Raw genomic sequence first — 70,646 nt, 5'->3', positions numbered from 1 at the left:
GGCCTGAGCCCTGAAGCGTTATAATTATTAAATTATCGCACATTATTTGGGTTAGGGCGCTGGTTAACGTTTGGGTTTGATTGGGTCAAGTATTGTTAAACTTAATCTTCTTATGCACATTTGTTAATGCAAATTAGTGCATTGTCCAAGACCTCAAAGTCTAAAAGTCGGATTTTTTGATCCTTTGAATGCACTGATTGTCGTAGACCTTTTTGCTTAGAACTGCACTGATTGCTGACGGATCGGGTGTTAGATTGCACTAGGTCTTCAGTGTCAGCAATGGTGATGTCGAATTGATCATTATCAATGCAACTGTTAGAGGTGCAAGGCACATCATGAGACTCGCACGGAGTTTACTCATATTTTAAAAATGCATGGAGGTTTTTGGTTTTTGCAGCCGTCTTGATATCTACAATTTCACCATAGAAATTACTTCCATTGCGTTGTCTTGCTTGACCAAAGAAGTTTTCAAGGGCCTCATCAGCAAACACACCAGGTAAAACGTAGATGAAGTTGTGCTGAGTCAGTAGCAACTCTGCGGCCTCGATGTTAGCACTTGTAGACAGTACAAATGCTTCTGCAGTTTGATTGGTAAGCTTCTGCGTCCGATATCGACCACCTGAACATGCACAAGAGGCTATAATGCCACAAGTTACATCCATGAACGGAACTAGCGCTAAATTGCAAGCACGCCTTTCGCCACATGCAAGGGGCAAGAGCCCCAACCCTCCTGGATACGCCGCTGGGGGCAATGGATAATAATATATAATATTTTTAACCTTCATAATAAATACATATCACACTTACCTATATTACTAATAATCGCTTTTTGAAATTCCAGAGGGGGGAAAGTGCCCCCCCTGCCCCTCCTTAACATCCACTACTAGTCAGATTAAAGAACAGCAGTACTACAAAACACTACAATATGCTTTCATAAAAATACTCGTTTCAGGGTTGTTCACAACTGACTGCCTTTAAATATTCTAATTAGGCTATATTTTATTAACAATTTAAAGTTTTAGCACATGCTTCATGGTTTTAACCAAAGAGATTATAATTTCTTTGGTTTTAACATAAGCCTTATTTTTAGTACAAACTTAAAGTTGTAACAGTATATATGTTTAAGGAAAACACATAGTTAAAACCAAAGAGATTAATCTCTTTGGTTAAAACAACGCATAACCATTGAGAATATTTATTGCGTATAAACAAACGAGAAGCGGTACTTACAATACTTGTACAATAAATTACCTCCGTAAAGTTATTTTTATTGTCCCAGTTTCGTTTATTTTAGCATTACAGTAAAACGCTTAAAAAAATTAGAGTAGGTATCTTGTAAAATATTCAATTATTCTTTAGTTTTGGTGTTAAGGAATATTAACATTAAACATTTTGGTACCAGTTCAGTGGATAGGGTTCGGTGAACACAAACTTTTTAGTGTGTAATATTGTTCATTTAAAAAAGGAAAGCACCAGATTATGCAGCTTTGTAATCTATTGAAATTAAATGTAATAATAACCTTTATTATTTTACAACCAGTTATCCAATCAAGTTTAAACTGAATAAAGATATATATATTTAAGCTGTTTACAAGATGTCACCTACTTCTATACATGGGCTTTGATATTTATTCAACTACAACCTCCAGCAGTTAAGCTCCAAACTTTTGTTATCAGCTATTAGGGAGAAAAGATGAGAAGCACTCAAGGTAAAAAATACTTTTCGTAACTTACATTGAAAATGACATAAAATATCTCCCGAGTCCGGTCCTGACTAAACAGCCTGTATAACAATGGATATTCAGCTATACACTTATAGGGGTGTCGTATAATTCATTCACTCATAATACGTGGTTGGAAAATATTCCACCACATGCTATATTCCACCTTTACAATTTTCAGTTGGCGGTCATATTAGTTTACTGCGCATGTCAGACTTGGGAAGTTTTACATGGTCTTACTCGAGTCCCGAGCCTGACTCCAGCAAAACAAACTGACTCTTCGAGGCAGGCTCCGCAGTCCTCATTTCAAACCTGTACAATATGCAACCTAGTTCCGTGTGGATTATACTTTCACAGTCTATAATTTATTTCCTGAAATTTATTCAGAATAAGTAATAACTCAACAACTCTTTTGACAACAAAGTAAAAATTTATAAATATTTTATTCATATAAAACAAAACATTTACTATGTAATACACACTTGGAAATATAAATATAATAAATCAGTGCAAAGAGAGATCATTTAATAAAATTATAAAAAACATTTGTAATATATTGGTCGATAAATTGTGTTCTTACAGACACTGTTGACCAGGTACTACACAAAAGAATATAATACTGAAGTGGCCTCTGGAATCTGGTGTCAATAAAGAACTTTATTTATTCTTTAAATTGATTGATTCTTACCATGTTTAACCAAATAAATTTTAAATAAACATTATTTTGTTTTGCTTGCCTGAGTTTGCATATAAGGTGTACCAAGAAGTAGGAAAATAATGACACTTTTAACAAAAATTGATAAATTAAGGCAGGGTGGTCCAAAACCCAGGCCCGACATTTGTTTGTGGCCCGCGAAGCACTGTTGAATTATTGTAACGCGTACAGGGTTTATTTTAAAGAAATATAAGTGACCAACAATCAGCGAGCATACTGCAATGGTTTGGTTAGGGTTACATTTTTCCGATTACACCATTAAATAAACCAGTTTACTGGGACTTGGCAAAAAAAGCCTAATTTTTTGTATTTGTCAGACAGGTTTGAAAGTTGCAGTGCGTCCTATATGAAACATTCTAAAATGGCTGTTTTGCAATGCATGTTATATTTGTGTTCACTTATAAATGCAGTCTTTTTCGAAATTAAGTGTTGTCAAATATGCAATTTTGCGTGTTTGGAGCGCACCATTCTGCCAGTCTGATTACTATCGCTCAATTTTATTTGTGCACAATTTGGTGATAGCAGAAAGTTGGTGCAGTTTATATATCTTTCGACAGTTACTTTTTGACAATGCTTTGTGCCGTCATCTGTAAACCCCTTCATGCTCCGACCAAACGAAAATCGTTTATCTGCTCCTGGCATGCATGTAGCCTGCTTTGTGGCCCGTAAAGAATATGTAAGAAATATTGTGCAATCTTGGACCACCCTGACTTAAGAAATCAAATTCACTGAAAAGCCCAAACAATTCCCAGTAGGAATTTATGTAAAGCAGTGTCATATGTTATCCACAAGAGAATAAAGTTTCACATTAATTAATAGGCTTCTTGCAGCACAACAAATGGTAAAAGGGTGGAAAATTTGAAGGAATTTATTGTGTTTTACTCTTGAAATAATCTGCTCATTCTGTGACCAGAACTTTTTAAGTGGAGGTTCCCAAGCAGTTTTCCAACCTGTATAATAGAAAAATAGTGTAACATACTAAAATAAAAAAAAGATTTTAAATAAATAAATACTTAAAATATGCCAGTAAGTCACAAACAAAACTTGGTAAAATTACTCGGAAGTTTTGTATAACTAGACCAGGGCTTTCCAAACTGGGGGTTGCCCATGGAGTTAAATTTTATACAAAGTGCTAAATTTATAAAATTGTTATTTTTTCTGTTTGGTATGTTAATGGCAAATTATGTAATGCACATTACTTCAATAAATACATGCCAAAGCAGACATCGAGAAATGTTATTTTTTTTAAATGTTACACCTAGTGGGTCAAAAAGTTTAATACAATAAAAGCAGTCACAGACTGAAAAGTTTGGGTAGCCCTAAACTAGATAAACTTTACCCATGGACAGTTGGCAGTTTAAAGTTTTGTTTATAAGTAAAATAAATACTCTATAATGGTTTGCATTACACTATGATCTCATTGTCACAATATTCTTACCAGAGGTTTGTTGTATCTTTGAGGAATAGACTGATTATTTTTTTATTTTCCAGTGTACTGTTGATATGTCTTTACGCAATGTCCAACATAATCCCAGAATAGCTGAATCACAGTTATAGACGAATATGTGTTCTTATTATAGTTTAACTAGTAAATACGAGCAAGTTCTATAAAAATAAACCAAGTGGAGAAGTTTAACATTATAATAACATACTCCAATACTAAGCAATCAAATATAATATAATTTGCAAAATTATTAACTGAATTCAGTGACATTTGGTAACTACTGATTTCAAATGTAACTACCTTTTTCAAATGTTACTACAAATGCTAATTGCTGGCTTCATTCGCACAAACAGCACACCACCAATAATATTTGCTAGTTAAATATTACACACAGCAAACTGAGGTGCAAAAACATTTTGTTTGAACGATGTTTTCAAAGAATTTGGTATTAATTTTCAGTTTATGGTATCAATTTCAATGTGTCTTAATTTGTAACATTTATTTTGCGCACTGAACACTGGCATACTAAAGAAAAATTACCGTATGGAAAGTATTCTTTAGGATAAGGATATATTTGCGTAAAGAACTTTCCTAAATGAGCAATGGCTGTTACCATTTACCAAGCACAGCAAATTTGTTTATTTAAATTAAATTGGTATACAAACAAATATTACTCCAACTTACTTTATGTAAGAAAAGCTGGCAAATTACTAATTTTTAAGCTTAATTACCACCAAGGGGCAGACAAAATTTGCACTTCAAAAAATTGTTTGCAAGCTACATAGCACCACTGCGCCCACCTCTAAATTTAGGATCTTAAACAGTAGTATAGAAATAGATACATTTGTATTCCAATAGTAATGTAAGGCAGTGGTTCGCAAACTTTTTTTGCGACGCCCTCGAAAAAGAATTTTGATTTGCGGCACACTTATCAAATTTGGAATTCTACAATTTTTACTAAAATTTGTACACTAAAGCCAATTCATTCATGGGTTTGGTTTACCAAAAGTTTCTTTTTCTGTAATAGGCTCTGTAGTGTACAGTGTACAATGCAAAATACCTATATCATTTACATTAAGAAGCTAATAATTAACACCGCCATACAGTTAAGTTTAATGAGTTCGGTACCTTGAGATTTACAACAAACTAAGTGGTATTAATTTAATTTATACGTCAATTCCTCACATAAATCTTAAGGTAGAAAGTAACGCAAAAAACGGTCAACAAATACCGCAACGGGTTAAGGTGCGGGTTTGAGTTTGAGTTGGTCGAGCATTATTATTAATAATAAAATAATGATGTGCGTTGCGTTATGCGGCATTTGTAGACCGTTTTTGTGTTACTTTCTACGTACCAAACGGAAAGAGCCCCGAAATCAACGACATAGCTCAATCGCGTACATTTTAACAGCAACACGCCTTTCAAAAAAATACAGTAGGGTCCTAAGAAAGCGTCACGCAACTTGTGATAACCTTGCCTGTCCTACCAAGTCAATTTTGTAAACAGAAAACGGTTTAAATTAGGACTAGGGGTCATTAAACAACAAATTACTCCAAAAGCGTACATTTTTATAACAGGCTTAAATGGAAAAGATGATGTTTTTCTTATTGTGAATCAGACCGTGACGGCTGCCGAAAGTAGAATGTATTGCTTAAAGGCAAAAGTGAGAGTTTGTCCTCATGGTTATAATCTCTTTGTGCTGGACCGTTAATACTGTCCATGGACCTTAAGCTATTCCTGTAAGTTGATTGCCGTTCTGATGTTCTTCAATAAACTCAGATCCGTTTAATACCTTGCTGTGGCTATATAAGCTGTTCGAACACGCAACCTTTCGATCAACCTTAACAAACGAACTCGGATTGAATTATTGCAGAAAACCGCACCAGCTTCAAACCAATTCAGCTTAGCCCTTCATATGCATCAGACCATGACGGAGAACAAGGTGTTTTTTGAGGTAATAACAGCAATGATACTATATCAAAATTTTGCACTAACAATATAGTTAAAGTTGGCAAAAAATATAGTTGGACAGGCTATCGCTGTGATTCTCAACCGGTGTGCCGCGGCACCCTGAGTTGCCATTTCTAATTCTCAAGGGTGCCGCAAAATATTTGAGAATTTTTAAGAATCTGATTTATGCTTAACTCTTACAACTTTTTGTTTAGTGGAATAAATCCAATTTAGATTTGATGTGTGTTGTTCCAGTTTCTGTTATTGTGACATTCTAGTGAATTACCTACGGTAAAATTTTGTAGGGGTGCCGCAAACCATAAAAGGTTGACAGTTTGCCGACCACTGCTATATATAGTATCATTGATAACAGAGAGTCAACTCGAACCTCACCCAAACTGGAACATTATGAACCTGTTTTAAAAACGTCACGAAAATTGCATTAAATACAAGTGATAATTTTATAATTTTTTCGCATATGTCAACGCAACAATTGTATCTAAACCGGAACTGAACCGGATTCTAAAAAAATCCCTAAACCCGAACCGAACCTGAACGGGGATAGTTAATTGGTTCGACTCCCTGGTAGAGATGGTGAGAATATAAAACTTGTGTTCGCTGTCCGCACCGTAGCCTATTTAATAAGTTGTTCGCAAGCTGCGCTGCACCACAAATTATTTTCGAAATCTTAAGCTGTGCTGCCCGCAAAATTTGAGCATTTTCTATTGAAAAATACTTCGGTTTGATGAACTCACCCTAAAGCGCGGTGTTTCTCAACCTTTTGGGGATGCCTGCAGCCTGCTCAAAAGAATAAAGTGGGGCTTTGCTAACTTAATCCAATTCACTGGACTGTTTGAGTGACCAATACTTTACGTAAAAAATTAAATTTAAGTATGAGCCATTTTCCTTGTATTGCTTGCACTTGTCCCCAAATGTGCGGGCTCTTGCGTATTGATACATAGAGTACGCAAAAAAGTAAATATCTACATATACCGCAACGCAAAGCATATTATTTGGATTAAGGTTAGCATTTGAGTTTCGGTCCAGGGTCAAGTATTACTATATTTGTTATTAATAAAAAGCTCGACCCACCCAAGCTCAACGCCGCACCTTAACCCAAATAATATGCGTTGCGGGGTGCGGTATTTAAAGATTTTTGTTCGGTTTTTGTTTTGCGTTTTACTTTCTACGTAGTACGTATCACAACAAAAGAGCCCCAAAATATCTTGCTTAAAACCAATGCCAATCTTAATAACTCTAAACGAAAACTAACCAAATCGAACCGGTTACGATTAATTTTTTTTTTAATTTACAAAATATAGACCAGTATTAATATGTTGGTAATTTTTTTTTTAATTATACGTAGCCTAAATGTTTCTTTTCGCGTTAAAATTATCTGCTAGAAATTGTTAGCTAACCAGGTTGAGAAGCACATGGGTTGAGAAACACTGCGGCCTGGAGAGCTGCGGTAACGATTTATTATATTAAAAGTCAGGTAAGGTATAACGTATAGGGCCTACAAATCTTAAAACGAAAGTTTGGAACTGCTGCGCGGTTGACACCACTACGTTATAACGGCCGCAAACGCTGCGCGGTTGACATCACTACGTTATACCTTACCTGACTTTTAATATAATAAATCGTTACCGCAGCTCTCCAGGCCGCAGTGTTTCTCAACCCATGTGTTTCTCAACCTGGTTAGCTAAAAAATTCTAGCAGATCTGGTAATAATGAAAATAAGTCCATAGAAGTTACAAGTTGTGCAACTCAGATTCATGCGCGCTCAATTGTTTCCCAGATTGCCTCAATTTACAATGGGCGCTTATAAAAGTAAAATAAAAAATCGTCGTTTTTAGCGTTTTTTGACATTTTTACATGTAGCTATAACCAACGACATATAAATTTTTGCTTAAAACAAGATGAGCGAACTTTGTTATTAGTTACAACATTCACATTTTTACAACATTCACCTTTTTGGCGACAATGGTTATTTTAATGGTGTGGAGAGACAAAGCAAATAACCTCAGGCTTTTGTTTTCTTTTTATATGTCGTTGCTATAACAAAGAGCGAGTTAGCTGGACAACTTGTGATTTCTATGAAGACTTTGATAAAAAAACAATTAGGCTTTAATGAACCGTAACGACGAAGTTTCCTTATCTTCAGTTTATATGTGATCTGCTCAAAGAGTTTTAATTCCTCTTTGGAACTCTTGTTCTGCCTGAATTAAAACTTTTTGGTCTACAGCAGGCAAAGTATAGTGGATTTTTGGTGAGCGGCCTAAAAAGTGCTTTAGTAATTATTTCGTCGAGATGGCAATGGTCTACGGCAGTGGTTCTCAATCTTTATTATGCTTTGTGACCCCCTTTGATAGGCTCTCAACCCTCGTGTCCCCCTGTTTATAAAAAAATCGAATTGTATTTAATGTGCTTTTACTTGTTTAACTACCCCACGTTATTAACAAATACAGCCATTAAACGAAGTCTAACGAACAAGTGCACTTACTTTCTAATAACTTAACGCTTAACCAATCGGTCATTTTACTTTAAATTAACGGCGCTCTTTCACTTATGTACGTGAAAAGTTATGCAAAAAACAAACAAAAAAAAAATATCGCATACCACAACGCATATTGTTTGGGTTAGGGTGCGGGTTAGCGTTTGGGTGAGGGTGGGTCAAGTAATATTATGTTTATTATTAATAATAACTTGACCCACCCTCAACCAAACGCTAACCAGCACCCTAACCCAAACAATATGCGTTGTGGTATGCGGCATTTGAAGAAAGTATTTTTATTAATTTTTACGTACAGTAGTGAAAGAGCGCCAAATTAACTTATAGGTAGTCATTGCAAAGCTTGTTTTGATTCTTTGCCAAGGTATATTTTTATTCAGCTCTGTTTTGTATTGAGCCAAACGAATGTTATTACATTACGTCTAGAGCAGTGGTCTCCAACCTGTGGGTCGTGACCCAAAGTGGGGTCGCCTAAAATTTTTCTGGGGTCGCCATGACTCATCATATTTCTGCTGTTTTGGTACAATTTATGTATTTTGTTTTCGTTCCAATGACGTCATACTAGTAAATGTGATTGAGTACTTCGAAAAGTAAGCTTACAAAATAGGTGTTTTTAGCTCTTAGGAGCTGCTATAGGTTACAAAGATTTCAGCAAATAAATATTTACGTTTGGACTTCGATGCAATTAATTTACCGGATGTCCAATTTTGTAAGTAAACTACCCTTTCCGTTTTCATACAAATGGCTTTGTTTAATGAAATTCAGCCCAATAAGCATATTAAAAATGAAACATCGTAAATCGCTTGGAAGTAGAGCATTACACGGAAGTAGAGCATTACATATGCAAAGTGGAGCTGCGTTTTCCGAAACTGGTGGACACTATGCAGCAACCATCACACTAAATGCAATTTAGTGTTGGAATAAATTGAAATTTTTGTATTAGTTTGTGTGCTAAATTCAAATTCATAATTTAAATAAAACTTTCTCAAATAAATCATTTCGGTGCACATGTGGCCACAGTTCTTTCGAAATGTGTATATTTTACGCATATTTGCTCGTGTTACTTAATACTTGACCCACCCACACCAAACGCTAACTTGCACCCTAACCCAAACATTTTGTGCGTTAATTTAACAATTGTGGTAGGATTCTAGACCAGCGCCGATTTTTTGATTTTGTTTTATTGCACTCCAGATTAGAAAGTCCAGTTTAGCAAAGATAGATATAGTTGGGAATTAAATGCACATTACGACGACCTTCTTGCTGAGTAGTGCGTACAAAGCTGTCCAAATTTTGAGGTGTACAGGTGTACAATCAAGGTTTTATGCACACCTGGAGTTAAAAATCTTGCACAACTTGAACTTTTTGTGGGATTTTGGTGTACATGTGCACATGAATTGCTTAAGAAAAGCCTAAACTGTGCACTGTTCAGTTACAGAAGGCATACCGGGTGTAAAGTAAACATTGAAGTGCAATTAAATGTTTTTGCGTGCATAATTTTGGTGCAGTTAATTTTTAACTATCTTATCCTTATAATTTATCTTTTTTAAGCAACAAAAACGCATACAAGTTAAAGTTATATGATAATAATCTGTTGAGTTCAATGGGTAGTTGTACAAAAAAGGTTGAGAAACACTTTTAAACTATAATTTTTGCCAACTTTACCTTATGTGTGGCATCTTGTATTGAGGGATCTTAAAAATAGATTGTATATAATATATACATGCAGTGATTTTTAAAGGTAAAGAGAGCAAAATGCATTCGTAAAATACAGCATACTATAAATTATAGACTTTTCTTTTTGCAACGATGGTCATATTACATGCTTGGATGAAATGGTGTGTACTCCTAAAATTTTCTAGCAGGCACCAAAGCAATACTATAAAACAAGTTCACATGGATGATATGATTTAGTTAGTGTTTTACTTTTTAAAATATTACTTAATTAAATTTAAAACGATGTAAAAAATCAGGTCATTGTATTTCATAAAAGGGCTACAAATATGAATGAAATTGGTTAAATTTACGACGTATTCAATATTTGAGTCTACTTTGTTTCAGTTTATTTTATGTTTGTTTTACTGTATTAAAATAACTGGAAACTGAAAAATGGTACAGGATTATCAATCACCTGTTCGGGTTTATAAACATCCCTTTGAAATGGTTATGGCGGTGGGTGTCTAATTGTTTAAATACTTAATAAGAAACATCAGTTTTATTGCTTGTAGCTATTTTTTCAGGCATATGAAAAGCGCTTTCCAACTTGTGAGATGATTCCAGTGTTTGTTGGATGTGACATACTAAGTGAATTTGAAGATGAAGATAAGTCTACTCATGTTGTTGAAAGAAGGTGCAAATTGAACATTGACTGTCCTAGATTGCTGAAGAGGGTAAGATTTAGTGGACACAAAGCAATAATTAATTAAAACAATAACTACATGTTTTTTATTAAAGGTTGTTGGATTTGAGTTTGTTTATTTTGTCCAAAAAAATGCCCTTAATAGAAAGGAAAGGACACTTAATATCTCTGCATATAATGAAACATTCTCAAGCAGGATTGTTGTCAATGAATACTGTCATTACAGTGTAAGTGTTGTATACCTTTTAGTAATTGTTACATCCGACCACTCACAGCCAACATTAATTTGACATTCATTTTTTTTTTTTATTTACAGCTCTGCTTAAAACATGACATAAGTTTATATGTGGAGTAAGATATATTTAACTTAAGGTTTCAATACTTTCTTTGCTTGATAAATGATGTTTCCAATCAGTTTTGTTTAAAATGCATGAAACTTTTACCATGTGCAATGTTTAATTTGTTGTTGTAGTTGTTCAAGATTATATATATCATATGTGATCAGTGGCATACCCAGGGGGGAGAGGGGGTGGGTGTCCGGACCCCCCTTTTTGTTAGTGATATTATCGTTTTTGTCAGAGTTTTACTCACCATCCTCAATGTGTTTAATGTAAATAGGTCATGCGTCTTAAGCTAATGTGAAACCAAAATCACACACAAACACCGCTTTTGTCTCCTGTTTTGTTGACCGTTAACACAGGTTACTTTTTCTCTTTCATCTTTCGTTATTCATTCAGGTTAGCTGATTAGCAAGGTTGTACTGGAAAATTCACAACGCAAAGTAAAGCCTTACTTTTTTTATCGTTAAAAACTTAGAGTTAGGCGCAGCTAATGTCCCTTACTGTTCGCGCTAATATGTGATGTTGGTGTAACAACAGCATTTTTTTAACTGAAGCAGATTCTCGACTGTGGCTTTCAAAGTGGCCTTTTTTATGTAATGATTGTTACTGCAAAATTATTCTCTATAGGCATATCTTGTTTAGTGTTTAATTGACACACCGTATTTTCCCTTAAACGCAGCTTGTATTTTAGCTGATTTGGCACACTGCTCGGCTCAGATATTGTGCTAATTATGGCATAATAACTCCCGGGAAAATCGAACTTCGTTTAGCCGATCTTTGTTTAGTATTGCAGGTGGCGAGAGACGTGCTTGCAATTTAGCGTGGTCCCGAACATGGAACTTAGAAAAATGCACTGCTGATAGTTAAATCAATCACACATATTTAATCGTCTTGGTATAGTTTTTCATCTGAAGTTAATGATTGCACACTAAGCGATTTCAATGCAGGTGTTCGCTTTGCATAATTGGTTGTGTCTGATTATTTTTTATGACGTCATTATTCATTGATAGAAAATAGGGGAATTCCCTAAAAAATGAGTGACCCCATCTTTTTGATATTCTGGATACGCCCCTGTATGTGATGTAAGCAATATTGGGCCTTTAATCTTTGACATTTAAGATCGCAGGGTAACAAAGTGACTAGTCGGTCTAAAAAGAACAACTAATTTTAACTTTAGGCGCTTGCCAATTTCTCGCATTGGCCAAAAGGCGAGTGCAAAATCTTAACCTTGTATTTAGTTGATCACATTTAAATTTTCATGAATCACTGTGTTTTAGTGGCGTTGGACAATAACTACCTTGTATTGATTTTTCTTGTGTAAAAGCACATGTAAATTGTAAATCATCATACAGCTTGCCACAAATTATATGATTTGCCAATAGAATTTTCCTTTTGGCAAAATCTCAGTTTGCCAAAGTATTTGTTGTGGTCCCGCTTCGTTTACTGTCCTTCGCATTTTACAGTCACGTGTTTCGTTAATTGTACCGCATTTCTTTACTGTTTTGCCTGTGGTGAGTACCACTCGTGTGTGCTATGTAAATTGCCAATTATCCAAGATATATAAGCTTGTGCCTTTTATTCTTACGCCTTTTCAATTTTACTTTTTCGAGCGAACAATACAAGAATACAACAGTATTCATGATGTTCACTGAATTTCTTTTAAGGCCACAAACTTGTATACTATTTATACTATATGGTTTACAAACTTTGTTTTTTTATTTACCAGAAACTTAAAAAAAAAATAAAAACAGTACACCAATGGTTCTTACCCCTTCTAAGAATAATAGATAAATGTAATACTCTAGTAAATCATAGTACTTTGAGCGGCGTTTTAAAACATAGAGTGACAGAATCTGTCATTTTATAATAGATCTCCACAAAAGAATATTTTTTATAACATATCAGATCATTAAACAGGTGCATCCAGATAATCCTAACTGGACCTGCTTTGAACAATCTGCAAAAATGGAAATCAAATCTTTTTTTGGTTTTGAGTCTAGTGTAGAAAAAGTTGCTATGAAACAATACGAGGCTAATATAAAAAAGGTATTGTATTCGGTTTTAATATTGAATTAAAATACACTCCCAAAAAATATTGGTATGCTGTTTGTGGATTTCCACCATATCTAATTGTTTTTTATCAATGATTCAATTTGCCTTTGTATTTTGGTCCATATGCATAGTTCTTCAACATCCAATCCGCCATTTATTTACAAGCTCTACCTGCTTGGTAGGACAAATAGAATCACAAGTTAACATAGTTCAGATTCAACACTAACTAATATTTTTATCAGAAAATCTCATATCCACACAGCTATTAAGTAGGGATGTTCAAAGTAGAATATTGAATCCTTGGATTCAAATCCAATTCTGCCGTTTATTTTGGGTAATTGGAACCGATATAATTTAATGTTTTACCGCGGATTGTTGCGCCTAATTGCACAAACGCGAGTGGTATGTTGGACTGTCGCTGCGGCGACCAATTTACAGTGCTTGCTTTAAATATAACCTGGTAGTGCAGTGTCAGTGTTTTTTCGGGCGACCAATTACCGCGTCTCGCGATAACGTTTATCTAATAATTAAGTGTCAATCAAGCGTTATTGGGCGAGCAATCAACGTGTAATATCTGGTGTGGAGTTCGCAATTTCCCTAAATGCGTTAAGTTGCAAAAGTAACATTACGTTGTAAAACGTGCTGGCCGTCCACAAAATGCGCTATAGGGTTACTTAAGGTCAACTTTAGGCCAATATTCAGCGAGGTTATGCAGTTATTCGCAGTGTAGTTGTCAAGAATTTGTTAAGTCAATAGTAACTTTGTATTCTTTGCAGTACATTATTTGACTGCATAACAGATCACGTTAGTAAAAAAATAAGCCCTAAGGCCCAACAATGCTTGAAAAAACAGAACCGAATTGCTTAAGACTTCTGTGTAAATTGTTGCGTTGTACTCACTTGGCAAAAATATAAGTTTTGGCAACAACCTGGACGGTTGACATATTACAGTTTACACAACTGCTTCAGATGACAGTTGTTAAGAATGTTAAACATATGGGAGATTTTTTTTATTAAGATAAATCCCTTCCCCAAACAAAATCGAGGTTAAATAATTTAATAAAAATATACTAGGATTCGCTATTCTGGATTCGTTATTCTAGATTAAAAACCTATTATTCTGGAATACCTTGGGATTCTACTTTGAACATCCCTACTAATAAGTTAACTAAATGAATTGTACTTTGATCTGATTCTGGTTATTGACAAAGATTTTTACCCTTCACAAATGTCCATAATAAATTTGTTTTTTTGGTGACAGTTTAAGTTATAGTACCAGGCTGGTTTCCATTATATTCATTGCATTTGGATAGTAAAACATTTCTCCTAGTAAATATGATTTAACAACCAGACTGCAACTAAAAAAAAAAAAAGCAAGTTTACAACATTTCATACATTTGATCAACTCATAGTGCAGTTGCAAGTTTGTATCATAAATCTTAAATACGAAGCAGTCTTCAGTTGATAAAGTTTAACATATTTTGTCACAAATCCATAAATTAAGAACTTTTTATGCAAGTCTAATATCAACAACATTTATTGCTAAAGGCACACTCTGGCCTTTCGTATGGGTGTCAATTAGCCCTAGCCCATAGCAAATTGCACTCAAAGTGAAAAATATCAACTTTTGTGTTTAAGACTAGTTTTTTGGATATTCTTTTTAACTTTAATATTTTGTATGTAATTTACAAAAAGGGCAAAGAAATAATTGAGTACTATCTGAATGAACTACAGAAGAATGGTGTTACCTATATTCCAAGTTGGTCCGAACAAAATCCACACCTTGTCAAATCTGAATCTGCTGGGAGCAAGAAGTCAAATGTGTCAACATCAACACTTAAACAGTTTGACACTGAGGTATTGATTTCAGAATGTTTCCAATTTACTAGAACATTAAACAAATATTTAGTTACGCTGAGCATATCAACGAAATTGTGAGTATTATTTTGACAGCTGCCAAATTTACTGTGCTACCCTGTTAATTACCACAATGTTTTGTTTTCCTGTTTAACAAAGATTGTAATATGCTAGCTTTTTTGTTATTTTTTTGCAATTGTTTTCACTTTGTACTAAAGTGTTTGCTTGACTATTTAAAAAAATTGCCAGAAATATCAACAAAGCATTTTCAAGAGTTGTGTGAATGCCCCCCCCCCCAAATTACTTGATTTCTGTTCGACCGATTGTTAGTAAAATATCAGAATACACCAAGACACTTCGTAGGTCGGTCAAAATTTTCCATTTTATGGGTTAAAACATAATCATCCTAGTTAGTGTTTCATCTAACTTTGTGTGCAGGTGCCCAAAATTTTACGCAAGAGCCGAACATTAATTGGCAAAGTGCCCAATTTATTAAAACTAAAAGTGCCCAAATAGGCTCTGCAAAAGCCCCCTTTTGGGGCAGGGGCCCTTTTTTAGTCTGTTAATATACAGACCACCTAATCAGTGCTTACTTGCCATTGAACAAAGCATCTTGTCTAACTTGTAAATTCTATAAAACTTGTTGCCAAAGCAAAAAATATAATTACTTCGGGTTTAGTACTTCTGTTGTTATTAACCACTTTTTGTCCCTACATAGCTCGGATAAAACCAATTTGGGCACTTTTTTGTCCGTAAATCGGATAAAACTAATTTTGCCATTTTTTTGTCCGTATGTAGCTCCTCAAACTAATTTGGGCACTTTTATGTCCGTGCATAGTTCGGATAAAACTAATTTGAGCACTTTTTCGTCTATACGTAGCCCAGATAAAACTAATTTTTTTAGAGCACTTTTTTGTTCGTACATAGCTCGGATAAAACTAATTTGGACACTTTTTTGTCTATACGTAGCTCGAATAAAATTAATTTTGGCACTTTTTTAAAACTTTGGTGAAGTAAAAATGGGGTACTTAGGTATTATATTTAATAAACCTTGCAAATTAGTTATTATATGGGCTCCAGGAGAAGACTGGAACCCTCGGCCTAGTCATTATTAAGTCTGCAGGATGTGACAGATCACCTAATTACTGCTTTCTTACTATTCATTTAAAGGGGTAAATGTCAAAATTTGGTGCCAGACAAAAATAAAAATTGTTTTGGTTAGTTTCACCAGAAAGCATGCGTCCCAAGCAAGCGTTGTCACAACGGTCTCAGTTAAAGACAGTCAGTACAGAACATGACCCTCTTTATTTAGACTTTAGAGCAGTGGTTTTTAACCCGTGGGATAGTACACACTAGTGCGGATGAATAAAATTGTAATGTGGATGACAAATGTCATTCGAAAGAATGTGCAGATAAAAATGGTGCAGATTACAGGGTTGTTCCTAAGCAAAAATTTACACTCGCCAGTTTGGCGAGCGGCTATCAATCAGCACTCGCCAGGACGAAATAACACTCGCCAAATTGGTTGGCACGCCGTCTGCAAATTTCCGTCCTAGGGGGGTCATTTCTTGGGTTATCGTTAACCTGTCTTTTCTATACGTAAACATCAGAGATTGAAAACTTTAGATTTTGCGCGGAAGAGACAATTTTGCAGCTTGGCTGTAATAAAGTTATCTGTAAAATTTGCTTAACTGAAAATGGAAAACTATACTGAAAACCGTTAGCGCTACGAAAGTTTTGCGCGTTTGGGCGATTTTTCGCGACTGACCGCATTTTACGTTGATTTTACATAAAATGCGCGGCTATGAGCGCGGCCGAGCGGGTACTTTCCAACCCGGCCTAAACATTAGTTTTTATAATAGTGGTCGTTTAGTTTTATGCATGTATGAACAAATGAATGTAGTGGTCGTTTAGTTTTATGCATGTATGAACAAATGAATGACCCATAAAGCAGTTTACGCTTAAAACAATGATTTTTAGCCGAAATATTTTTTAAAAACTTTAGTGAAAAAAATAACACTGACAATTCCTAACACTGACAATTGCGCTCTATTTTTTCGTATTCTGTTTTTATGTGCTTGCAGGATGTTTCATCGCAGGTTGCTTCGCACCACAAGCAAAACGCTAAATTTCGCCTAACACTATAGTTACTGGTTCAAAAGCAAAAAATGACAAAATAATTTTCGCAAAGTTAACAACCACATGCACTAGAGCAGGGGTGGGCAACCTACGGCCCGCGAATGTAATTCATTCGGCCCGCCGCCTCTTTCACAAATTAGACACGAGTCTATTTTAAATGCTTTTTGACTATTTTAACTACGTAATTGCGAAAAATTTTTGGCAAATGTAATAAAAACAATGTAATAAAAACTTGCAAAAAATTTAAAAGAAATATCGGTACACCAAAAAAAAATCGCGATCGCTTCGCTCGCCAGGTGCGCCTTGACTTAAAACAGCAAACACTGAGCTAGATAAAAAAAAATATACGAGGCCTGCCTGATTCGCATTTTTACTAACATTTTAATAACACCATTCTTAGTTATCAATTTGTGCGGCCCGCAGAGACCTTTTTAAGTTTCGTTTTGGCCTGCGACTAGAAAAAGGTTGCCCACCCCTGCACTAGAGGTTCTGTGCGGCGCGACGCCCTATAGTGTTTCGTTTCTATTTTCCAAGGGCGTCCGCAATGGTTTCGATTCGTATCTAAACTTAATTACGACATACAATATTTAAAGACAGTTATTTTTTAAGCTTTGGCCTGACTGACCGCTATGAACTTTAAAAGATCGCAACAACATACTTACGTAGACTAATTACTAATTATCAGCTGTAGTTACACAATTAAAGGCGATATTTTGAATATCGTAGTGTTCAGTGGTCCGTTTCAGTCCCTCAAAACATTTTGAAAACAATGCTTACAAATATTATTATTATAAGACATTTGCTTCGAACTTATTGTTACCCAAAACTGCAGCAACTGCTTATAATTTTCTTCAATAAATACAGAAAAGTAATTTTTTTATCGCTGGGTACGTCCAATAACCTTTTCCAAAGGCGTCAATGACCGGGTTAAACCTTAGCAACGTTCGTGTTAAGCAATAAACCTCATAACTGTTTACCACTGCAGCAATGACGTCTTTGGTTGTTTGCCGGTAAACGACTTTTTTAAACGGGACAAAGAGTCTTTATTACGAACTTCGAACGTGACTTCGATCAACCTTATTATTTGTGTAGTGTTGCATGTATTTGCACCTTAGTGTTAAGGAAATAACTGGCGCTAAGTAATATTTCGCTTAGTAGTAGTGCTTAACACAAGTTGTCCTACACCAACTAATTAAATTTCCCGCTGAAGCCACTCGCCAGTCGGGCGAGTGGGTGTCAATCAGCACTCCCCCGGAGCGATTTGCACTCGCATTGGCGAGCGGGCGAGTGCTTAAGCCCAACCCTGATATTATTAGTTCTATAACAGTAATTGAATAAACTGGTACGCCCACTTAAGCGTTACAGGTACAGTAAGATAGTCTACCATTGTTTTAATTGAGCTACTAAACAAACAAACTTGGCTAAACACGTCTCGCATATTTTTCGTAACGAAAACCTGTGACTTATATTGATGGAAAATTACTAACAAACGTAAAGTCGTAGCAGCAATTGTTCAAATTGCGCGAAATTCAAGCAAATAAGTAATCACGGTAAATACCATACTGCATCCAACGAAAAAATACAATTTGAAAAGTAAATTTGCTTAGTGTTTAAACCGCTACAATACGTGCGATGTTTTGCTAACTCAGTCCAAATGTTGCGTAGTCTAAACTCGGTTAGGGTTGTTATAAGTTGTCTGTGTAAGTGTCTTGGTGCCTCATAAAAGAATGTTAAGGAAAACGCTGCAAAACACGCAATATTTTGCGAAATTATACTATCTTTTACGTGGTTAAACAAACTGCAAAAAAGCTATTATATATACATAAAAGTATAAACTTTGCCACATGACACTTTATTTTTACCAAGGCAATGCATTTTAATCAGGTTATTAGCTTATAAATGTGTGAAAACGTTTTACCCTTTTCGTCAAGAGATTTTGCGAGAAGTCGCATGCGCGCCCTTTCGAGTTAACATGCGAGAAGTCACACGCCCGCCCTTTCGAGTTAACATGCAACCACTGTTGTGTGATGTTTTTAAAATGGTACGACTCAATAATCGACTATAGCACACAACACTTGGCTAAGCATGTCATACATCTTTTCAGTAACGAAAACCCTTGACATTTGTCAATTGACAATAACTCTCAAACGTAAAACTTCAGGTTATACCAGCAGTTTGTTTAGACTTGCTTGATAGCGTGATATTTAAGCAAATACCTAATCTCAGTGCTAAACTGCGTCAAACTTAAGAAAATCCTCATTGAAACAACAAATGCTTTCTGTTAAACTGCTGCAATGAACGCAATATTTCGCAAACTCTCCCAAGTATTGCATGGTTAAACCCATTGTAAGAAGTCATTAGGCTTTGGCTCCAATCAGTATCACAATATTGCTGGGAAGGCTTGTTGTACGATATACGTGTAGGTTTCCGGATGTTTAATCAAATTATGTTTAGTAATCGGCCCGTGTGGTAGCAGTATTTGACGTCCAACGAAAGAAAACCTTGTTTGAAAAGTAAATCTGCTTAGTGTTCAAACTGCTAGAAGTTTCAAACTTAGCCTATTGTAGACACCAAAGCGCTGGTCGTCCCTTGACTTATAAGGATTTAAATTAAATTACTCTTTTCATACGTTTTTTTATACACAGCAGCAACAAAATATGTAGCGACGTTCATCGATCCAGAATTGCTAACAAACTTTCTTTCTATTTTACCCACTTGCCAGGCGACTCACTTAAAAGGAGCAATATGAGCCATATGTTTCTCTGTCTGTTTCCCCAAAACGCGAACATGCTGACCACTCACAAACTTTTCCATTTTTTATTATATTAGATAGATAAAAAGTGCGTCGTTTGTTTGGCGATAGATTTAGCTTTCTTACGCATTTTTGTATTACAGAATGTCAGTGGGCTATTCTTAAAATCCAAACTGTTGATCTTCGAAAAGACCACGATTATGAAGAGTGTTTTATAAGAATTAATTAAACACATAACAATAAATAAAAAAAAATGGACAATTTGCGATAAAAGTTACTGCTGATCCAAGTAGGCATTGTAACATATTTCCTGCTTTTATGGGTTATTATGGTTTAATTCAGTTGCAGTTCCTGATTTGCAATTCTTCCACAAAGATTTTTACAAAAATTACTCTCAAGAAACACAAAAACTTTGTCAAAAGCCATAATTTTACAAATTTTGACTTTATTTTAATCTATAAACTTCTTAAAATCAGTCCCCTAGGTGCTGAAAACAACTTTATTCTTTAAATCGTAGACAGACGAGGCCCTTAAAAAAATTTTAACTTCATTGACTTTTGTGGGCCCTAGTTATAATTTATAACCAGTGGTAGGATTCAAATTTTTTGTCAGCCGGTTCTATCACAAAACTCATATATTTTAGCCGGTTCTGTTACAAAAAGTCATATTTTCCAGGAAATAATTTAAGTAGTTGCAAGAAGAGAATGCAACCCCAGGTTTAAACGAATGTTGCCAACCGTCCGAATCCCATCCCTGCTAACAGCACAGCCACACTAAAAAGCTCCAGTCGTCTCATGACTTGTACTTATGACGCAATAATTAAATTTTTAAACAAACAATCACAAAAGGAAAATTACTACCATTATAAAAATTAACAAATGTCTGACTATAACGTGCGGCCTTGACCATTGCATGTTTTGAGAAAAACATAACGTGAGCTACTTGGATCTTAAAAATCAATATATGAGATAAGATGCAAAAATCCATTGATAGTAACCAGGCTGGCAGAATCTTGCCAGCCTTCTGGTGACAAGCATTTTTGGCGAAAGTTCTTCGGTGTTTGGTCACCCCCTAAACTTAAATGATGTGTTCGCCTGAGGATCTATGAACCTTGCCATGTTTTGGCGATAAACAAGGTTATCAATAAGTAAGTTAGACAACAAAACGTAGCGCCAAAGGGGCAAAAATTTTTGTGACATTAAGTCATTAACAAGTACATAAGGGACATGTAAAAGTACAACCAGGGGCCTGGGGCCTTTGGGATAGGATTTGTTCAAAACAAAGACACAGAAACCTTGGAAAACCAGGCTAAAGTTAAATTTTTTTGCATTTGCGTAATTAAATAACCAAAAATATACTTTAGGCCTTAGGTGGAGAAGCATAGCCTGGTAGATCCTTAATATGCTGATGCGAAGGTTATACCTGTACATTTAACAGGAATGGGGAATTCCACTATACAGGAAATCAACTCAATATAGAAGTACTTGCCAATTTAAAGTAAAACTGCCAACACGTAACAATTGTATGATAAAAAGCGTGTACTTTTTAAATAACAAACCATCTATATGCCTTACACTGGCTTTTTCTCACCAAACAATGTGCTTCACACTACCGTAACTTTTTTCAAAATGACACAACAAAATTAATTTCTGCCAATTGTAGTGTGTAATGTTATTACATATTTCCAGTGTTCAAAAATGGATTTAATTAAATATGTGTGGAAACAACCACAAGGTATTTTGTAAATTGGATGTTGGAAAAAAAAATTTTTTTACATAGTCGCCAAGTCGCCAGCATTCTGCCATACTGATAGTAACCAGTAATGCTAACCGGTTCGCTAATCTCATAAAATTTCGCGAGATGGTTCTAGAGAACCGGTGCGAACCGGCTGAATCCCACCACTGGTTATAACCCATTTCAAGGGAAGGTGCAAGTGCGTCCAATGGTACTCTCTAAAATGACTGTTTTTTTTTTTTGTTTTTTTAATAAAAACATGTAACATTGAAAAAATAAATTGAATTACAATTTTTTGCTACTTGAGACTAAATAAACAAAAAATATATCGCACTTCTGTAAAGCATTTTTGTACATGTTTTCTATGTGACTATAGTCTACAGCGGTTGACCTTTCAAAATGCAATTTCAGCCAAATTAATTTTTATTTTTGTGCTAATCGAAGACTTGAAAAGTTCAGCCATCTTTCGATATGTAGCTAATTTGGCACTTTTTTAGTCAGACGTTGCTTAATTAAAACTTATTTGGGGACTTTTTTGTTTGTTTGTATTTTAAATTAAACTAACTTGGGCACTTGTTTATTCGCATGTAGCCTGGAAATAAGTAATGAAATAAACATGGGGTAGTGAATGTGTTCTATTAATCCTTGCAAAATAGTGAGTGTGTGGGCTCCAGTAGATGGCTGTAGATCAACATTTTTAAATTGTCATAGTTTTTAGAACTAGTCATCTGCATTGTTATGTTTTTTCTTAGGACGAAAGAACCCGAACATCCTCAAGTTCTTCAGTCTGTAACGCCAGTAATCTTACACCGCAAAACGAACGACATGTTGGAGGAATAGGAGATGGTGAGCTGGTGATCTTAAGTTGTTGTCACCAGGGCGGTCACAGTGACCTATTTTAAATTAATGTTGAATTGTTTTAAACATGTTTGTTTTAAAAAGTGATCCATTATATTTGTAAAACAGGTTACCTTTTTTGTATCAGTCATTGGTTATATGCCTCACCGATAAAAAGTACACTTTCTCTTTTTTGCTTGTCTAAAAAATATGTGCTGCATTCCAATTTAATAAACAGGGGTTTGAATTCTCTAGTTAAAGAAATGTTTTCCACTATCAGAAGCACATAATCCTAAACTTGTACATTCCAATTAAAGATTGTGTTCCTTTTTGTCATAATTATAATTTGTTTTTACATATTTATTTGTTCATAAATATAGAAAAGCTAGAAGAGGACTACATCGAGAACAATCTTGGAGTACTTCAACCGTTGGAAGAGAGTAAATTAATCCAGCTGCGTAAATGGCTCTCTGATACCCACAATGGAAAAGTAAGTCACACACAACCCAGTAGCTTTTTACTTATAATTATAACCTGGTTTCAGAAGAAGCCATTTAAAGGCTTACCACTGTGAGTCAGACAAACCATGTTTTTTTTTGCAAAATAATTGATCTTATGATATTTAAGGAGACAAACTTTTAATGTTTATAGTTCTAGCACAGGGGTGTCCAACTCAAACATGCCGGCGTGCCAATTTTTATCTTATAACCTCCTCCCATGCCAAAGTTTCGTAACCGTACCAATTCTTTTTAATCATAAAAGCGCTTTTTTACCAGAAATAACAACGTTTATTTAAACTTGAAAAAAAAAATGTCTAGTAGAAATGCGCATCACTACATCAAATTGTCTCTCGGTGAGCTCACTTCTTGTTTCTTAACACCAAGCTATATAATATTATGTGAATGCTAGCCTCCACACAGTATAATGTTACTATATCAAAAGTAATTGTTGGTTGTCTTGATTGCCGCGATTGTTTTGTATTGTGAACAAACAATGGCAATTGGCTGTATAACAAACTCAGTATTTTCTGACAATTGGCTGAACTGAATAACAAATTGAGCTTTTTTGGCAATTGGCTAAATAACAATTTTAGTATTTTTTGGGAGGGCCTGCATGCCATTTGTTGTTGCGTGCCAGTGCTACTTTATACTAGCCATGCACCACTGGCCTAGTGTCTAGTTTGCCCAAGAGGTTGCAGGCCGGATGAATATCAAAATTATTACAATTTTTAACTTCCCACTATGCAGTCTACTTGCAGCTATTATTGTTGCGCCATAGCATATATTAAGCTCTATGTTATTTTATATAAAACCCAATGTGGCCAGTGTCAGCATTTTATATACAAATTTGGTGTGCCATTAAAGTATTGCATGTCCCTGGGCTAAGACTACAGATGTAAAGTAAATTCAAATCCAGGACTGTTGTTTTTATCGCAAGTTTGATTTGCAATGGTAATTCATTTTCATTGTTTTACCGCGCTGGAGGTGGCTCTGTGTTTGGTATATACTATTACTATATATTCTAGTTGTATGTTTGAATACCTGACTTCTCTGTGGTTTAAAATAAAGAGCTTACCTAAAAAGTGATTATTTTTGCACTTTTCTGCTGATAATTACTTGCCTATTGCCATTTTTTCCATTGAGCAAAATTACAGGCCAATAAAAACAATTGGGCAATGAGATATCATATTATTACAGATTTCACAATATTCTTACTTTGGTACTGTTAAAATGCTGTTCTGTTTTGGTGCGTTTTTTCTAATTTATTCAACCGGAAAGAAAATTTTGTCGAAACATTTTCAGACATACAAGCAGAAAATTTTGTTTCATTTGCATAACTGATTGCTTTTAACATGGGCACACAGTTGTTACCAAATGTTGTTTTACAGATACCAAGGGACGAACACATCCTGCGCTTTCTGCGATCACGGGATTTTCACATGGAAAAAGTGAAGGAAGTTCTCTGTCAATCATTGTCATGGAGGAAACAGCATCAGGTATATCATTAATTGCGAAATAAATGTAATATTTTAGCCATGTTCAACTAGGTGCATTTTTATGGTCTATTATTAGCAAGAACCTATGGAATGTGAGACATTTTAAACATACTGTAGTTGCGATGCCATAAACGACTATATATAGAAATGCTATTTAAACTGATAGTTCTTTCAACCACTATAGACCCTTGGTAATGCTGGGTGTTTCTTCCTGTTACCACACTCTCAGAGAAAATAAACAATGGTTAACTGCAATATTATTTTAAAAACTTGTGTATGACCAATTTTATCTTTTATAATTTAACAAAAATATTTATCAACTGAAATTTGTTTTAAATATAACTGGCCAATTGGTGATTTTTTTTAATTATTTGTTTTTGCAGATAGATCGCTTGTTGGATATATGGTCGGCACCTGAATTGCTCCAGGAATATTATCTGGGAGGTTGGCATCACCATGACACCGGTGCGAGCAACTCTAATTATCTAGATTTTTAACATATTTTGAAGTGTTTATCTGTCTTTTGCGCCATCGTCGCTGTGCATATTTGTCTGTTTAGTAAAAAGTTTAAGATTACAGATGTTGGCTAATAAGTAAATTACATTTTGTTCACAGAGTGTATATTTGTTGTCATTTATTTGCCTATTCTTTGTATGATCTGTGGCCCTGTATTTTTACGAGATTTATTGTTGTAATTTGCTACCGAATACCATTCTTAACAATTTGAATGCATGATTCTCAATTTTAGATGGACGTCCACTGTATGTTCTTAAACTTGGTCAGATGGATACAAAGGGACTTTTAAAAGCAGCTGGCGAAGAACAAATACTCAAACATGTAAGTGTGTTTTATTTTACATTGAAATGCAAGGATAACAGTACTAAAATAAACCCATTTTTATTGAAATCATTTATTGGTTGTTTATTCATTTAATTGATTTGTAATCCCCAAAATACTATAAATATATTACGACTTCATCTTTGAAATACATGTTCTTGTGGATAAGGTATTGCTTTTAAAATGTCTGATGCATAATTCACACAACCACAAGTTCCTAGGTTTCGTCCACCTTTTATTCTTTTTAAGTTTATTAGAAATATCCACCTTTTGTTGTTTTTAAGTTTATTAGAAATATAAAATTAGCTTGTCAGGAAAGATGATGATATAAGTATAAAACAGAAATTCAGCGAAAAGTAAAAAAATAAACAAAAAAATGCTTTTATCTTTATATTTTAAAGAAACCTTACTGATTAAAGCCTAGCAAAACCTGTAAATACACATTTACACAATAATGTTTTTTTCCAGATCAAGGTATTTTTTTCTCCTAAAATTTTATTTTAATTTAATTATTTTTATGTAAGTTTATTCTTTAAACGTCTGGACAATAACAATATTAATATATATAACATATTTCTTTTTTGTGAAGGCATAAATGCTATTTTTAATGTTCATACGTTTGCTTATCAATAAAAAAATAATGACAGATGGAGGACAAACTAAAAAAAGCTGGCTATAAAGAGGTCATCAAATGTTTCTCCTCCAGGGCCAGATAGTTGGACAGATTGACAATGGCGGGCCGGATATAAATGTTGTTGTTGAACTTCGTTAACTTCAGTATTGCTAAAATCAAAGGAAATATGAAATTCTTGGGTACACTATGCACGGATCTGTAATGTAGCTTAAGCTATGAAATTCTTGTTCAGTTAAAATTTTGGCGACCTCTGCTTCAAAATTCTTTTTACACAATGTAAGGCTATATACGAAGTGAAATACAATATGTTCTTCCACATAGCAAACGCTTTTTAACCTTTCCTTATGCGTTAAACTTTGTTACGTTGTTTACGAATTGCCTTCGTGTTACGTCGTAATGCCCCAAAAGTGGCGTGATGTTTACCGGTTAAAACCGGTCATTCTACATTAAACGTGGCGGTGAAAACACGTGTGTTTTATGCGCTTCAGAAATCTAACTGCAAGTTAACACTTCTGGGTGAAAAAAACACACTGAAAAAACGTCGAAGTATTTCTCAAAATAACGGGCACATTATTTGTGTTCGTGACACTATTAATTAATTAAAAGGCAACATGCAATATCTACCTCTACTTATCGTAGCCCCTCTCTTGCAATTACTATCCAATACTACTCCACCTCAGCTTTTCTTAGTTTCCATTTTATCAACTAAAACACTTTCCCCTAAAAAGTAATTTAGTTGCGAGAGTTAAGAACTTGTAAAATAAAAATATGTCCTCTATTTGGTGCACCCGACATGAAAGGAGGTGTAGAAACCTGCTGATTAGATGTGTGAAAAGGGGAATTTTCGGGCAGATTTAACTTGGTGCCGTCAGGGTAACTTGGCGAACATCCACTGCTGTTTTAAAATATATATCTGCGTTTAAATCCAAAACAGACTGATGTAAATTTTCAAATCTTTAATTTTCTTCTTATTTGCTTGAAATTAAAAAAAATAGAATTGGAAATGTTTTTACCCCTCATTCATAGGTTCTTTTGTGTCGCAGGTACTCTACATTATGGAAGAAGGGCTCATGAAATGCAAGCAGGCCACTGCGAAGAAAAACAAACCTATAAGGTATTTTTGATTTCTTTAGCTTATTATGCAAATTGAAGGTTTGGAAGGGTCGTTAAAATCTACTTTTTAAATTTGTAAACAAGATTTTTTATGATTTATCGCATTAGGCGTCTTAACTTTTTCCAGCTGCGTAAAAATACTCTGATAACTTCTTCTGTAAACGATGTTGTTAGGAACATTATATCTTTTCTGAATAATTCGAACCGTAAAAAAATTAACCCTTTTTTATTCAATCTGGTAAAATTCCATGTAAACGTAATATGCCCATTTTTGTGATTACGTACTGTATTTTCAATCCGGACTTTGCATGAATGCAGTAATTATATTTAAACATTTGGTAATTCAAGTAGATCATTGGTTCTTAAACTTTTCGGGCCGCGCTTCCCTTGACACAGTTTACCGCACCTTGCGCCCTCCTTTCCAAATAATATTTTTAATAGCCACAAAGGTAATATGCGTTTACTTTTATTTTACATGTAGAATAGTCTGCATTATACGGCAGTGTTTTCAGAATAACAAAAGCATCGCACAGACAGTTCAAAGAGGCATTTAAATGTAAACCTGGCAAATTATGCGAAAGTTGGTTGGTTTCTGTGATTTTGTTTAGGTAAGCGGTAGAATGTAATATTATTAGGGATGTTCAAAGTACAGATCCAAGTTATACTAGCATAATAATTCAAGAATATCTAATCCTAGTATAATTTTACTAATAACCCGCCTGGTTTTGATCACCCGCTTGGCTTCAATTAGCACCATCCCTTACCACATTGTCTGCGTCTCTCGCTTGGCGTGCTGTCCAAGACCACCTGTGCTAAAACATTTAAGGCTTGTACATGAAACCCGTTACTTTTATACATTACACATTGTTTGGGTCCCAAAACAAACGTTAATAAACAGTAACTATTTAGTAGTAATTACCGAACAATGAGTCGTGAAATTGCACAGGACTTCCAATTGGGTTGCAATCGACGCGCTCGACGTCGTTTTGAGCGAGCGCTACGTGCGGCCGAAATGTTAATAAAAAAACGTGTAGATATAGTAGATGGGGCGTAATTGTTTTGCCACCGCTATAGGCCTTGATACCCTTGATCCATGTGCAATTAGGTGCAACCGCAGCAAAACGAAAGAATAATAGCGGTTTTTAAATCTTATATATATAAAATGGAAAGTTTGTCGGCCGGCCGTCGTCAACACGTTCACGATTTAGGGAGACAGACAGAGCAATCTCGCTCATATTGCTCCCTCTTAAGCGATTCGCCTGGCGAGTTGGTAAAATAGCAAGAAAGTCGAGTGCTCCTAGTTAAAAAAAACTGTTTCTTTCAATGAAAGAAAGTCGCGCATCTCAAGCGAGCGCCGTCGCAAACCGGTCACGGGTAAGCAATTTTTATTTTTAAGGCGTTTGTTAGCAATTCTGGATGGATAATATCGCTACATATTTTGTTGCAGTGTATAAAAAACCGTGTGAAAAGAGTAATTTAATTTCAATCTTTATAAGTCAAGGGACGACCAGCGCTTTGGTGTTCTACAATAGGCTACACGTAAAGGCTAAAAAACATAACATGTTATGAAATTTATTGTAACCGAACGTGTGCAACCTTCTAACTTAAGTTCAAAACTTCTAGCAGTATGTTTAACCACGCAAAGTGGCAAAGTTTATACTTTTATGTTTAATAGCTTTTTACAGTTTGTTTAACCACGTAAAAGATAGAGTTAGCTCCACCAGGCAACAAATCGATAGATAGAAATCGCTCTTCTGGTGTAGACGAAGTATGAGAGTGCGTTAGCCATCTTATATACTGAGAAGTAAAAAATTGCAAAAACTGTAGATTAAAATTAATAATTCTAGACGTCGCTGAAGTATGCGATAAGCTGTGACGCGCCGTCGGACAACAGATTGCCGGATACCACGAATCCTTTTTGTTTATGGTGTTAGGGCATTTGTCAATCCGAAATGATTCAATGAACCGTCTTTTGTAATAGTGCGGTTCCTAGTCTAGAATTTTACAATTATCTCAATCAATTCCGTGTCGAAGTTCAACCGCATGCTCTGCCAGAGCTGACCGGGATGCCCTTTCGTGGCGGACATCAAGCATATGATTTTTTTTTAAGTTTCCTGGTATGAAAGGAACGTTTAGTTTCCCCTATGTATGTTGCTGAACAACCTCCACAGGGAATCTCATAAACAGCCCCTTGACGTTTTTCTGGTTTAACTGGATCTCACGTAAAAGATAGTCTAAGTTCGCCTAATATTGGGTTTATTGCAACGATTTCCTTTACATTCTTTCATGAGGCATATTGCATTTAAAACTGCTATTTTAATAGTAACCAATATTTAGTTTCAAACGAGATTTCATTTACGTTGGACGCTATATAGTACTGGGATTATACTTGCTTGGAGATCATGCAATGCGAACAAAGGCTGCTACAACTTAAGGTTTTACGTTTGTGAATGGTTACCTGTCGATATATGTCATAGATGTTTCACAGTCACGCAGATAATTGCGATAAATCTATATACATATCACAAAATTTCGTTCCGCTAGAGCCGGTTGGGTAAGCGCCTATTAACTATAAACTAAACTAACCCGAGAATGATGTGGCGCTGGAAATACGTATTTGTTGGGGCCGACAATCGCCTTCGTAAATCACAATGGTGTTGCCATTACAACACTGGTTGTACCCTTAAAAGGTTTTATTTTAAACGTGTATTTCGACGATTTATTCTAGACACAATACGGAACATTAACAATCGTTTACTTACTAAATTGCCAGTAATTTTGAAATCATCGGTTATAAAGCGAGATATGAGTACTCTGACACGTTAGGGGTCAAATGGTCACCGGAGAACGATTTGGCACCGGAAAATTTACTTTTCAAACGGATTTTCTTCTATGGACGCAGTGTGGTATCTACCGGGATTACGTATTTTCTTGAATTTCGCGCAATTCGAACAATTGTTGCTACGACTTCAGCTTTATTTTGTTAGTGATTTCCGATGGATATATGTCACGGTTTCCGTTACGCAAAATATGTGAGACGTGCTTACCTTATGTGTTTAGTCGTTCATTTAAACAAAACACACAAATGTTACAACGTAAGTCGTAATGTACAATAGTGATAAAGAGCCCACAGCAGGATGGATTTACTTTCAAACAGCGGCTAAAAGCATAGGGACGATCAGCTGCCAGTGCCAAATTGCTGTTTTACTATTATAAGCTATATGATTTTTGCGAATAAAAAAACACATATTATGAAATTTCTTTTACCGAACGTGTAGCTCCACGTAGCGCAACGATTCGAGAAATTAAAATGTTTTACCACTTTACACACTATTTTCGCACTATGTAGCACTCTAGCCAGGATATCACGATATCCGTAACATTAATAGGCCTATTCAGTACCATGGTAAATTGTCTTTTGTAAATGATCGGCAATAACACGCGGCTCAATATAATATGTAAAAGCTATTAAGAGGTCACAGTTTGATGAAATCTTACATTTTGTTTAACCTATATATTGGAGAATTATTTGGCCCGGGGAATACGCATTTGTTATGAACACAGCGCCTTTGCCGATATGTAGGGCCTAATATTGTTTCTGCTTTCACAAGGGCCGCATCCTACTTTTTTTTTTTTTTTTTTTTTATTTCGAGAAAGTATTTACTCGACCCATTTTATACACAATACGGAACATTACTTTCGGTTACATGTTAAATTACAGATTCATTTATACTTACACGGAAATGGTACACCATAATATGCGATGGTGATCAACGATCAACAGCGTGATGGCTTCATACAAGTTTAGCCAGGCAAAATCGAGCCATTGCACAAATGCACGTAATATATCGCGCTTATTGCAAATGGCTGCATATTATTAAGTAAATACCCTATTATTTAACCTGGGCAACTCCGGTTATTTCGTCTGTTTTAATAATAAATGGAAAAGTTTAATCGGCGAACAAAAGGAACGGTGACGTCAAAGTGCGCTTGCTTTTCCACGGGCGCGCAGGACGTATCGTAAAACTCTTACCGTAACCGCGCAAAAAATTTTTAAGCGCGATTACCTGCCTGAACATAAAAATCATTTACCAAAAGGGCTTCCGACGAGCCCCACAGTTTAAGAACACCCACATTTTCCTTATGTCTTGTGATTAGTGGCTTTCCATTAAATCACTTGTTTAAAAAATGATTTTCTCACAAGCATTTTGTAGTGCTGTTACCTTAGATCAGGGGTTCTTAAACTTTTTTTACCACGGACCCCTAACATTTTTTGGAGCTCGCGCGGACCACGCTAGGCCAAAAAAATTAAAAAAATGACGTCATAAATTTACGTCACAATACAAATAGACTTAAATCTGCTGATTTTGGTCCAAAAATGTGAAAGTGAAATGAAGTCTTATTACAGTCAGTGTAAAACCGCTCTATTTTCAATTAAATTGTTCTCTTTGATAAATTGATTTACTTCTAAAATATACACTAATATTTCGATTAGGCGTTGATGGACCCCCTAAAACTAGTTCACGGACCCCCAAGGGGTGAATGGACCCCAGTTTAAAACCCCCTGCCTTAGATGCTATGTTTTTTCAAATTTAGCAATCTTCAACAAAAGAACGATGTACGGGTTGAGCAGGGTCATATCAGGTAAATTGGGTACCGCAAAATAATAAACGCACGTTGTTCATTGAAACTGATCGCTTGCACTTTTTTTAGGAAGTGTGTGCTTTTTATTTATACGCAGTGCCAATTACAATAAAAGCTCAAGTTTGCTCGGCCAATTTTATTTATTAAAGTTTGCATGTCGCTTTTAAAGTAGATGTATTATACTATTATTGTTGTTACACCTGACAGGTTTTCATTTGTTTTTATTATTTGGATGATGCGACTATAGTGAGTTAATCACTTTCACTTTGCTGCTTTATCAACTGAAGAACATTTTGTTACCTAACTTTTCCTCAATCGGTTACATTGTTTAACACCAGTTCCGTTGCTGCCACAGTTGTTTAGCAGACATGTGCAGTAATTGACTAACGCAATAGTTCTTGGTTTGGTGCCGTCGCTTTGCTTTTGTCCTGGCAGTATGAGATTTGCTCGAAAAAGTTTTGCATGACCTGCGTCTTTTTTGTGTACGTCTTGGTTAGGTACAAAAAAGCCTGTTATCTAATTTTGACAATTTCTGTATCTCTTCACTCGATATTTCCTGCTTTCTATTCCCTAAACAAAACTTGTTGAGTAATAACCGAATAACATGACTGCGTTTGTTACCACTTTGATTATTGTTATTAATCAAACACATATTGTGATGGCATGTTGTTTCACCCACTTTTCTTCCTCCAGCTCGTGGACTTGCATCGTAGACCTTGAGGGATTAAACATGCGTCACCTATGGCGCCCAGGAGTGCAGGCCTTGCGTCGCATCATTGAAGTCATTGAAACGAACTACCCTGAGACAATGGCCCGTTTGCTAATCGTACGGTCACCCAGGGTATTTCCAGTTTTGTGGACCCTTATAAGTCGCTTCATAGGTGAGATATTTTACCCTAATTAGGTATCGTGTTAAACGTGATATATATCATATATATATAATATTATATATTTTTTAAGTTTAAACTCTTTGTTATGTCCTGATGTGGTGTGATAGTGCATTTGATCACCAATCGGACTCTGTAATTACCTGCCGCATTCTTAAAAAATACCCCCTTCCAAATACCCAACAGACCGAGTGCCAAACCTTTGCTTAAATTTGTTTTGTTGTACCTCTTTTTCAATGAAAAACGTTTTGTGGTAAGCTCTTATGCAACGTAATGCTTCATAACGGAATATGTGTTGTGATTCTTGTCACTTCCTGGATACTTTAACGTGTTATTGATACCAACTATGTTTTGATGTTTTCTCTCTTTGAGTTAGTAACCTACTGGTTATGACGCATTGAGTCTGAAATCTAAATAATTATTTAGTAACGTAGGTTTCATTTCCACAAATGAATATTAAGCTATACACTATCAGGTGTTTGACCAAATATTTGCGTTATGCACTACCAGGTGTTTGACCAAATATTTGTAATAATGCGCCAGTTTTAAAACATTTTAAATTACACATCTTATACCATATGGCTTTCGCCAAATTTGTTGGATACCATGAAAATATTTGCTGTAGCTTTGTTAACTTTATTGATCCTTAATTTTATGCAAATCCTATTTTTGGTAACCGAAATAAAAACGTCTCACTAACTTATAGATTATACCAGCCAAAGGGTAATCTTATAAGTAGAAAAAGTTTTAGCATTAATATTAACATGTAATTTAATGTATGATCTGCTTTATTTTATTTTTATTGATTTAGGCCTCGTTGGCGGCCCACACACAACAAGGTTTGCCATCCCTAAAATAGGCGAATATAAAAATGTACAAATGGTGCCAAACAACTGGGCTGTTTACCAAGGTTTAGAAGTGTGTTTTAAACCGTCCTTAACTTCTCTGCATGCGCAATGTTTTTTTCTAATTAGTAATGCTATGATTTCTGTGTATTAGTGAGTTCTCTAAAACAACACATGTCCGAAAACAAAGCGCCGCATTCTGATTTCACTGTAGCTTAGCTCTAGACAAAATGAAGAAGACCTGCGCTCCACGCTAGTTAAGCTTGTTTTTTGCATATGGCACAAGGCGGCATTACTCTTCCAAACTAAAGATTCTACATATCTATTCACACCCAAACCGTACACAATTTAACATTTTTGGTATTTATGTGAGAATTTGCCTAATTTGTGAAATTATTTGGATTGTAGATATTTTTTTTGTCTCATTTTTCGTCAAGCCGCAAACACATTTTACAGGTTGTAACAAGCGAGGTATTCAGTTATGCCACTTTTGTCCATGGGCGCGTCTTAAAGTGTAAGTGGTGCTTTTCTATTACTGTTTTTTTGTCTATTTACAGATGAAAAAACGAGTTCAAAGTTTATGATGTACACAGGCACCGATTATTTAGGGACTGGAGGTCTTATCGACTATATACCACGTGATTATATCCCCGATTTTCTCGGAGGTTCATGTAAGGTAAAGTTTTTTCGTTCTAAACTTGATGTTAAACTTTTCTTTTGGATCAACTTAAGCAAGCACAGCTTCAGCACCATTTACTTTTCTCTTGCTTTAAATGATGCAGATATACGTGTTATCCCAGTGAATTAAGACCCTACATGACCACGGGTTTTGCCAACACGATTTAACGTTTGCAGGCCTTTTTAAGCCGAAAATTTGTGTCGAAACACATGTGCATTGTCACAGCATTTTTTTCTAGACTACAGTGAATCCTCAACAGATTTTGACATTACTTACTTTAAATTCGAATTGTATCCGCTAAATACGGAAAGGTGCTCACGTACCATCTGGAATGCCGTAAAAAACACTTTACAGTTCGTCTCCAAAAAAGGTACGTTTTTCCCTTGGGTCACCAATGATAATATTTGGTCACAATTTCATTACATTTAGTATACCGCGGCTACCCTCATAGTTGTGTTATAGCACGCGTAGAGCTCGTTGTTGAGTCCTTATCCTTTTATCCACTAATCACTTGTCCCCTAATCCTTTATACCCGAATAATTCGTTTACTTAACTGCACAAAGCCACAAAACTATGCCATAGGGCGTGGTTTTAATTTAGACCACTTACGCACATTTTACAAGTAACGTTAAACTCTGGGGATTTTGCTGTATACTGAGCGATAAAACTCTTTGATTGAGCAAATTACCTGGTGCCAATATAAAACACAAATTGACAACAGAAATGCCAAAGAGTTGAGTGGTTCTGTCGATCCACTAAACTCTTTAGCATTTAAAAAAAAATAGGATAATTGAAACACATGGCTGCTTGTCAAATGTCAAATAAGCTAACTACAACAGTGACCCAGCATGCATCGTCCAGTTTGCAAAAATAGTGCAAACATTAAGAAAAAGGGTAATTTTTATTTCGCGTGCATTGCACAAAAACGTGGTTCGTCCAGTCACGAGGTTTAAACCGGTTTACATGGCCTCGAGTTTTTAATGGATACTTCCAGACTTCAGGTTTTTTTTTTAAATCTGAGACAATGTTTTTTTTGTTTGTTTTAGGGCAAGATCGGCATGCAATTTTGTGAGATGTCATGCGCAAATATGAAACTGAAATCGAGCCCAAATACATATGCGTAATAACAGGTTATTTTGCTTTCTTGTTGTATAGCGTCATAGTATGACGTCACATCGCGTGAATTTGAGATCTTATTTTTGACCTGGCCCGCCACAACATTTATGTTTTTCATCCGACTCCTGCGTCTCACCAGCCAGGAAAGGGCACTTGCTGGTAACCAAAATTGTGTTGAATTATCCGTCGGCGAATAGTGTCATTAGGGAGCGTATTTGGTTGGGTTTATTTTTGACCCTCATCTGATCACTATTTTAACTATTTTGGGGCACCGCTGTTTTGGCACTGGACTGTTTGCCCATGTTAGGGTAGAAAAAAGGTTGGGGCTAGAATTTAGATTAGGGTTAATTTTTTAGCTGATCAAGTGATTAAGTTAGGTGTAGGGTAGGTGTAGTGTTTGGGTTAGCAAAAAGTTTGTTTACACCTTATTTTGGCAATTTAGGCCTTATTTCGATCGGATTGGGTCTCATAGGTATTAGTCCTATTTTGGTCTTATTCCGACGTTGATGTTATTCTAAATAGCGTACGATTGCTGGAGCCAAATAAATCTCTCTCTTAGTTACCACTGTCAACTAAGGATGCCCTTATTCGACGTTTAATCTGATATCGATACACGAATTTTTGGACACTAAGTATCGCGAACAGATCAGATAGCAGTGACATTACTATGCTTGAACAAACAATATAGATTAAACTTTCAGATTGTTAAGCTTTAGCGGTAATAGTTTTATTTCCATCAGTTTATTTGTTGATGAGTTTACCTTTCAAGATAAAGAATGTTGCATTGGGTGGCAAATCATAGGCTAAAATGTGTATGTTAATTTGGTATCGGATCGCCACCGATGACATACTAGTATCGGACGAGTACCGATATTCCTACTTGGGCATCGGGTATCGGCCGATATTATCGGACATCCGATTACATATTTTCCTTTGTTACAACAAAACAGCGTTGAGAACTATTTGTAGGGTCAAACAGAGGTGTTACATGTAAATAAATGTTTTAATTTCGTAAAAAACACTTCATTTTAAGTTTAAAAAATAGTTAAACATATTTGACGGACTTTTGTGTTTTTGTCCCGAATAAGCGATTCTCCGAGTTTCAACATTTGCGAAAGAATATTTGTGGGTAGAACTTTAATGGGATACGTTTGAATAACATGACATTCACTTAAGTACAGTCGAATAGACTAATATGTAAATGTTGAGACCAAAAGTAATGATTATTTCGAGCTATTTAATAAAAAAAGTAAAATGTCCAAAAAAATACTATCGTGTCTGATCAAGCTGTTATTCTAACAGATAGAAGTATGTTACAGTGTAGGCAAATATTGTATCCAGTCACTTATTTACCCTATGGCTGGTCAAGGCTATGTAAACGCATTGCTTATAAATGAGTACAGTTTTAATCAAATACATTGTTCACGTTAGTAGACTATGTAAAACCATTACGAAGTTTTTATTGGCTTGCTTCAAAAAAAATACTGTATTGTCTAAATAACGAGGCAGTTAAGGCTAGTTAAACAAACAGGTTAGCCAGTATTGATCTTAATAACACCCAAGTCTTTGGGTAACGTGAGGTGGTAGTTTATGTTTTCAGTATACATCTTGGTGTCTAGCAAACCAATTTAACTGTTTTTTTTTATTATGGTGAAAATATTTGCCCTATTTCTGGTCCTGTTTGTGCAGTGTTCGGTACCAGACGGTGAACCGGTTCCAAAATCTTTCTACCGCACAGAGTGGGAGCGAGGTGACGGTGTTGCATTATGGGAAGACACAATCTACAAGGCAGCTAATGTATTTAAGGGAGCGCCGCACGAGGTGAGGCTCACTGGAAAACATTTATGCGAAATTGAGTAACGACGTTTTAGGCAAAGGGACAATGCAGTTTTCGAAAACTAATTTATAGTTGTTTTTAGTTATTAGCAAACGTTGTTTAGTGCTGCCAGGTATTTGCCCAATTTATAACGTTCTTTAAACACAAATTTTGTTATTCTTAGCACCGAGTTATTTTTTGTCTCGTTTTTCTGCTTTATTTCCACTATTTTTGGCTGTATATGTATATCACTTTCAAGCTGCAAGTGAATTGCCCTGAATATAATTACCCCTATATGTAAGCCAAACGTTGGTGTAATAACAAATAACCTGTGTCAGAAGAGCCCTTTATATTTGTTATTGTTGTACTAGCTATGTATACTTTGTAAAAATTGAAGGTTGTGGTCGAGGTTCCCGATAAAGATTCGGTTATTACGTGGGACTTCGACGCACTAAAAGGAGATGTTTCTTTCGCGATTTACTTCACGAAGCAAGTCATAGGTAGGTGACTGACGGATTTCTTTGGAGCGCATAAAATCACACAGAGTTTAGTCACATATTAAGAATACTGATAGTTCGCGATTAATTTTGACCTAACGGTCAATTCCCTAATATTGTAAATTATACACTGGAAATCGGTTCTAATCAAATTTGGCATAGATTTTATTCTAGATATTTAATTTTTTGTATCACCTTTTTTCTTAAAACGTTTAATAATTTTAGGTCCGATAGAAGACACGGATATCCAGTGCATGCAAGTAATACCACCGGTTCCGTCCACTTCTTCGGGTAACCCAATATGCAATGTACAGGTGACTATATTCAAGGTTAATATTATCTAGTTAACGTTTTGAGGGTACGTGTACCTCTGCCTGGCCATGGAAAGAGTAAAAGCTGAACCAGACGAAAATATGAAACACAACACTTTTGAACCAGGCGTGTAGTAAAAAACTACAGTAATTTGTTACTCATTAGTTAAGTCGAAATACTAAATGACAAAAATCAGGATTTGCCATTTCAGAAGGTTTGCCATTTCCAACCAAAAGATTTTTTTCAAAAGTTTATTAAAAATACATGCGTATTACCTTTTAAAAGACTTTACAAAGGTGCTCTTTACTGGATTTGTAACTCTTGGTTTGAAACATTGGGTCTACGTTTCAGGAAAACAAGTACAAGGGAGATATATGAAGGCCTAAAAAATGCAACACATTTAGCTGAAAAATAAATAACAACGCTGGGCAACAGGCATTTCGGTTACTGTTTTGTAAATAACAGCAGTGTAATGCTTTATTAACTGTGCTAACAAAAAGCGTAAGTTGCAAGCTTTTTTATGAAGGTCATTGGAAAGCAAATGATTTTGGGAAAAGACTACACCATTGCGGAACCACCAATCATTTGTAGGGAGGGTGAAAGTGTTCAGGTACATACTGATGTAATTTTGATGTTTATTTTTTATAACCCCACCATATTCTTATCGCCCGAAAAGAAGACAAAATGCAAATAGAGTTTTATGTTTTATGGATTGATCGCCATACTAGACAGTTTTTAGCAAAGATACTGAACAAAAAAAACTGTTAAAATGATATATAAAATAAACAGAGTTTGCAAAAATTCGTCTTTTAGGTACTTTTCAGTGTGCTCGGAAGCACCATTTATCTTTCTTAAAAAAATGCGACAAATCCTCTTAATGCCCTAGCCTAGGTTATTACGTTCGTTTTTGTAAAATTCAGGGTTCACATATTGCTCGATCCTCTGGCTCTTACATCCTTCAGTGGAAGTTCAGCGCACTACCTTTGCAGACCTCGACAGTACAAGACGTCCTTTACCAAGTGACTCATAACCCAAAGGCTAAGGTTATCTACTATTACGAGTTGCTTGCCTCGAAAAATTTCAGGTTTGTTTACGTTTTACAGTAACCGTAAAGTTAAAATACTAACTGATGTAGTAGTGACACCTAATAATTTACCGCCTATTTTTAAATGTTTTAAAACACAGGGGGTCCATGACAAGTTTGGAATCCTGCCAAAGCGCTTTCTCTTCTCTCTCACACGTCACAAGCTCTAGCATAACCTCTTGATAACCACTCAGACTTGGTTAGTTATACAGGGTGTCCATAAAGTCTCTTTACAATTTAATGAAATTATTAAAAAATGGAATGATGAGATATCGCAAGGCTTGTTTTATGTTAATCAATATTTCATAAAGTTTTTATTGACACTACATTTTATTGTTTCAGACAAAATTTCTAAATTAACCGTTTAGCTAGTGCTTCGTGCAACTAATTTTGCCCATATAGCAGTGTATTAAATAAAGTAATGATATTTTTAATTATTTTTAATTAAATGTTGATTAAATGTTTACAAGTGTATTTAATGTGTCAATAAAAACTTCTGAAATACTGATCAACATAAAACAAACCTTATTGCGATATCTCATCATTCACTTTTTAATATTTTTTTAATTTGTAAAAAGACTTTATGGACACCCTGTATATTATAGTTTGGGAAAATGGACAGCCTTTCGACACCGTTTTCCTAAGTCTTCTGGTGACCTTTCTTTTTTTGTTTGAAGTTTTATTTGCGTTGCGCTGCCTCAACTTTGTCTAACTTTTTAAACATGATGTTATCAGAGCTATACTTTTTTGTGTGTAACTTCACCCGAGTCTTAAAATAATTTATAGATAAATTGGAAACCATGAGACGAAAAGCTTTGAGCAAAATACTCGCTAGCATTAAACTCTTATTTGTCCATTTACACTTTTGCAAACGAAGTCTCCTCTAATCGTGTTACAAAGAATTGACCTACGAATTAGATTTCTCGATTAAAAATAAAGTCTTTAACGTTTTTAAATGTTCAGTTTTTAAAGAAAAATATCTACTTTTAAATGAGTCGGTTAATAAAAAATGGTAGTCAGTTTCCGAGTATTGGGGTTTTTATCATGTTACCCCTGCTGGGCAAATTACGTTTTTCTACAATTTTTATTGTAAATATACATGGTGTCGCTTTAAGTTATTAAGATAAAATTTGCGCCTGTGCATTTATTTTCTCTCCTCGTTAGTAAAAAAGTATTGCCAGTTGCGTTGCAATTTTGTGTTTGTTATGCAGAACATTTTTAACTTTCGCACTTTAAAAATAAATTGTCATTATCCGAATTGTTGTATGGAAAATGAATATTTTTATATATATATATTTTTTTTCCTCAACTCTTTTTTGAAAGTTTTTTGTACTACATTAGGATAAATCCTTTTAAACCAGTTTTAAAATTTTACCGAAGGTTTAGTGTTTATTTTTTATTTATTTGGGGGGAGGGTTAGTGGTTTACCGTTATAAATAGCGTTACTTATCAGGGTTGCTTACAAATAGTATTAATTTCACTTTTGTTTATGATTGGTATAAACGTTGCATGTTCTATAGTTTCCTTAACTTGTTTCTGCAAGCAAAAACGGATATGGACCGAAAATGCCCCGCCTTAATAATCAGTGGTCGACAAACTTTGAGCCGCAGAGTCATTTTTAGTTGGCCACGAGGTACTTTGTAAAAGTTTACTGTTTTCATGTAGGCCTACAGTAGTAGTGGGCCACGTTCTAGCCTTACATTTTTGCACTATATGTTAAAAGTTGATGTGGCTAATATTTTTTATTTCTCAGCGTGGTTCATGCTATATTTTAAGCCACCTTTAAGTATGTAAACGCAATTTTTTTCGCGCTTCGCGTATATTTTCTTCGTTTGTTAGTATATTTTACATCACGGATGGCGAACCACTGACCCGCGGGTCACCAAGTTACCAAATTGTCTCTCTAGATTAGAAATACGGAAATGTTATCAGAAACAGATATATGTAAAAAACAATTCTTCGTTAGTTAGCACTATATAAATCAGGGCTTCCCAATCTGTTGGTTGTGCAAAAGTGTTTCAGGTGTGAAGAGTAGGGGTACACTAACTGCACTTCAGTGCTTGCAGAAAAGCAGATTACTAAAAGCGGTTTGTTTATCGCTGAAAAACGTAAAGGGCGGCAATCCTAGGAAATTAGGATTTCGCAGACTAAAATTCTAAAAAACAAGTCATTTGTTAACTATTTGGTTCTTAATATTCGTGGAAATTTGTAAATCGTCCAAAAACCTTGAATTATTTTATCAACCCAGACAAAAAAACACTTAAAACGACGCAGCAGCAAAGTTTCGCATAAAATTAGCATACAATTAAATATATATGACCTACTTGTGCATTTTGTAGGGATTAAGGTCGTGTTTGTGACCGGCGCAATGTAAAGGTTCGCCATCCCTGTTTTACATTATGGCATGGCATTTTTTCGGCTTCAAGGCCTTGTAATACTTCACCTCTTCTTGGTGTCAACAGCATAACGCTGTGTAGACTTGGACTCCCTACAAAATGCAATTTATAACAAACTATATCTATAGTTATTTTCTACTAAACTTTGTAATATAGCTATTGTATCATTTGTAACATTTATCCAAATTGATTGTCGTAATGTATTCCTTTTATGTGTTTCGTGCGAACTTTTTACGTGATTGCGGGTGCCGCCATTTACCCAAAATCCCAAATAGACGCATTTTTTTGCGTTTCCAAAACTTGCTTTAGTTCCATAATACCACACCGGTTGGTTAAACAACATTTTTCTTAAATTACTTGAACTACGATCTTAGGCCTACTTGTGAGGTCAAATATATAGTAAGGATTTTTATGAACAAAGCAATAATCAGCCCAAAAGCGATATTCTTTGATTTCCTGCGTCGTGTGACGCATAACTGTACAGTCCAATTTTGTTAAATTATATTATAAATGCCGTTATTTCAAGCAATATTAGAATCCTTTTATGTGCCATATGCGTCACGTATCATTTCAACTAAAATTTTGCCAATTTAAAACCATTTAACCCAATTTTTTTATATGCGCATTTCAACTGGATCTTGTCTTCTTATTTGCGCACGAGTTCGTTCGAGAGCAACAAGTGTTTCTAAGAAGAATTGTTTTAAAACCTAACTTTGTGACGTCATTCTAATGCCTTCAACTTAAACAAAGATCCTGAATCCGCCACTGTTTTTTCTGTCGAAGTGGCTTTATTTACGTAGTGGGCCTTTAATAGCTCTGAACAGAGTAATTTTGGTCGCGACAAAAAAGTTTGCCGACCACTGGGTTAGATGGTAAGGGGTGGTTGTCAGGGTTTCATTTTGTTATAGGCTACGTTAGTTTGGTAAAGACAATGCAAAATTAATTAGAATCTTTTTGCAGTAAAATTTTTTTTTTGCCGCTTCAAAAAGGAAAAATCACATTCCCAAAGACAGTGCAAACTGGCACTTGACGCCTAAAAGCTTTACCTTTAAGAAAACTATCAAGCTTTTTGACTTATGGTCCAATTTAGCGACATAGTTCACGAACGTCATATAAACAAAGCTTGCAATGCTTCCCTGCGGTCTACGATGGGTGAAATGGCCTTGATTCTTTATGTATTACTGCGACAATAAATCCAAATCCAAAATAACCATAGCAAACCAAAAAACAATAACGGAAAAAACAGATGTCCCGAAAACAAATTTTCGACTCGTAATAATTTAAGCCTTAATGTGTGACCACACCGATTGTGACGCGACGTCGCCAGAGGTGCGTTACTTGCAATTTTAAGGAACCTTTTTATTAATCAGTCAAATTAGCTTAAAAAACGTTTATCTCATCAGGACAGGTATAGGCTACTTTCCATAATGTTTAAAACTTTTTTAAAGTTTAAATTAACCTCCTATCACCGGAATCAAATATACAAGATTTTCAGCGCCAAAACGAGAGAGAATAGATGGATTCGAATCCGACAAAAACGTGCATATAAACTTTTTGCCCTTACTAAGTTAAAATAGTCCAAAAGTATTTAAAATAGACTCGTGTCTAGTTTTCAAAGAGGTGGCGGGCCGTAAGTTGGCGACCCCTGCTTTAAATATACAAACATTTGCAGCGTATAAAACTGTGAAACGCAATAACAACCAACATTTTACATAAGAAAGTCAATTATTGCGTAACAATGGTCCGAATACTACTACAAGTTCGCAGTACGAAAGTTGCCATTTAAGGTTAAAAGTTACCTACAGTCCTGTTTGTTACTATTTTTATGTAACGCCCCCTTATGTGCATTCAGCGCCCCCCAAATTAGAAACAGACCCAAAACGCCCCCTTGTAACTCGCCAATGCCCACAAGGGGGCGGTACCGCCCACGTTGGGAACCTCTGATCTAGATCTAGGTAAAAAATATTTAGAATGAAAACAATGCGTTATACAGTGGCTTACTGGTCTGGTAGGCCTACAACTCAATTCAATACAAAATAATCCAAAATTTGGTCAACACTTAACGCCGGCACAAATAAAAATTGCCGTAAAATCAAATAGGCGTAAATTATGATTTCGATTGCAGTGTCGTGCTGATTTAAATATTTACGAAACGCTCCCGTCCATGGTATTGTATCCTCCTTTCTGTTTTTTTTTTCTACTAAACGTCAAATTTGTGTAAAGCGAGAAAGTAAGTGTGTGCATCAGACCGTTACGGGGAATAAGGTGAACTTTGTGAGTTTATGGAAACGAATATGGATCACTGAACCGTAACGCCGAAGATTCATCGTTTTTTATGTCGTTGGCCCATTGCTCGCATTCGTAGAAGTATTTAACAGAAATAGCCTGATTTGGCTTAATGGGATGGTTTCCACAAAGAGGCGTTAACTGAGCAAATGAGCAGTCGCGAGCTCGTATCTTTTACAATGATTATTATTTATCCGTTGTTTTCAACCACCCGATCCGTTAGAAATTAGTGCATTTCTTACCAAAAAGGTCTACGACAATTAGTGCATCCAAAGGATCAAAATGTCCGACTTTTAGACTTTGAGGTCTCGGACAATGCACTAATTTGCCTTAACAATATGCTTCAAACGATTAAGTTTAATAATACTTGACCTACCTAAACCCAAACACTAACCAGCACCCTAACCCAAATAATGTGCATTGAATTAATAATTACATAAACGCTTTAGGCCAGCCTTTCTTAACCTGGGGTAAATTTACCCCTGGGGGTAAATTTCCTCACTTTAGGGGGTAAATTAGCTATCAATCAAAATTTCCACATCAGCTTACGAAACAGAAAAACAGTGCCAGCTGCAGGTATTGGTAGCATAGTTTCCTAGAACTGCTTTTTTGAAGCTAGCTAGTACCCTATTGATTTGTTATTTTAGTTTCTTGGCAATATCCTTATCTCTCAGTTACTTCATTAATACGTCATTTGCTGTTTGAATAAAGCAGGTTCTTCGGCAGTCACGGCATAGATTAAGGCAGTGGTCTCCAACCTGTGGGTCGTGACCCCAAGTGAGGACACCAAGCTACATGTACAAGTGTGTCAAACGTAGACAGTAGACGGAGATGTTTTGTAACATCATAACAAATGCTGTTAATTTCTAGTAAAACATCTGCGTTTGTTGAGGTTGCATTCCACAGGCCAAATTAGAAAGCATATCCACTTAGAAACACAAACAGCCAAAGAGGCTTATCGCTAAAAAAATTTTTCACTTGTCATTATGAATACATTCCGCGGCGAAGTAGGTGCCCGTTCTGCTGCATTCTATAGCACTTGTTTTAGCATTGCCTATAATTGACTCCAAAATGGGGTCGCAATGTAAATTCTGATTACATCTTAGTTGAATTGGGGTCGCTTATTTAAAAGATTGGAGACCACTGGATTAAGGTAACGTGTCTGCGAGCAGTTTCGAAGTTACGATACACTTTTTGAAATTTCAGTGCTGGTTATGCATGTGATTGCCTAATTTTGTCACTGGGTATAGCTTAACTGGCCAACCCAGCTAACACACAACGTATTTTCGACGTTCGGATTTTTTTTTTAAACTAAGTAAACGTTGTGGGAATGTGTCCAAACGAACGTTAAGAAAATACGTCGAGGCCGTGTTATCAAAACGTAATGTAAAACGTAGCATTAACGTCAAAATTAACGTTAAGAAAAACCGCAATGCGACCAAATTTCAACGTCATTTGTAACGTACAAACAACGTTGATTACAGACGTCGATCTTAACATGTTTTACATCATTTTGGACGTCACTTCGAACGTTTGTGGAACGTTATTTTTTAACGTTGCGACGAACCACAATGAAACAAATTTACAACGTCATAGGTGACATGCAAATAACGTTGATTACTGACGTAAAATCTAACATTTTTAGACCGGTTCAGACGTCTTTTACACGTTTAATTGACGCTATATATTTAACGTTCCGTAAAACTATAACGCAACCAGCTTAGAACGTCATACGTGACGTAGAATTCACGTTCATTTCTGACGTCACAATTAACTTGTTATAGACAAATTTTAACGTAACTTCAAACGTTTGTTTAACGTTCTTTCGTAACGTTGAAACAAACCAAATGCAACTTATTTTAAAACGTCATAAATCACGTACAAAAAACGTTGTTTACTGACGTCAAAACTAACGTCTTTTCAGCCACTTTTGACGTCGTTTAAACGTTTTTTCAATTCAATGGTATTCTTTAAAAAAATTGTGGCGCACCACAAAGTAACCTGATTATAACGTCAAAGGTGACGTACGAACAAGGTTAATTAATTACTTCGAGGCTAATAACTTGTTTTAGGCTATTTTGTACGTCAGAGCGAACGTTTTGCTAACATTATTTTTAAACTTTGTGACCACCATTGATGTTACTAATTTACAACGTGATACGTGACGTACAATCAACATTAAATTTTGACATCAAAGCTAATTTCTTGGAGACCAGGACGCCATTTTAAGCGTTATAATAACGTCATTTTACCGTTTTGACTAACTACAATGTTATATAATTAAAACGTGAAACGTGACGTAACAACAACGTTACCTTTTGTAACAAGGATAATTTTTTTATGACTATTTTGTACATCATTTCTAACGTTTTAATAACGTAATTTCTCAACCTTATTACAAACCTTAATGTAACCAATTTAGAACGTCATAGGTGACGTACATGCAACGTTAATTACTCACGTCAAAGTAAACTTGATTTCATGTCATACGTTGTCGTGAGAAACCACAATGGACCCAATTTAGGAAATCATACGTGACGTACAATCAACGGTGATTTCTGACGTCAAAGCTAACTTATTTAAGACCGTTTTGGATGTAATTTTAAACGTTTTAATAACGTTATTTCTTGACGTTGCGTCAAACTAAGATCCAACTAACTGACAACGTCACGCGTGAGGTATAAATGATGTTGAATTCTAAGGTCAAAGCTTACTTCTTTGACAGCATTTTGGACGTGATTTTAAGCTTTTTAATAACGTTATTTTTTGGTTTGTAACTAACAACAAAGCAATCTAATTAGAACTTCACGTGACGTAAAAACTACGGTAAATACTGACATCGAAGCTTAGTTGTGTTTAGAATTAGACTATTTTATACGTCATTTATAACGTTAATATAACGTTATTTTTCAACGTTATTACAATCTTCAATATAACCAATTCAAAACATCATACGTGGCGTATATGCAAAAAGCAATGATAACTGTCGCTGAAGATAACTTATTTGAAACCATTTTAAATGCTATTTTCAAAAGTTCCAATAACTTTATTTCTTGACATTACGAAAAACTTAAACGCGACCAAATTTGCAACATCTTAAATGATCGTAGTCATTTCGAAGGTTACGGCAAACCACAATGCAACCGGATTAAAACGTTAAACGTGACGTATACAACAAGGTATATACCTGACATCGAGGTCAACTTGTTTTAGACTATTTTATACATAAATTAAAACATTTCATTAATATTGTTTAGCGTTGATACAAACGTCAAAGGAACCCTATTAAAACGTTAAACGTGAGGTAGAAACAACATCAATTAGCCTACTTACGTTGAAGGTAACTGATTTTAGACGAATTTGCGTGTCATACACAGTTTTTTCGACTGAGCTGAAGTACAATCGAATCAAAATGTCATACGTGTCGTATAAAAAACGTTGTTTGCCGACGTCAAAACTAACTTTCCAAGTTTTAATTTTCGTTAAATAGAAATGCTTTCTTTTAAGGAATGCGTCGGGATTATGTAGCCTATTTACAAAATATTTGTTTTTTTCTGTAATGTGTTTTGATTAACTATTTTAGAAAATGTAAAGAAGTATACTTAGTTATGCTTACATAAAATAGAGATGTGACTTAATTTAAGATAGCATTTTAGTAAGGGTAACATTGTCTTTACATGAAACAAATCGCATAAAAAAGTACTTAGCGCAGCGACCGCTATAGACGCAATTTCCTGGATAGACAAGAATGTCGCTCCCTGCTGCTTTTTTTTCGCGGTTTTCGAACGGCGCGTAAACTCGTGATTGGCCAATATGCGGATGACATCACAGTCCAGTTTGAACATTTGCTGTCAGGACATTGGAATTCAAAATAAGTTTTGGCAGCTCAGCGCTAGGGTGCTTGTTAGATATTTAGGTTGTTTTCCTTAAACCATGAAGATTAGGGTTACATAAAAAGATAAGGCTTTGTTATCAAATATATTTTCAGGTTAAATAGTCTAAGCTGTATTTGTAGTTTTATTTATAACTTTTATTTTAAGTAGGAAAAAAAATGATTTACTGAATAAATGACTTTAAAGCCTCCACTAATTTTCATCTAACATAGAAAAACAAGCTCTATTACCTCTGTGGGCAATTGCAGGCACTGGTCTAGAATCCTACCACAGTGCACAATATTTGGGTTAGGGTGCGGGTTAGCATTTTGGATTAGGGTGGGTGAAGTATTAAATAATAGATATAATAATACTTGGCCCACCCTCACCCAAACGCTAACTCGCACCCTAACCTAAATATTGTGCGTTGATTTAATCATTGTGGTAGGATTCTAAACCAGCGCCCAATTGCATTCTACGGCGAGTGAACACCCAAACTTTTTAGACAATTTTAATGCAAATCTTTATATTTGTATCATGCCAGCGTAAATACCTTGGGTGTGCATAAAACCCCAAATGAACACTTGAAAATTCATTACTGAAGATCTCGACTAAAGGCTTGATTAAAAGTTCAAGGTGGGATTTGAAGAAGGGTACACGTTAAAGATATTCCTCATGAACTTGGCTGCTCATCAATATTTACAGGTAAATTAGTGATTAATATTTTCAAGATTTTTGTTAATTATTATATTTATTTGACTCTTACTGTTTTGTTTTATGCTTGCAATTGCCCTAGATGCTAACAACAAAGACTTTAAAATGTATCCTGGCTGCGTTTAAATTTCTTTATTTGGGCAGCAATTTTTTTCAAAACCTACCAGTGATAGTTATACAATGTCACCAGAATTTTAATTTTATATATTTCTGACCAGTCTGCATTCTGTGGACCAGAAGCTACACAGCACAAAACGCTATCACACAATAAGTAAAGGCAAAATAAACATAATATGACAGAATTATTGGGAAAAAATTATACCATAGACTAGTACTAAGAATGGTCTATATTTTTTTAATATAAAAACAAAGTTTAAAAAATGTAAAAAATACTAATATTCATTATTAAATGTTATTATTGGCAAAAAACTGAGATAAAAATTCTTGATACTAAATTTTACCAAACAAATTCAGGTTGCACAAGAAAATACATTAACAGTGATATAAAATTTCTGTGCTTGGCTAAATTAGTAAATGGCACATTCCCTATTCCCTAATTTTTATATTATTTGCCCACAGCTCTCTCGATGTATCACACATGCATTCAGATTCGGATTAAACTGCTGGATTTTCGTTTTACACCGCTGGATTTGTATTGTTCTTAGTTTTTCAATACGTTGTTGTTGTTAACGTTACTTTCCTGTTTTAATGTGCATTGTTTTACACATAGTCTGTGAAATGCAAAACTTTTTCAATTTTGTCTTTTAGACTGTGTTAGTGTAATAGAGCAATTTAAGTAACACTATAAAATTTGTGTGTTTTGCAGGTCCACAGACCAATTTTCTCAGTTTTCTTGTCTTTTTTACAGTTCTTTATTGTCAACATTTTTATACTGCCGTGTTTGTTTTACTTCAATACTATATTATTTCTATATTTTCCTGGATGGTAATTGTTTAGAAGATTTAGTAAGAATTTGCAAGTGTAAATAATTACAGTCAGATATGTCACAACAAGTATAAGTGTTTTAAAAGTTCAAAAACATCGTTATTATGTTTCTTTTTTGCGCATTATACCGTAGTTGCGAATGTAATTTGTAACTTCATTGCAAACGTAATTTGTAGGGCATGGAGTCCAAACTATTACGCAAACATAACAATGTAAACGCTTTCAATAACCTAGTTTTACAACGTAGTTTCCAACGTCGCATGAACTTTGTCCGGATCACACATTTTTACGTAAAAATAACGTCTGTGATAAACTTATAAATAACGTCGCTGAACATCGTAATTTGCAACGTCTAATCTACGTCGTCTGGAATAGACACTTCTACGTAAAAACAACGTTCATGATAAAGGTATAAATAACGTAGTTGCACAACGTCGCATCTAGGTCGTAAAGTGTCGACGCTTTTACGTGAAAATAACGTTCATGATAAACGTCTAAATAACGTAGTTGCACAACGTCGCATCTACATCGTTTGGTGTCGACGCTTTTACGTGAAAATATCGTTCAGGATAAACGTATAAATAACGTCGCTGAACATCGTAATTTGCAACGTCTAATCTACGTCATCTGGAGTAGACACTTCTACGTAAAAATAACGTTTATGATAAACGTATAAATAACGTAGTTGCACAACGTCGCATCTAGGTCGTAAAGTGTCGACGCTTTTACGTAGAAATAACGTTGGTTGCAACGTCTTATCGACCAAACTTAAACCAAAAATCTACGTCGCTGCGACGTCAAATTGTTAGCTGGGAAGTTAGTTTATTGTTGATCTTTTTAGTCCAGGGGTTCCCAACCTGTGGTATGCGTACCACTAGTGGTACGCGAAGGTTTTTCAGGTGGTACGCGAGTAGCTTCCGTTTTTTTCTCAAAACCTTGGATTCACAACTTAATATTTTGTTTATCTGGTTTTGTTTACATAAAAAAAATCCCCTGAAGCCCATTCTTATTGTTACGTAACTATTCCTGTTTGCGATCTTCAAAATACAGGCCACGTTAATTGTCGGCAAGGAGCACAGTTGCTTTGTAAAGTGTTCAACGCTGTGGAGCAGTGGGCGTTAATTAAGCTACAAATAGCGTTAAATAATGCTAGTTGTAACCGAAAAATAGATAAAAATATGATTCGATCAAATTAGTTGTTCTGCAAAAAGTGGTACGCGTGACACTGCAGATCGTCCAAGTGGTACGAGATCGTAAAAAGGTTGGGAATCCCTGTTTTAGTCCAATGATTAAGGCTTTAAACAACTCATTGACTGATTATTATAGTCTGTAAAAGTAACAAAAAATGTAATCTTAAAAATGGCATGTCCCAAAAGAAGAGAAAGTACCAGAAAAATTATTTGAATTTTGGATTTACACATCTTATTGAGAATGGTTTTTAAGTTTCTCAGTGTGTCTTGTGCGTGGAAGCATTTTTAAACAGTACCATGAAACCGGCTCCTTTAAAAAGGCACCTAGCAAATTATCATCCAATTATGATGAGCAAAAACTGGCATTTTTTAGTCAAAACTGTCCAGTCTGAAATGGAAAAAATAAACCAAACTGGAATGTTTTGACAACAACTCGTTGCCAAAAGCAAGGGAACCCGTCGCATTGATTATACCTGATGTAATTTGTTACTTTCCTTTTTCTAATAGATCTTTCCTTTTTCTAATAGAACTATTTTATATAATGGGGGGTAAATCTGATATTCATCTTTGCTAAAGGGGTAAAACATACAAAAAAGGTTAAGAACTCCTGCTTTAGGCTCCAATACCTCAATTTGTGACGTAACAATCCTATGGTACCAGACGAGAAACTATCTTATGCCCACCCGAGTTTGGGCTTTTTCACCAGCGTTCAAATAATTATTACATTAACGCACATTATTTGAGTTAGGGTTCGGGTTAGCGTGTGGGTTAGGGTGGGTCAAGTGTTAATGCTATCTCACACTTTTTTTTTATCTTTTGTGAATGTTAGCGAATATTTTCAGTTTTATCTACGCCGGGAGTCCAAATTAGTGCATTGCCAGGACCTCAAGGTCTAAAAGTCTAGACTTTTCTGCCATTGGATGCCCTAATTGTCGTACACCTTTTTGCTTAGAAATGCACTAATTTCTAACGGATCGGGTGTTTTAACTATGTGTTTTCTCGCTTTGTTGACGTCGAATCATTTGTGAAGCTATTCATTCGTTTTGAGTTAACTTTAATTAGTGTAATTAATTCATTTTATTTGTAAGTATATTTGTATACTTAGAATACTGCTAGCGAGCGGGCTTTAAACGTGTAGCCCATTGTTACGAATTTAATTGTGTAGGTACTAAAAATAGGGTTTAGGAAAAAACATAAAGCATGTGCTTAAATTAGGATCGTAAATCAAAAATAATTTTAAATATTTAGGGGCCACTAGCTCTGGATAAACCTGAAACAAGTGTTTTTATGAGGGAATATTGTAGTGTTCTGTGGTAGGCCTATTGCTTTTTTACCACTATAACAGTGATAAATGCTTCACTAACTTTCCACGATTTTCGTTTAAACTTTTGTGCTATAATGTATTTTTGCAAGTAGTTTCATACTTTGACATTTTCAACTAAAAACTATCTTTTTTATAGTTCTGTATATATCCAATCAGCATTCCACTTATAGGGGTGACAAATAATTCATTTACTCATAATATATGGTTGGAAAATATCCATAATTATGCGAATTCGCATTTACTATTTAAAGCTGATGTCATATCAGTTATAAAATCTGGTACTGCACATGCGCACGTCGGACTCGGTACTCGGGTAGTGGTCGTACTCCAGTCCCAGGAACCGAGTCCGAATCTATCAAAACAAACCGACTCCGTTGAGTCCCGAGTTAGAGTCCAACTCCAACTCCGTAGCCCTGTGTGTAATGGTATTTTTATTTTGCAATAAGTGCAGGCCTACAAATGTTATCTAAATATTACTCTGGGTTGGTTATTGTGGCCCAATGTCATTTTGGAAATGAAATCCTGGAGACTTATGACAATGTCATGCAAGTTTTTTATTTTATCTTGGTATTCATAAGGTTGTTTCTAGTTGCTTTTTTCCAGCAGCCAACTACAGCACAAGAGCGACCGCGTTGGGGATTATCTTTGCCAAATGCCGACAGCGTCAGCATGGCATACAAGAAAGGAGTAAGAAACAACGATTTTAAACAGACGTTTACTCTAAACACGCTCAACAAACACATTAAATAACAAATACAGATAGGCCTACTTGCTTTCTAAACAACTAAGAAACTTTTTTACCCGTTTTCACTTGGAAAGCAGCTTCCACTTGACCTGTATTACAGCTTCAGTGAATTTAGTTTCATATATGAGGACTTGCTAATCCTTGAAACACCAACCAGATAAAGATTGCGTAGTAGGTGTAATATAAGCATAAAGGAATTTAAAGGAAACTTACACCATATAAAGTTCAGAAAATTAAAAGAATGGAATAACAATTCACTATCATGACAGTCTGATGACTTAAAAAGTCAATAATCACATAAATGTCTTGCGATAATAAATTAGACAAAATGATGTGCGAGTGACTACAGCGGTTTGAATGTTAAACTAGGCAAATTATCGCAACCAGCCCTCCTGGCCTAATTAAACTTACCGTGTTGTATACCCACAGCCACAACGGACTACTACGTGACTCTGGCGTGGCAAAATATTATCGCACGTTAATCACCTTGATGCGATTATTAATTAAAAGTACTGAAATTATGATGAAGTCCCAGTCAGGTCATAATGAGAGCAAGTCAATTTCAAGTCATGTCATTGACATAAAAGTAAATTGTTAAACTATTAAAATTGGTCCGATTACAAGCAACAATTTAACTAAAAAAACACTCAAACGCAATATACAGCAATAAGAGTGTTTAATGTGCAAAACTTGAGATAAATTTAAATGAAAAACACTTAATTTACTCCCAAGTTATTTGACAAAATGACTTAAGTCCAAGTCAAGTCATTTGTCCAAAAGACTTAAGTCAAGCCAAGTCATTTTGGTCAAAGGACTTAAGTCAAGTCAAGTCATTTGAAAACAGTGACTTAAGTGCACTTAAGTCATTACAACACTGACCTTTGGAGCATAATGGTTGGAGGTTGCAGTAAGACGTAATAGTCGTAATAAGAATGTCAAAGCCCTTACAGAAGTAGGTAGCATTTTGTGAACGTTTGCTCGACATGTGAACAAAGAGAGAAGACTGAGAAGGAGAACGTCACCTTCAAACCACATTAAATAATTCGCCAAACTTCGTCACAAAACACGTGGTCATTATAGACAAATCACAATTTGACATCACCACCCAAGCGTAAATACTTTTATTTATTCAGCCATGACACCTGGAATTGATTAGGCTTGTAGCGTTATGCTACTGGAGAATAAATACTATTTGCCCCCCTTAGTGGTTTCTTTAAAGCGCATATCACATAAAGTAATTCGTTATATTGGGGCAACCCGGTATGGGGTCGTATTTTTACTCTGCCGTTTGGTCAACGAACATTTCTTCTAGAACTACCTAAACTTTGCAAAAATCTTTTTTTCGGAACCTTATTTACGCAAAAAATCGTATCGTGAAAAAGGCGGAAAAGGGCCCCGAACAATTCGTTGTTGGGGTAACCAGGCATGGTGTCACTTTTTTGTCTTTGGCGTTTGGTTAACGAACATTTATTCTAAAGATATGCCCATCGCTTAAAAAAATCATTGTTATTAATTGTTGAATATGCGCAACTAATATAGTTAAAGCAAAACAACCTCCTTCTCTTTTAGCCACATATTTTCAAAATATCTTTGAAACTTTACATTGTTTTGCCAAATCTCACTTGACCTCAAGTTTTGTAATGCTTTAATAAAGCTACTTTCGTTTTCAGCCTGAGCCACAGCTCTAATAAGCTGTAGAACTTCATCTTTTACATCTCCCACATTATTTTCTGTCCTTTTCACCCATCTTTCCCATGCCTGCTCTCGATGAAAGTCACAAATTAAAACCCTGCAATCTGTGTAAAAAATACCAAGTAAGTAATGCAATCCTTTTTAAGTAAAAAAACACCAATATATCTAAAGCTTAAAAATACATACAAAATATATTATTACAGAGAAAAAATCTGTCTATGTTTTTCTTTATGTGATTTACCCAAGAAGGAACTTTCAATTGCATTTATCTCAGCATCACATTTGTCCGTCATAAAAAAAGATGGACTCCAATTGGGACACCATTCTTTTAAAATTTTTAGTACCTCTTCAATATCTGTCTGCCTTTCATTCTGGGTGATAAAACTTGCCACTACCTGATATCCAACATTAGTTTTAACACACAAGAAAAACAAAGTTAGGGCATATTTAGATGTTTTATAGGTAGCATCCAGCAGACAGATATCTTGTCCATAACGAAGAAGCAATTTGCGCTGCCATGCAAATTGGTGGACAAATAACAATGCTTGCTGGCAGTCAATTATAGGTGTAGATTCATCAGCATTGTTTGCAAAGCTTGGTGTAGTGTTCGTTCCTGCAATGTAGGGTCGGAAAAATATCTTGTCATCATTGTTAGCTTCTTCTTTCCATTGATCGACCAAGAGTTGGATATTAGTCTGATCAATTTTAGCAAGTGTGCGTCGTGTGAAAGACTTGTAGTAGTGATTTTGAATGTCTTTTTTTAACGAAAAAAATCTACGATTTGAGCTCATTGGTGTAGCATTTATCATGCAATATTACTTAATATTGGCTAATTCTACGTCACTATACACGTGACCGTTGTCCACTGAAGCGTGACATAACGCCGAATCGTGCGCTTTGATCGTTTCGCAAGCTATTCTATTTGATACGTCTTGCTATAGCGGCTTGAATCACCGCTCTGTTTATCGTGTGTTTCTGAGATTTGTGAATATACTCGACGGGCAACATCTACTGAGTGAAGTGTCTTTGCCTAGAGTACAAGAAGTTAAGGAAAGGTATTCTAGCGGCCTGCTCCTATGGAGTCGGATTAAGAACTTGTAAGAGACTAGGCAGCCGTCGGCTCTCGTCTTCAGAGCCAGCAGCCTTCTTACCCCTAACTAAACACCCCGATTCGCTAAATTGGTGGTTCTTTATTTTTAAACAGTTCATGAATAACAAATAAATTGAGACCTCTTTGAATTTCTTGCACGTTACAAATTCCATTTTCAACCATTTCATCAATTTTTGATCTACTTTTTGAAGTATACCAGCTGCCTAAAATAAATATCTTTCCAGTTACCAGCCGAAAAATATGTATATTACTAAAATAGTTAGAAAATTAATAAGCCAGGCTTAACAACCAAAGAACCACAGTAGCCCATTAAGAGTAAAAAATGCAAACCTGTCCCAAAACATGTCCGGAATGTGCATCAGCATCAGGAAATTTGACACAAAATGCTGTTTCTTTCACCAAAGTTTTATCATTTTTAGCTAGAATTTTGTTTCGTAATAATTTAATATCGAAAGCAGAAAGAGTAGAGTTCTGTTCAATAATTTATTTGAATAAAAGCGTTAAATTAATCTTTAATTGGAAGTAAAAAGTTTACTTTAAGGTGATATAAAACATACTTGATATTGAGGAAACTTAAGTACTTCTGTAATTGTTATCTTTGCCGTGCAATTCTGTTTTTTTGAACACTGAAGGCTATTATTTTTCCTAAATGTCCTGGGATGATCCAGTAACTGTTAAACAATAAAATACAATTGATATAGAAATTTTACCTATTATTCTTTAACACCAATTTAATAAAAGGACAATTAGCCTTTCCACATGGCCAACTTGAAAGGTGGCTTTTTCAAAGGTGGCCGGCTGAAAAAGGTGGCTTTTTTGGCCACTTTTAGCGGTCAATTCACATGGCCGTTCAGATAAAGTGAACGCTGTTTGTGCCACTGTTTTCTATCATTCGTACGGTTGTCTTTGAGTATATAAGCGATAAGAATTATTGCCAAGATGTAGTATTTTGGAGATATATGAAATAGTAGCTAAAAGAGACTAGTTTATTTGGAAACCAAAAGTAAGAAAGAGACGGCGGTTGCTGACTACAAATTGTTATATCCTCATTTTTTCCTATTAAAGATGATTTTGCAAAAGCGGATTGCTGTCAAAGTTTCAGATGCACCAAGGATTTTCACAATTTGTTGTATTTTGCATAATATTTGTGAACATAAAAGAACCCTAGACCTTCCATATTTTATAGAGATATATCTAAGCCTGCCATTATACCACAAGGTACAGGCTCAACAGAGAATAGTTTAGTGAGGAACATCATCTGTCAATATCTTGCTGACAATTGTGCAATGATAACAAGTTATCAATTTTGATATTTTTAAGTGTGTATTCAAATAAAAACTCAAGAATGTATAGAAAATGTTAATAACAAAAATGATATAGCAAGATAATAAATTACAAAAAAAACGTGTACAGTGCATTTAAAAACAGAATGACAAAAACGAACCGGAAAAAACATTTCTTTAATATGTTGACATACAGTGATTTTAAAAACCATTTAAAAAGAAAGGTATTAACAAATTCAGTTAAAGCTACCAAAGTATGGGAAGTTATTTACTTAAGGGAGGGCATCAATAATGTTTTTGTTCTCCCATTGCATTGATCATCTTTCTATTTTCTTGTGAAATCTTTGCTCTATCCCCTTCACCCTCATCAGCAATTAATTTTATCATTTCGTCCAAAGAATGTTCTGATTCATTTTCTATACAATATAAAAACAATGAGTTGAAGTTCAGTAGTAAGTAAATTTGTCGTTGCGGACAAAACTAAGAGTTTTACTAAATAAACAAAATAAAACGCAAATTTTACCTGTTACCCCAACTGACTCAGCGACTGCTGCGGTGTGCTGGTTCATCAGTTGTCAACAGCTTGAGATGAGAATTGATGTTCCTGAGTTTAAATTTGTATCAATTCAACACCCTCACTGGTGGATGCCCAAAGACAGCAAGACACTGCTAAACTTTTAACATTATAGAACATATTTAAATACCCAAAAGTTATCAAAAAAACAGCAGGATGAAAATAATTTAGCAATATATTACCTGATAATTAAAATTGCAATAAAACGTACCATACTGCTAGGACAGGATGCTAATATTCTGTTTAATAGTTGGAAATATGGTGGAGACATTGCTTTGGTTGATGAGGACAATATTCATTTAAACCACCACAAAGGTCATTGCAAGTTTCTTGATTTTGTTTCCATTTGTTATTTTGTTCGTAACCTGTTTGATGAACTGTCATTAGAAATACGCAAACAAATTCAAAAATCTTCATGCACTTACTTTAAGGAGGAATATCCTTTGTAATTGCTGCATCAAACAAAAAATCGGACATTTTTCAAATTCATTTTTCCAACATATTATTCTATTGAATACAATTATAAGATTACAGGTTGCTTGTTCTGACCATTTTGCCCTAGAATTCATGGCAAGCTAGTAAAGAGAATTAAAGTTAGGAAATAAAACACTTTTGTTTTGTAACAAAATAATTAAAATACAGAACAGTTGCTAAAACAAGTCAAAAATATTGTTGGTAAGTTGTTAACAAAATATAGCATCACACACTTACCGGAGTGATTTAGAAAATATACAATACCCCCCAAAAAACAGATAAACATACTGCAATTTAACTCTAAAGCCACTGCGGGTTCTTCAGCAAAATTATTTTTTCCATAACAAGGCATGTGCTGCTGACCTCTCCAAACACGTTGTGGCAGCTGCAAATAGCTTTGTCGCGCAAAAAAACTGATCGTTTAAATCACAGCAATGTGTGTTGCAAAGTACAAAATAAGGTGAACCTAGCACACAGTATTCTAAAACCGTTAACTATACAATAAATTTTAATTACAATACACCTTTTGTCACTAAAATGTACCTTGCCTTCGCTATGGAACACATGGCTGCGTAAAAATCGTCACTTAACAACACATAAACCGAAATTAGGTAGAAGGTGAACTGGGCAAACCGAAAACCTTACGATACGCACACCCAAAAGCCACCTTTCGCAAAAGCCACAGTGGCCTGGACCTACTCTGGAGTAGGGCCAGCGAAAAGCCACCTTTTTGGCGGAAAAGTGGCTTTTTCGGAGGCAAAGGTGGCCAGGCCACCTTTAAAGCCACCTTTGAAGCGGCCATGTGGAAAGGCTAAATATGTGTTCAGGAATTTGCTTTAAACTGTTGTCATTGTTTCCTTTTTTATAGTCCTTTCCGTGTTGGCACACTAACTCTTTTCGATTTACCACAATATATGGAGTTGTTTTTTCATCAAATTGAATTGGAGTCTTAGACAAATCTGCCAAACAAACAAAAAAAACATATTTAGTTTAAATGACCAAAAATTAAACAGCACTAGTTACAATGCTCACCATGACAGTGTCTACCATAGGAAACAAACTTTGTTGTAGAAATAACTTCAAAGTCCTTAATAGCATTCTCAACACTCTCCAGTCTCCATACATGGAAACCACTTTTTATTATTTTTTGGTGTTTGGACAATAAAATAATCAGTAGTGTTCTGCCAGATATTCTTTAAAATGTAGAATATATTGATGTTAGAATAAGCCACAATGAGTATTACACAAATGGCAAAAATACATAATTACCAGTTCGGAATTATGAGTGGTTAAAAAATACCCTTCCTTTTTGGCTAAATTTGAATCAAATAGACATTTCCGAATCAGTTGACTGGAGTTTCTCCTGTAACTACCGCTATTACATTTTGTTTCTGACTAGAAATAAATAAGTTGGTAAATAGTAAAATGTAATTACAGTGTGGTATATTTATTCAGTTCTATGATCTACACATTTTGTGAGATTATAGAAACTTCATACCTGATACTGTGGAAATAGCATAACTTTTAATAATATTGCACGGACAGAGTTTTTTTGTTGATTTTCGTTAATATTTTGCATTAAATTAAACCCTTCTGTTTGATGAACAATATAAGGAGCACATATTTTCTCATCCCATTAAATTTTGCTTTTTGAGATATCTGAAAGAAACAAACCACTTTAAAAATTCAAATTACTGCATAACGATTTTAAAGGTCTATCATACAACTGCACATATCAAATATTCATGAACAAAACAAACCGTATTCTTTAGAATAAACTAATTTTGTGGTTTCTTTTGATTTTGACATGTCCAAAAAATTTGTCTGGCGTTCTGGTAGGTCTTAAACCACTAAAAGTAATATAAAATATAATTTTCAGTTTTACTCAACAACACCAATACATTACACAACAATTATATACTTTATTTTTTATATCAAACCAACGCTGGGACTGTGTTGCCTCTACTTGTCTGGCATCTGTTCTGGAAACCACATTGTTTTCTGTATAAGGTTTAACTAGGTCGGGGTATACTATTGGGGTTGGGGAGATGGACCGTGGGGCTGCAAATGGGTCGTGAGGTACACTGGGGTGTTCAGTTAGAAGAATAGACCTATGGGTTGGGACGCACATCCGACATTTCCAATATTCCATAGGGTCAAATGCGGTAGTCATAATCATTTTCTAAAGCCAAATTTTACTAAACCGCTCCAAATTTAACAGGGCAAAAGGCAAAGATTTCCAAGCAAAATACAATTAGGCGGCAAAAACATAAAGATCAGCGGAAAAACATTTTAAGTATTCTATGACCACATGCTGCGTTCGTAGCTTATCTTGCTTAAAGTCTCTACCGTGTCTGTAATGTTAAAATCATATATTTTGTAAATCGTACCTTTGTATTTTGTAATTTTTTATGTTGCTTTATATGTGCAAAATTAAAGATACCAATAATTGTATAATCTAAATTGGTTACAGAATCATTATGAAGGATAAGTATTTTAGGAGGCTATTTACCCGACAACCTGGTATCGAACTTTAAAGTACGGGCTGCTGGTCTAGAATTATACCACTTTTTAACAGTTATGAAACGAGCTGTCAAAAATCAAATTTCATGGGAGAAATAAATATATAGGAGAATAAATATAATATTATTACTTCCACCCGAACCGAAGTCCGGAGTCGTTTGTTACATAAACTTACAAGCAAATAAATCCCTGATGAAGATAAAAGTGTCCTACGTGCATTAAATAGCAATTTCACACGTTTTATGGTACATTAAAATAAAATAAATTTTTAGGGAGAAAAAAATTTAAAATACCTAACCCAATTGCTAATCTGCACCCTAACCCAAATAATTTGCGTTGAAAATTACACTGATTAACAAAATTTTACTTTTTTTAAGCGAAAATGTATGAGTGTATTCGATGTATTTTTCGTGCCGATTTTTAAATATACCCTTAGTTTTCTCTAGCCTATCACATTTTTAGGATATCGATCTTATTTGTTTAAACAAGGCTTTTTATAACTACCACCCACGGTTTTGCCTTAACTCCATTCACAACTCGCATAACACATGTCTGCTTTAATTATGTATCATCAATTCCTATTTTATCTATGTGACATCACAATTCAGATTGTTACACATCTTCTATACTGATCTTTTTGCATCAATCAATCAGTGAAATCAACTTGTTTTAGCGCAGATTGATTTAATTAGCTGCACTCTCTACTTTGAAGTCGTAAAAAATTCTAATTTGTATTTACCATATTAACATTCATGGCACGCCAGCATGACCACGGCCTCCAACACAATCATTATTAAAATATGTGTTAACGGCCGCATAAATATTTATCGACAGCCGGATGCGCCCGTACGTTTGAACACCGTTGACCTAAGGCAGTGCTTCTCAACCTGTGGGTTGCAACCCAAAATTGGTTCGCTGACTGCAGTAATTCACATGTTTATACTAATTGAGATTGTTTCTGAGCAAGATTTCTCAATTAAGGAAGCAATGCAAATAATGTATAGTTATTAAAATTCGAAATTCCTTATGCTAATGCTTAGTTTTTGTTGGCTTACATCAGGGGTTTGTAAACTGGGGTCCATGGACCCCTTTGGGGGTAGACAGACATTGATAGACCGACTCATTTATCTGCCTACGACATATTTCCGAAATTACCGGCGCAAAACTAAGTTGGTTTTAATAAAATTTTAAACATAACGGCAATGTTATAAAACTTATTTTTAATTTTGATAAATATTTATTTTATCTCTTATTCAGTCTATAACGATTACGTCAAAAAAGGTGAATACAAATTTATATCTGGACTCCAATCTTTAATCAATAGACCTATCAGGCCTGCAACCTTCAGTCGTAATCTGGCCTTTCATAAAAGAAGTTTTGTGGCCCCTTGTTTAAATCATCAATAAACATTTTACATTTTGAACAAAACATTAATATTGCAGGAAATTATTTTTGACATCGCATGAGAAACAGAAAATATATTGGCGGAGTGTCAAAAAGGGGATCTAATGTGTGATTCATTTTAAAAGAATCAAAAAAATATATAAAATATTCTGAAATCAATAAAAAAATGTTTGGGCTTATTCTTGCCTAAAATAGTTTTATTGGAAATGAGACATAGGCCAGATTATATTGCTTGGCCGGCCGGATCCGGCCACTGGGTCGTAGTTTGCCCAGGTCTGATCTATAGTTTTTCTTACAGGTTAATATTTTAGTTTCACTACTTTTTATAGGACTATTTATCTGTAAGGATGCGCCTATGGAACTTGGAACACCATGGGTCAGCTCTCATCGCAAAGATTTTGCAAATACTGTTTCTCGGCTTGGTTGGTTTATGTTGTTGTTGTTTTTAATCTAAATAAATGTAGTTCTTTAATTAATGATCATTGATATTTGTTAAATTTAAGCTTATTTAAGAATTTTCAATCAGTAGTAAGTATGTCTTTCTCAAAAAACGGACATACATACAAACTAGTATGCTATTTTAGTTTTACTTTGTTTATTTTGGTGAAAAAATTCATAACAATAACCCAACAACCTCACATAGCGTTAAATAATACCCATGCTGTTATTACCCACTGTTAGTTTAGCATTTGTGTATATCAGGGGTCGGGAACCTTTTTAGCTAAGGGAGCCATATAAGCAAAATATTCGTGGTTGTATTTCTATGAGAGCCATATAATACTTTTTTACATCTAGTTATAAATAGGTTGGCAAAAAATAGTATTTAGCAGGGCCGTTTATTTTGTTCTTATTTTAGACCAGGGGTTCCCAACCTGTGGTACGAAGGGTTTTCAGGTGGTACGCGAGTATCTTCTTTTTTTCACAAAAACTTGCATTCACAACTTTATATTTTGTTGACAAAACATTCCCCAAGCCAATTCATTGTTAAGTAACTATTTTTCGTATCACTACAATCCCCGCAATATAGGTCATGAGTCAAACCATGTCAAATCAACACAAAAAAGTTACTTTTTCAACATGACCTTCTCAGAATCTAACAAAAATTGAACTATATGTAAAGGACCTTTATTTGAAGATGTGCCCAAGTTTTATTCTAGTCTGTTGTGTATTTGCAAAGTTATTTAGGTTTTAAAAATATGCATATTTTCTACTCGAGGGCGCTGTTTCTGCATAAAAACAGCCATATCTTTGGATATACAAAAGCTAGATTAACATGTAATGTATCCTTTGAAAGGTAATTTTGTGCCTTAAAGGCCTAAAAATGATCGTTGAAGCATAAGTATCTGATATAACCCCTACATGGTAAACATTAAAAAAAATGTAACCGTTAAAACGAGCACTTCCGATACTTTTTTTTACAATTTTTTTTCTTTAGGGTAAAGAGTTATATTTTTTTTTTCTTTGCAAATACAACTTTCAGATTTTTATTACTACAGATACATAAAATATTTTTTATAAATATATTGGACAAAACCCCACTAAAATGTTGATGATTTATGAAAAAGAAGTATTAAAACAATTTTTCTGAAAAAAAAATTTATTACTTTTATGTAAGAAAGGAGTCATCCATTACCCCATGAAACTTCAAGTACAAAATCACCTATAATATTTTCTTTGGTCTAAAGCAATATTTATAACCAAATCAGTAGCATGCTATACATTCTTGTCTTTCTTTTGATATATTACAAAAGCTTTTGTCATTTTCCAGTCAAAAGTTATAAAAACAAAAAAAAACAAAACAATACTAAAAGTACGCCATCGTGTAGAATTTATGCAAAAACTTTCCTCTATCATTACTCCTACATTTCTCGACTGATCAGGCTGAAATTTGTTAAATCCCACTTTAATGACAACTACTTTATTCGTGTTAAATTTGAATAAAATTGAAGGAGGTCATATGGGTGTGTTGATTTGATATGGTTTGACTCTCATGTCAATTGTCAACAAGGAGCTCAGTTGCTTTGAAAAGTGACAGGTTCGTACAACGCTATGGGACAGTGGGCGTCAATTATGTCAAAAAATTGATCTTGATAATATACATCATCTATTGTTTTATAGCCTAATCTACAAATAGCATTAAATAATACCAGTTGTAAGTTAGAAATAGATAAAAATATTACTCAATCAAATTAGTTGTTCTGCAAGAAGGGGTCCGCGTGGCAGTACAGAGCGTCCAAATGGTGTGCCATAGGTTCCCAACCCCCGGTGTATATAATACTTTGTTTGATAATAGTTTGTATAATGGGTAAAAAATCACTTTGTTTCAAGTGATTTGCTGTGATCTTTTATTTCTTGAATGAATACATGTTTTATTTAATACATTTATATATATATATGTTTTAAAACAAAATAGCAGCAGAAACGCAATAAGTGAATATCAATTTTTTATTGAAGATACATAGGAATGCAAATGCAGAAATGTCGCAAGCAGAATGCTCTGCTCTTGGGTTTGGTTCTCAACTAATGTGCAGCTCATGTAACATTTTGGAAAATTTTGATCTAACCCAAATTCGTGAAGGATGTATCGAATGTTGCCAAACAGAAGTGGATAACAATGTTTCGAAGGTAAATCAAGAAAAAATGTCCTAATAAACTTTAAAAACCCAAATACTTACTTGTGTGTTTGTATTAAATGTACCCTGAGCCTGTATTTTTTTCACAGTACCACTTTGCAATACTTGAAATATGTGTATGATTTCTTTCCCAGTATCCCCAAATTCAAGGTTGGAAATATAATGTGGTAACTGATAGCATTTAGTCTGTGTTGGTGTAGCTTCTAGATTAAGGGTTTGAATTAGCACTGGGTGGCTGTTATTTTATTAACTTCACGCTTAATATGGTGTTGGTTCATGCAGAAATTTCCTAGTGCAACATTAGAGGTGTGTTCCTGAAAAATTGGACGTTTCCCCCAAGTCCAGGGTAAGCTTTTATTTTAAATTTTATGTAAAAACTATTTTGACATGATTACACAAAATTATTGAATGAAGAGACAACACAGTAAGTGATGTAAATAAACCAGATTAAGCATTAAATCAGTGGTAGTCAAAGTTGTAACATTTTTATATAGGCCTAAAATTTATTTTCGGGACATATCTTGTTTTGCAAAAATTCTTTTTTGGTTTGGTATGTTTGAGACAATTTTTTAGAGTTTTATTGGCTAGAGTTTTATTGCAAATGTACTTGATAAAACTTAAATTTTTCGGACATGGCCAGGGCTGTATCCAGAAATCGGACATGGCCAGGGCTGTATCCAGGGGGTCCTTTGCAACGGGAATTTCCCCATTTTCTTCTATCTTAATAAATAATGACATTATAAAATGTTTTCGCTTGTTGCGCGACCAACAATGCATTTTAATATTTGTGATGTTGTCTTAGTGATATGTTATTGAAAAAGAGTGAATTGCTTTTCGTGAGGGCTGCAAGGCACCGGTCAATTACCAAAGGGGGCGCAGTTAAAGAAAGGTTAAGAACCAGTGATTTAGACGCAAAGCGAACACGAGCGTTGTCAATACTTCTGCCAGCGCCAGCTGCGAAGGGGCTTAGTGTGCAATGGGTAACTTCAGGCGAAAAACTAAAACCAAGACGATGAAATATGTGTGATTGATTTAGGTAGAATCATTTGTAACAATCAGGACATAAAAAGGCCACTTTAAAGTCACAGGTGGTTACAGGTAACCACCTCTTAAGAGAAGAGAATCTGCTTGTTAAAAAAAAGTTAAAAAATGCCGTTGTTACACCAACATCAGATATTAGCGCGAACAACGAGGGACATTAGTTGCGCCTTACTCGACATTTTTAAAGATAAAAAAAGTAAGAAGGCTTGACTTTGCGTTGTCAATTGTGAAATACACCCTTGCTAATTTGATTTTGGTTTCGCAGTAGGTTAAGACGCGTGACCTAATTACATTAAAAACGTTGCCGCTTAGAACGGTGAGTAAAACCCAGATAAAACAGAAAAGATAATAACAAGGAAAAGGATACGCCACTGCAGCCAATTATTATCGTTCAGCAAACGATAATAATTGCGCAACGCCTTTTACTTGCGCTTGTGCTTTTACATGCATTTTAATTGTTTTCATTTACACTTTGACCTGATGAAGCACGGTTGTGCGAAAGCTTGTCGAGAATCCAATACAATTTGTCTTTATACAGTGCCACCTGATTCCTCTAATTAGTAGTATTACTATTCCTTCACATTTGAGTCTGTTTAAAGGAAATTTGCTGCCCCAAAGCGATGGCTGTTATTGCGCCGTGTGACTCTAAAGCACTACAAAGTGCAGTTTCTGTTACATTATAAACTGTAAATTCCATTATTTTAAGCAATTTGCTAATTTTTAACTTTTTGTGGCATTTTAACATGTAACACAAAAGCAAGGGATCGTGTTGTTTGTGAAAAGCATCCACGAAATGCTCGGCTATAGCACGCAACTCTTGGCTACGTTGCATATATTTTACGTAGCTAAACTTGTGACCTAAATCAATTGGGAATCGGTATAAAACGTGAAACTTGTACAGTCGGCGTAGTACCTGCAATTGTTCGTCTTGCGTAATATTTAAGCAAATGACTAATCTCGGCACCGAACTGTGACCAACGTATTGACAATCCTGTTCACAGTTTAAACCGCTGCGGAATCAATTATGGCATAACTTTTTATCTAGCCCAAACGTTGCAATACGTGGCGGCTGGCGCTACACGTTCGGTAAATACAAATTTCATGACAGGTAATGCGTTTCACGTTGATTGTAAGAAGTAGCCTATTGTAATACAGCAAGGCGCTAGTCGTCGCTTGACTGCTTGCCGCTAATTGTGTCTGTAATGGGTTAGCTTAATACTTCCCAACAATAAGACCATCAGCCCATATTATAAGGGCTGTGTGGAAGCGGCAATGAATCGACCGGCGTGGTATAAATATTTGTCGCAATTATCTGCGTGACTGTAATTATTAAAATTTTCTTTGTCTTTGCAAGCTAAAATTACTTGTATAAGCTTACATTGCACATAGTGTTTTGTACAATGCAAAAATAATATAGAACCAAATCGGGAAATGCTAAAAACGTAAAACTGATATGGCGCGTGTGATAGCAGCAATTGTCCGACTTGCGTTTGCGGGTATCTTAGTAAACCAGGAATGAACACGTCGGTTTACAAATCTTAAAACTTATCGTGATTTGCACAGGCCTCTACCTCCAGTTTGATACCTCTGTACTAGAATCTATACCAGAGGTCGGAAACCTTTCTAGTCTCAGGCCAAAACCAAACTCAAAAAAGCATTTCGTCGGGTAGATTTTTTTAATTTTATTTGACAATTTTGTTGCTAAAATGTGTAGTTTTGAAATATAATAATAAAACCTGTTATTTAAGTAGGGTCCTAGGCAGGGTTACCATACCGTGCTTATTTCTAAGATTTGTGCTTATTTTTGGGCGCAGTGTCTTAGAAAACGCAAATGTGCTTATTTCTAAGAAACGTGCTTATTTTAGAGTTGCGTGCTTAGTTTGTCTTATTTTAGTTTCTAAACGCGTTCTTTATCAATTTTTTATTTATATTTACCAAGTTATTTAATCCAGATTATAACAGTAATGCATTAAATTACATAATAACAATGTATTGTGATTGTTTATTCTAAATCTAAAAAGTACATTGTAGCCTATAGAAGTGTGGTAGGCTGCTTTAGCAATCAAGTAAACTTTCGGCTTGACGTGAGGACTGTTTTTTTTGTGTCAGTACAGACAAAATGCTAAATCAGCCCATATAGGCTATGAAAAACACAATGTTACTACAAAAAAAATTGCTAGATGCATTACAGTAAATCATTCAATGAATAATTTTGTTCAAGCCAAACTCCGCCAAGTGGACCAAACTTAACTACCAGGCAGAGTCAGAATGAGGCGTGTCATGCTGCCATGCACCATGGTTTAAAGCAGGGGTCGGCAACCTGCGGCCCGCGGGCCGGATCCGGCCCACCGATGTGATTTATCCGGCCCGCCGCCTCTTTGACAAATTAGACACGAGTCTATTGCACAAACTTTTTGTCCATTTTAACCACGTAATTGCGAAACATTTTCGCGCTAGGCGCGAATGTTTATTCTACGTCCGGTTTGTTTACGTTTTGATGCTGCCTTTTCAACTAGAACAGCGATTCTTTACCGTTGGAAGGCTGCCAAGTGCGTCGCGCAAAAACGGAAAACATATTAAAAAATATTGGACGTATAGTTTTTAACATTTTTTTATTTTTCATTTCGGTAATGTAATAAAAACTTGCAAGAAATTGAAAGAAATACCACTATACCAAAAAAAAATCGCGGTCGCTTCGCTCGCCGGGTGCCGCCTTATCTAAAATCGATTAACAAACACTGAGCTAGATTAACTTTAAATGTTATCGCGTTCCCTTAAAGTATTTTTGTTACACTTTTCGCTAGTAGTTTGGATGACGAACGTGCGAACTCGAATTTTAAACCAAACCGTCTGATTCACAGTTGTTCGAACATTTCAATCACACAATTCTCAGTTATCTTATTGTGTGGCCGCAAAGACCTTTCTTGGTTTGGTTTTGGCCCGCGACTAGAAAAAGGTGCGCTCTGACGCGAAAAAATTGAAGCTTGCAAAAATAGCTGTTTTTCAAGTTTTAATTTTATTTTATAACGTTATTTCTGAAACCTTTGATTTCACCCCCAGAGTCCTGGATCTGACCCTGATCTTTAGAAGTGTGCTTATTTTTTTGGAGTAGCGTGCCTATTTTTTGGTCTGAGCAGATGGTAACCCTGGTCCTAGGTTTTTTGTGATTTAAAATGGGTTTAAATAAAAAGGCAGTAAAGCTATGATGCTAAGCGCGAAAAAATGCTTTGACTTTGTTTGAAATTTAGGTCAATACAGGGTCATCCATAATCACAATTTAAAGGTAAAAAAATATTCTTCAGTTTTGGAAGTTTAAATTGGGCCGTTAAAAAAAGCAATGTACTCGTGCAAAAAAAAAAATTACATTTAGATGTACTAAGTTGGCGAAACTTCTAGTGAGATTCGCAGGGTATGTACGGCGCTTTTAGGCTAAAAAGATTACCTCGCAACGCAAATGTATCGTTGAGTTTTTACATATACTTGTGACCACTTGCCCGTTTTGTAAAAGAGCTGTTTGGACAAAGGCAACGTGTTATAATCTTGTTCGATTTTGTTTTGAATTGAGAAGGCTAAATCCGTCTACAGATTGCCGCGATTGGCGATGACTAATAAAGTAATATCGATTGACACCGATTAAAACCCTTATCCACCATTTGATTTATGGCAAGTTTTACGCCATTGGAAAGGTATTTTTTTTTCTTTCTTTTTTTGTTAGTTTGATCGAGGGATGAGGCATTTTTTTCTTATTGCAGATATTAAATATTAATATTTTTTTTAAATCCTGATTAGGCTGACTGATTTCGGTAAGCCGTTCCGGAGGATTATATGTAGTCTTAGTATGGTTGTTAAAACAAGAGTAAAAAAATCAGCTTAGATAATACATGGTTTCTCAATTTTTTTTAGCTTCATACCGTTGATTCATCTGCTATCAATAAACTTTTGTCAAAAACATTTTCGGCTCCTTGACTTTTGCCCGGTGACGTGTTAACAATTCTTTGATACTAATACCCTTCTCTTTCAGCGTTTGTGAAAGGTGACAAGATGAAAAAATTTCCAAATCTTAAAATAAAGGTAAGAAAACATTGCTTAAACATTGCTCTAATTGCGATGTCCGATACCTGACTTATAAGTAACCCTATATTGTAAGCGAAAAGCATCGCAATCCCACCAGATACCAAATAACGTCAGACTATACGAGAATAATAAATAAAGGTGAAACGTTTAAAATTATTTTTTTCAGGTTATCAAGCCAAAATTAGCTTTGTGTTAAAAACTTTAAATACCTTGTTGTTTACCAAATGTAAACAAGATAGAAATCGCTGTGCTTGATCGCAAACACCCTGGCTGAAACTCCTGTGCTAATTATTCTGCCACTTGGCAGCGGGTATCGGTCCCGATCCTATATTGTCGGACATCCTTACTTACCATGTAAACACGAAGGAAGCCATTGTTAAATGTCATTAGTTTGTGTTCAATTCCCCATGTATCTTTATCGGAATTTGTTGTTTGCAATATCTTAGCAAAACTTAATAATAAATGTCAAAGCCCAAAAGGTCAGTAAATGGACATCATCTTGATACATCCCTGTCTATAGACCAGCGTTTCAGGGAAATTGGAAAATTCTTATTAAAAAAACGGAATTATTTTTAAGAAATGAAAATATGTGTTCTCCAAGTATTATAAGGCAAAGTGTTTTTTTTTTCTATTCCTTATTTGAGAAGCACACAACAAATTAATTAGTTTGTGAAGGTTTTTACGTATTTCGGATGTTGCAGCTGGTTTGCAAGCTTAGTTATACGTTAGATTTGAAATATGACGATCCGGGGCTGGATTTAAATTTTCGTTTAATTGTTGGCCAATTAGAACCTCCCAGTCGAAATTTAGGTATTTCGTGCGCCGTTAGGCAACAAGGTTAAGAAACACTGATCTAGACTCTGTCTTTTATTGTCGGGAAGTATTTTACGAAATTATTTTCTGTAGTTTTAAATATGTATATATATATATATATATATATATATAAAAAAAAACTTGTTTTAACAGTATGTACGAGGCCAAGATCCAATTATCAAGCTTCTCGATGACAACAGCGATGTCAAACATACTTTTAGTATTGACAGCTGGAATACTGAAAGCGTGGAAGACTTTTTGAATGAAAAATTAGTTCGTTAAGAATGAAAATTGCCTTAGTTAAATCATATTTGTACGGGACTGAATAATAATGTACCAATGCTTTTTTGTGTCAAATCTGTTTCAGTACAGTAATATAGACTATATAGTTTTATACGGTTAAACGACTCGCGTTATCATGAATTTGCTTCTTTTTTGCCATATTACCCTGTATAAAATTGCCACTGTCTGATTGGGGGATCAGAATGTGACAAACCTTTCCAAGCATGTCTTTTCGCAACATTTTTATGAAGGATTTTTTGAAAACCTTATAGGTGCGAAATTTCTGGATGTGTTTTGTTGTGTGACCACGAAATTACAGGGCAATTTGTCATTGCAGAATAAAAGCGTAAAATTAGTCGCGGTGTTTTATTTCAAGTTAGTCGACCACATTTACAGTT

The 70,646-nt window shown here is 35.1% G+C and overlaps 2 protein-coding genes and 1 pseudogene across 2 annotated transcripts; 2 read left to right on the top strand and 1 right to left on the bottom strand.

The window, feature by feature from the left end:
• The first annotated feature begins 10,402 nt into the window (after positions 1-10,402).
• Positions 10,403-40,124, top strand: LOC146160360 (SEC14-like protein 1). Its single transcript, XM_083383380.1, has 19 exons — positions 10,403-10,514; positions 10,583-10,732; positions 10,797-10,928; positions 12,960-13,088; positions 14,789-14,950; positions 22,328-22,421; positions 22,793-22,902; positions 24,301-24,408; positions 24,792-24,873; positions 25,157-25,245; positions 26,923-26,993; positions 32,330-32,517; positions 33,926-34,044; positions 36,853-36,984; positions 37,377-37,479; positions 37,702-37,790; positions 38,315-38,398; positions 38,709-38,872; positions 38,974-40,124. The coding sequence occupies exons 1-19, from the start codon at positions 10,452-10,454 to the stop codon at positions 39,053-39,055; spliced, it is 2,151 nt and encodes a 716-aa protein (XP_083239506.1). The 5' UTR covers positions 10,403-10,451; the 3' UTR covers positions 39,056-40,124.
• A 13,759-nt stretch (positions 40,125-53,883) lies between these two features.
• Positions 53,884-58,280, bottom strand: LOC146160359 (uncharacterized; annotated as a pseudogene).
• A 3,410-nt stretch (positions 58,281-61,690) lies between these two features.
• On the top strand, positions 61,691-70,603 carry LOC146160358 (selenoprotein F-like). The gene is made up of 5 exons (XM_083384762.1): positions 61,691-61,827; positions 63,860-64,030; positions 64,321-64,384; positions 69,101-69,150; positions 70,120-70,603. Exons 1-5 carry the CDS (start codon positions 61,753-61,755, stop codon positions 70,246-70,248), a joined length of 489 nt encoding a protein of 162 aa, XP_083240888.1. The 5' UTR covers positions 61,691-61,752; the 3' UTR covers positions 70,249-70,603.
• The last annotated feature ends 43 nt before the right edge of the window (positions 70,604-70,646 follow it).

The sequence above is a fragment of the Ascidiella aspersa genome, chromosome 3 (genome assembly GCF_963924565.1).
Source record: "Ascidiella aspersa chromosome 3, kaAscAspe10.2, whole genome shotgun sequence".
NCBI classification, from domain to species: domain Eukaryota; kingdom Metazoa; phylum Chordata; class Ascidiacea; order Phlebobranchia; family Ascidiidae; genus Ascidiella; species Ascidiella aspersa.
This window is presented reverse-complemented; position numbering and strand designations above follow the sequence as displayed.

Bases quoted from the DNA above. Each gene is read 5' to 3' on its own strand.
- LOC146160360 (XM_083383380.1), top strand. From the start codon at position 10,452: ATGGTACAGGATTATCAATCACCTGTTCGGGTTTATAAACATCCCTTT. The intron at 13,089-14,788 runs GTATTGTATTCG...ATTTACAAAAAG, and splicing joins ACGAGGCTAATATAAAAAAG to GGCAAAGAAATAATTGAGTA. The intron at 24,409-24,791 runs GTATATCATTAA...TTGTTTTTGCAG, and splicing joins CATGGAGGAAACAGCATCAG to ATAGATCGCTTGTTGGATAT.